This window comes from Oryza glaberrima, chromosome 12, assembly GCF_000147395.1.
Source record: "Oryza glaberrima chromosome 12, OglaRS2, whole genome shotgun sequence".
NCBI lineage: Eukaryota > Viridiplantae > Streptophyta > Magnoliopsida > Poales > Poaceae > Oryza > Oryza glaberrima.
In genome coordinates, this window is record NC_068337.1 from 6561608 (window position 1) to 6632840 (window position 71233).

General features: G+C 39.9%; 6 protein-coding genes across 8 annotated transcripts in view; 2 read left to right on the plus strand and 4 right to left on the minus strand.

Moving 5' to 3' along the window:
- Positions 1-3633, minus strand: part of LOC127757269 (uncharacterized) — a 6941-nt gene extending 3308 nt beyond the window's left edge. Inside the window, exons 1-3 of the mRNA XM_052282763.1 lie at positions 3355-3633; positions 1389-2207; positions 126-892 (exon numbers count right to left, since the gene is read on the minus strand). Of these exons, the coding sequence (XP_052138723.1) occupies positions 126-892; positions 1389-2075 (1454 nt within the window). The 5' untranslated portion in view covers positions 2076-2207; positions 3355-3633. The remainder of the gene's footprint in view (positions 1-125; positions 893-1388; positions 2208-3354) is intronic.
- Positions 3634-17298: 13665 nt separating this feature from the next.
- Positions 17299-22564, minus strand: LOC127757414 (uncharacterized). Its single transcript, XM_052282915.1, has 5 exons — positions 22466-22564; positions 19417-19567; positions 18543-18629; positions 17882-17980; positions 17299-17395 (listed from the first exon to the last, which is right to left on the minus strand). Exons 1-5 carry the CDS (start codon positions 22562-22564, stop codon positions 17325-17327), a joined length of 507 nt encoding a protein of 168 aa, XP_052138875.1. The 3' UTR covers positions 17299-17324.
- Positions 22565-22981: 417 nt separating this feature from the next.
- Positions 22982-24632, minus strand: LOC127758078 (cullin-1-like). Of its 2 annotated transcripts, XM_052283708.1 has the most exons (7): positions 24515-24632; positions 24306-24405; positions 24019-24204; positions 23844-23891; positions 23521-23730; positions 23344-23421; positions 22982-23256 (listed from the first exon to the last, which is right to left on the minus strand). In XM_052283708.1, exons 2-7 carry the CDS (start codon positions 24306-24308, stop codon positions 23197-23199), a joined length of 585 nt encoding a protein of 194 aa, XP_052139668.1. In that variant the 5' UTR covers positions 24309-24405; positions 24515-24632; the 3' UTR covers positions 22982-23196. The 2 variants fall into 2 exon arrangements, with proteins under 2 accessions (XP_052139668.1, XP_052139667.1); XM_052283707.1 differs by lacking the exons at positions 24306-24405; positions 24515-24632 and having other exon boundaries at positions 24019-24290.
- Positions 24633-38185: 13553 nt separating this feature from the next.
- LOC127756438 (adenylate kinase 3) lies at positions 38186-42049 on the plus strand. 2 transcript variants are annotated; one of them, XM_052281770.1, is made up of 6 exons: positions 38186-38433; positions 39715-39860; positions 39948-40067; positions 40188-40397; positions 40995-41084; positions 41684-42049. In XM_052281770.1, exons 1-6 carry the CDS (start codon positions 38331-38333, stop codon positions 41780-41782), a joined length of 768 nt encoding a protein of 255 aa, XP_052137730.1. In that variant the 5' UTR covers positions 38186-38330; the 3' UTR covers positions 41783-42049. The 2 variants fall into 2 exon arrangements, with proteins under 2 accessions (XP_052137730.1, XP_052137731.1); XM_052281771.1 differs by having other exon boundaries at positions 40188-40355.
- Positions 42050-46204: 4155 nt separating this feature from the next.
- Positions 46205-51507, minus strand: LOC127758089 (probable aspartyl aminopeptidase). Its single transcript, XM_052283719.1, has 11 exons — positions 51316-51507; positions 51083-51221; positions 50804-50882; positions 50502-50704; positions 49347-49419; positions 48539-48622; positions 48288-48443; positions 47466-47642; positions 47130-47204; positions 46896-47036; positions 46205-46578 (listed from the first exon to the last, which is right to left on the minus strand). Exons 1-11 carry the CDS (start codon positions 51401-51403, stop codon positions 46357-46359), a joined length of 1437 nt encoding a protein of 478 aa, XP_052139679.1. The 5' UTR covers positions 51404-51507; the 3' UTR covers positions 46205-46356.
- A 7225-nt stretch (positions 51508-58732) lies between these two features.
- LOC127756645 (uncharacterized) lies at positions 58733-59854 on the plus strand. The gene has a single exon (XM_052282001.1). It carries the CDS (start codon positions 58733-58735, stop codon positions 59852-59854), a length of 1122 nt encoding a protein of 373 aa, XP_052137961.1.
- The last annotated feature ends 11379 nt before the right edge of the window (positions 59855-71233 follow it).

Consider the following 71233-nt stretch of genomic DNA (forward strand, 5'->3'; position numbering starts at 1 on the left):
GCGAATGTTTGAGCATTCTTAGTATGGTTCTATCACACTTGATGTAATCGTCTGAGATTAATAAAAGCTTCATTTATCTAAAGAAAATGCGAATGTTGAGCATGAGAGGAAGTCTCATGTAGTACCTTGCAACATCATATCCACAAGCTTTTGCAACCAGAACCAAACCAGAGGAAGCACTTCTTGCTGCACTCCCCATCTTGTCTCTAGACCAGTTTTTAAGCGCATGAATGAAATGCCTAGAGAGCCTTCGTGCTGGTGTGTGTACCTTGTTTGATGAGCTACCATGTTCAGCGATCACCGAATAAAGGCCTATCTCGGCAGCAGCAGTTTCTCGCAACTCTGCTTCAAGCAACTCAACCCTAAGTTCTAGTTCTCGAACTTTGGTGTCGTTACGATTATTTGATATGCGTATTGGCACCTGAGCTTGTGCTCCATCATAGGTATCAGTCCTAGTATCATTAGAGACCGCAATATCTTGGGAGTCAACTTCTTTCACTTCTTCCTTCTGGGAATCAACTTTCTTATTAATGACACTACCACTAAAATCCGGAACTCTCATACTGTACCTCATATTCTTTGCTCTATCACTAGTTAAAGTGCTATATGTTCTCTCCCCAAAGTTTCTTTGGTTGGAATCACTCATACCATAAGCAAATGACATTTTGCGGCCAGCTCTGAGAGCATTTTGTGCTGGAAAAGATGGAGTTTGTTCACCAGGCAAATCTGATAAAAGAGACAGATTCCCTGGATGGCCATTTGCCTTTTGGACTTGAATTGGATACTTTTCAACTTCTTCGCTCCTCACTTTTGTACTGGAAGATGGCATTTCACGCTGGGAATCAAATGGTGATCTAGAGCCTTCATTACCAACTGTTCTTACATCCTTCCCCTAGAGAATTTCAAATTGGTTTCAGAATCATGCATAAAAGATAAAAGAAGACTATTTAGTTCAACTAGACGCCAAAACATGCAGTGGAAGGAAAAAAAAACTGAACTGAACTACACCATTTCAACAATACTATTCTTACTGAAAGTACTAATCATACATGTGAAAATCCTGTTTACAGATAGCATTTTTTTTTTAGTTTTTACATGACATAATTAAGTAAAGGAAAATAACCACCAATGCCCATTCAGAAATTCCAACAGCAATGAATTGTATTGAGAGCAAAAGTATGTAAAACTTTAAATTGAAAACTTGTTTTCTAATTCAGACACACTTTTAGTAAATGTGGCTAGAGATAGTTCCCAATGGCCTGCCCAAATTACTGTTTTTTTTTGGAAAAAAAATCTTCATTTACTGTCTTAAAAAACATCTTTTGGGAAGATGATCAGACACAACATAGGTCCTAGTACACATGTAGGAATAGAGTTCAGTTTTTTACCTTGAGAGACTCCTGAGATCTATTACTACCTGCACGCAAGTTCCCATCTGAGCGGTAAGGGTATGGAGCTTCCTCCTCCTCATCATCAGTAAATGAAGCAAACTCAGTATCCTCAGTGTACTCCGACATCAATTCCTTTGAATCCCTGTCCACTGATGCCTCCTTTGACAATGCATCTCTAGAGGAAACGCTCGAGTTATCACCATCCAAAGGCTGAATTCGAAGATAAACCATCGGCTGCCCATTGTTTCTCAAGCTCCTCTTGGAGTTGAGCGGCACGGGAACACTCGTGTCCTCGTGAAACATCGCATGCTCCGCCAAGTCCAGTGTCGCAGTCCCTAAATGCTGCCCTTTCAGCTTATCCCTCCTTGGTTCATACAGATTCAGCTCAAGCAGGTTCTTCTGCCATTTCCCACTCTTGGATGACCCCTCCTTCTGAAAAACAGCCTGTAGGTTGATGAACTCATTAAATTCAACCTTCCCTACTGTGGTACCTGATCCAATTGAAGGCGCAACAGCATTGGTCTTCCCCGAATTGCGCTCGCCATTTTCCCAAAAGAGGACCACAGATTTCAAAGACTTGAGGGACTCAGAAGGGGGCCATGGGCTGATTTCTTGAATGAAGATATTGAAGTCTACATGGAAGGATGCATCCTTCCTCGTCTTGGTTCGGAGGCCTAGCACCATTGCTTCAACAGTTGATACACTCTGAGCTTAAATATAGTAATCCTAGTTGACAATTTGCACAATCTGGTAGTCCTCTCTCAATTATCCAACTAAAAGTCGACTGACATTAAGTTCATTGACAAAGAAAAGCTCCTGCAATTAGTAAAAGCGGTTAGTGAGTTAGTACTAACTAACAAAGGGAGAAAAGGCAGCTACTGTACATGAAAAATTAAGGATAAAGCACACCAAAACACCAAGTCCTACAACCAATCTAATTGCAAAAAAGCTGCAAATGGGGTAGAAATCCAACTGAAATGAGAAGCATCTGTCCACATCAAAATCATAGGAAAATTTATTACAATGATTTGAGGAGGTGAGAACTAAGTCAACCACTCACATAAATACAACTCAATGCATCACATGGGTGGCATAAACAAGATGCAGCTAGAACTGACAAGAAGAGATACTATTTATTTTTTTTTGTGAATCTATGTTACATAATAACTTACTGTATATCATAGATAAATCACAACAAGGCCATGAAAAAGCAACAAAGAATGTATGGAGAAGCACCCCCTCAAATCGAATAAACAAAAGAGAGGGGAAATGCCAGAGGTGCATAGAGATCTGAGCAAACGGCACGGTCAATGCAGCATCCCTGAAAACCAATTTCATCAGAGAAAAGGAGGGAGATTAAAAAAAAAAAAACAAGTTCACCTGGTCTGCAAGAACTGCCCCCAAATGAAATGTATTGAGAAACCATACATTAGGAGAGAAAAAAAAGAGGGGTTTTGGGGAATAAAGCTCAGGAACTTTATCCACAATAACACCCAAATACAGTACTAGAGAGAAGGAAATGCTACGAAAATTAGCAGGCAGCATTGCAAGATGGCTCAGTACGGGTGCATTGAATGTGGTCTAAATGCTAAGGTAATATTAAGCTAGCCATTTACGACACCCAAATCCAGTACCAGAAAGCCCTAAAGAAAAGGGAAGCTGAGAGGATGAATTCAGTACACATATAAACAGATTTTAATGCAACCAAATTCAGTACAAAAAAAAAAGAACAATCAAAGCATTCCAAATGCAAAGTAGCCAGGCATAAAATCAGATCAAGAACCCAAATGCAGAGAAGGGATGTCAGAAACCAAGAAAAAAAAAAGATAGTAGCAGCTTTCGCTAAAACCCAAGTAAACGCGTCAAGAACAGCGACTTCCAACCAACCAACCAACCCAACCGAAAAAGAATTCCCTGAAAGAAACAGCAAGCAGGAAGAAGAGGCCTGTGCAACATGAGCTACCTGGCCTGAATCGAGAACGCGATGCAAGATTGAGAATTGAGAGGGAGAGATGGAGGGATAGAATAGAGGGGGGTTTGGTCACGTCGCGTGGAATGATTGGGCGAGTGGGATGAGGAGGGAGGAGGAGTTCGTGGGCACGCAGTAGTGGTGGTGGTTGTCGGTGTGGGTTGTGGGGGGAGAAGTGAGAAGACGACACGGGATGCGAGAAGAAGAGGGAGAAGAGGACGGACGGACGGCCCGGCGTTCTCGAGGTGACAGGCAGGGGAGGATGAGCAGAGAAAGAGGTCAGATGGAAGCAAAGTGGAGTAAACTATTCTCAAGGAACGAGTCTGGACGATGACCGCCAGGTTAAAATTTTTAAGGGTAAAATTCATATTTTACCCTGAAAATTGCCTGATACTCCAGCTTCCATTCTCTCGATAACCTACTACCTCCTTCCCAATTTTTTTTTTTGACATCAGTTAGTTTAATATGAAGTTAACCAAAGTTTCAAACAAAAAAAATAGATAATATAAGAGTTAATTTCACATTGCACCATATATTTTGACCAAAGTTTCACAATGGGCAAAAGCCAAACCAACCTTCTCACTTAGCACCATATATCTTTGCACGAGTACATCAATGGAAGTTATTAGAGAAAAGCCAGTTCAAATCATCATTTTTAGTTCCATAGTATTAAGATAAATATCTTTAGAAAGAAATAGCAAATCACAAAACAACTTTTTTCAGCAAATCACACTAAAATAATGATGCAAATATGTTTAAAAGTGATACAAAATGATCTATACATAGGGACAAATGAAGAAAAATAAAATAGAAAATAGTTAATTACCACTTACACTGAGAAGAAGGAAGAAAACATAAAATGTTTTGCTTTTTATAACTATCCCTGTGTAAATTTTCTCACATTCCCTTGCTTCGCTCACCCCTAATCCAAACTAAAAACTTATGTAAAGATATATGGTGTTAGGTGAAAACATTGATTTAACCCTAGTCCATTATGAAATCTTGGTCAAAATATGTGGCACAATGTGAAATTTACTCATAATATAATGGGTAGGTATTTGGCTTACTTGTTAGTGACTCATTATGGATAAATAAGAAGAGGTTGTGTGTATTTTACAGGGACTTGTAAGAAGTTTTCTTTTTTCTTGTAAGTAGTTTTTCGAAAACCTCGAAGTTAGGGGACTGCTATGTCACATATCTTGAACGGGATGATATCTGTGAGTATACTGATAGGTATCAGGTAATACTTGCAAGGTATCATGAGATATTTGCGAGGTATCAACGGTGAGGAAGAAAGCCAGATGGATATGAATCCCTTTGCTAGTGAGAAGGAAGATAAACAAAGTTTGTTCATCCTGTCATAGGCGGCAAGGATGAAGAGTGAGAAGGGGAGAGTGAAATGTGTACTTCCAGCCAAAATGGACGCCACTAGATCTCACCCCATCGTGGATAAACAATGCCAAAATCCGGATGGTCTCTACCACAACAAGCGCGCCAAACCCGATGGCCTGCACCCTCTGCTTATCACCATCGTTTGGGCGCCACTCAGTGGCCTCCGCCGTCTCCACCCTCTCATTATAATAGAAGGGTGAGAGAAGAGAGAATCCCTTGCCTCTCTTTGTGAGCCCCCCTCCCCCAAACCACGTTGATCCGAGGTGACGAAGGCTCCTCTCAACTAGCTGAGCAATGGCATTACGTGTGCTCTTGTGGATAAGAGAGAGGAAGAGCAATATAATAGATAAGTAGGAGAGAAAATAGGTGATTCAATGTTGGTTGGCTGATGGCCTATCTCGTCCGTCATGAACAGGATGGCAATTTGTTAGATAGATAGCATTCTCACAAGCAAAGTTAAAAAGAACAACATGGATTATGACTTGTGACACATAACCACTAAGAAAATAGAATCCTAACTCTTTAGCATATGTAAAAAATATTATTCAAAATAGGAATAAATTACCCTAACCACATGCATTAAGAAATGAGTAACTAAAAATTTTATAGACACTTTATAAGACGAATACTTTAAGAAAATATATGCTCCATATGTTTAACATGGAGTTTTATAAAACCCTGAACCATAATATGTAGGTCATATGCTAAGTATAAATGTGGTTTTCTGACATTTGCTTTTATATTCTTTGAACCTTTGTTAATCTAAATTTTAAAACATACTTTTTTAAAACAAAACTTCTAAGCAAGCAAACCAAAATGACGACATTGTCAAAAGTCACAGCTGTAATTTCCTATGCCACCTCGAGTGGTGTGGGTGTGTGGCTGTCACAGTTTTATGACGAATACAAATATTTAAAATAAAAAATGGTAGGTCTGGATGATGCATAATTTGAGAACTAATATAGGTACAATAGGATGGGAAAACACGAATCTAAATAAAAACAAAAACACGTGAAACAAAAATGAAAACCCGAAGGAATAAAAATAAAATTCTGAATAAAATTGGCAATAAAGCTAGGGAAAATACAGAACTATGAAAAACTTCCAAAGTAAGAAAAAAAAGAGAAGAAAACTCTCCAAACTGCAGACTTTTTCTCTAGATTGTACTAGAACTTACTACTTTTTTAGTATTTGTAGCTTCCCAAACATGGCCATACTAACTAAACTTTGATTATGAAAGAAAATGAACTTCTGTTTAGAGGGAGGAATCTCAAACGCAGTCGCATGTAAGCTAGGTTGGTCTCCATCAAGTACGAGCATCAGATTCTACTTCCAGGCTCAAGCAACAACCCTTTTTATCTAGTTTTACAGGACAAGATATTAACCAGTTGCTGCATTGTGCCATAAAGTTCTATTTTGTATTCAGGAATGGCACCACATGCACATCGACAGAAGTCATGTTTTAACACGGGGGATATATTTTTTTTCTCCAACTTTGCGTGAATTGAACTGATCTGCATGTAAATCCTACAAAATTATGAAAAAAGAAATCCGGCAATCCACATCTACTTGCACATTTGTAGCAAGCGGTGAGCCGGTGGTGAGATGCTAATTGGGGTGCCCCCTCATAACTAGTTTTTACCAATATTTTTAGATAATGAAAATAAATCTCAGTCTTTAGCTCAAGAGTTTCTGTCCAAAATTCGTTATACTAATCCAGTTATTATCAAGCTAAGACATCACACACCGTCATGATGAGAAGACCGACATAGAAAACATAGATGAACCAAACATCAAAGCGAACTTTATTATTAAATTTCCATCCATAATTGATAAAAATTTGTAGGACTATAATCTCAAGAGAACAGCATTCCTTACACATTACTTATTTGTATACATCATACTTTTGCAGCTATGCTCAGAAGCGTAGCGAATATATTCCCTTAGAATCTGTATGTAATTTTGACTTATAGAAAACAATATTCCCTCCTGTTTTTAATGTCTGACATTGTTGAATTTTGGGCCATTTGTTTTATTAAAAATTATATGTAAACATAAAAAAGTATAAAGAAACCGCAATGAACTAAATAATAATTATATAATTTTTAATAAAACAAATAGTTAAATATATGGTCAAAAGTAAATGATGTCAAACATTCTAAAAGTAGAGGGAGTATCATCTTTGTAAGCCATCAAACCCAACGAAGAACGGATGTGCCAATAACATTTGCCTTTTAACCATTGTATTATTTTTCCCCATCTAATTGGTACAAACAATGGTTTAAATGATCACTAACAACTAATACAATTTTGATAGGTTGCCTATTCAAGTTATTGGCCAAGAAATTTCTGCACTGTCTATTAGACTGATAATCATTAGATAACTTTCTTCTCCGTGCTCTCTGTTGCCTCCACGTTACAAAAATCTTATGTGGCAGCTTTTTCTAGACACCAAGATTACCCTATTGTTCATGTGTTGAAAACTAAACATTAAGACATAAATATAACTAGTCTTGATTAAGTGGGCCTTAACCTATTGGCCCGCTCCAATTGTAACATCCTGAAAATCCCTGATAATAAAAATCACTAAAATTTCGAACTTTTTAAAACTTTTGCATCATGCTAGATTTTATGGTTGTTCTTGCTTGCCAAACAATAAATTGTCACATTGAATATTTTAATTAATTTTTGAACTATCAAAGCCTCCAAGTATATTGGATAATTTCTGATGATCTAATGGGAAGTAAAATCATTTGGTAGAGATATGAATAAATAAATAAATATTCAAATAAATATTTGAATTCTCAAATCCAAAATGTGTAGAGCTACATCTCAATTCAAAATCCAATTCTAACTATTTTGCATTTTAGCCCCTCCACTCTACCTCTTTTTCCTTTTTCTTCCTTTTCTCTCCTTTTCCAGGCGCTACTGTACATTGTCTGCCAACCGTTCGATCCTATGTATCGCGTGCACCACATCGCTCCCGGCCACGCCAGCAACGCCCGTGCCGCCTCGCACCTGCCTCCCGTGCACCGCACCACGGCGCACAACGCCCGCGTGGGCCCGCCGCCCGACCAAGCAGCCGCTCCGCCACAGCTTCCATGTGCGCGCGTCGCCATGGCCACGTCCGCCACCTTATCCACAGCCAATGATGTCTCGGCGCCCCTCTTTATGTCTAGTGGATAAAACGGAGTCCCCTTCCCCAGCTAGGCCTAAAACTCGCAGACTATAGGCTATAGGCACAATGATGGAGCCATAGAACCTTTATGGAGAAGGAGATGAACCTTAGTCGCGTCGTCCACCTCATTGCTCTTATCCGATCGCCATTAGAGCTCTAGCTCATCCAGGCCATGTGCTGGCGATCTTATCCCCATGGTTTCCTTACACCCTAAGCTAAGCCCCCAGTAAAATCTCCATTCCTCTCAGCTTTCTTCCCGAATACATTTCATCAAGCACCTTCCATGCATGATCTCACCGCTACTAGAAACCACCATTGGGGGTCTCCCCGGCCGGAGCTGGAGGTTGGAGGAAGTGGAGGCGGAGCCGCGCTGCCGTCGTCGCTATTGGGGAGGTTGGACGTTAATGCAAGGAACGCCGACGAGCACTTTTGGGCGCCGTCAACGCTGTCTGCCTATGTTCTGTGACACATCGAGCCCTACTCCGCCGCTTTTCGCCGTCTCGCATTCTCATGGTACACTCTCGCGCCCGTAGCATCCTCTATACCTCTAATAACTAGCGCTGGCTTCAGTTTGTGCAATTAGTGTCTATAGCCGTGCTGACCTGGCCACCATTGTGCCGCCGGCAAGCTCCCGTTGGACATGCTATCCCGGAGCTCCTCCTAGCCATTTGTGGAGATTATGGGTACCCCATACCCACATGGCACGATTATCCGACTAGTTATAGGGGATAACTTATATCTATGGAATATGTAACGGATCATGACTTGGGTACTACGTTTCCCTGTATATTATGGAACGGCCTAAAGTCCTGGTTTGATAAGATTGTAAATTAGATTTAGGAAACCGATACCGTATTGGTTAAGTTTTCTATCTTGTAATCCTGCCCCCATCCTATATAAGGTGGGCAGGAGGCTCTCTAGGGGGCATGAGCACATATGATCGTTAGATCTATACTACACCCGGCGGATTCAAATCCCCAAACAGGAGTAGGGTATTACCTCTTATTGAGAGGGCCTGAACCTGTCTAAATCCTTTGTCTCCGCATCCATCCACTCTTAGGTCTCGTGCGCTACCCCCTTTTATTATTGCCGAATTCATGTTTTGACAGTTGGCACGCCAGGTAGGGGTGACGTCGAGTTTCCTGTCGAAAAGTGCGATGGAATCAACTTCGTGAGTTACTCGCTTCATCTTCGCTTTGGGAGATTTTTTGCCTCCTCGTCACCGAATACTCCAGCAGACTCTCTCTGACTGGGATTCAAACCAGTCGGGGGGCTCAAGGTCACTTCTGTTGAAATTATAAGCACATAATGATTTAATTTATTCCATAAATAAATCATGACATTGCAAATGTAAACTAGATTGAACGCATCATTAGATCTACACATGTAAACTAAGCAGTAAAACATGAACAGATCAAATATGTGCAACATGTCGAACACGTACCGAGGTGGCGGAAAGACCGGTTGCTCGGCAGGAACTACTCGCGGTTGCGGGCGTCGACGAAGGCGCGCAGCACGCGAGCGGAGAGGAAGGCGAGCCGTCACGGACGAACAGAGAGTAGTCACGCGAAGCGCTTCTCAAAAACCTTATTGCCGCCTTCTCCAGGTGCAGGACGTCGAAGGCAGAGGTTCCGGAGACCTGCTCTCCCGATCGAAGGTGCACGCCGACGAGCGGGATGGAGTAGTCTACGAGCGACGGCGTAGCACAGAGGAGGAGGCAAACCCTAGATTGATTTCGTGTGTGTTGCGTAAAGGCGACGGCTCGGTTTATATAGAGATAGGTCGCTTGATCAGGGCGCCCACACGATCTCCACTCCGTGTAACCGAACCGGATAAGTCGCGCGTAACTTATCCGGACTCCACGCCGTTTTCACGCACCGGATTTTTCAGAATGTTTTCAAAACAAAACAAATCCGAATTTTCCTGCAGCAAAACAAAATTGCACAAGGAGACTGCATCTGCGCAAGGGTGAGGAGCCAATTTTCGACGCATACGTCGTGCACGCGTACCGCCTGCCCTGCCCGGCCAGGCGAGGCGAGCGAGCGCGCGCGTTCCCCCTCTTCTCTCCACCACACATGCTTCAAGTGGCTAGGAGGGCATCCTCCCTTTTAAGGAGGTCCCCCTCTCCTAGAATAAGCAAGGTGGTACTAAACTCCACATGCATGCCATCCATAATGTGGGCTTTGTGATTTTCCAAAGAATTAATCTTCGAATGGGCCTTAGCCCATCTATTAATTCCAACAATCCCCCACCAAATCTCAAAATCCCACTGAGATTTGCATTTTCCAATGTACTGTTTATATACCAGCGGTTCGATGCAGACCGATTAAGGTTGAACATCCACCTAGAACTCTAAGCTACACTTACTCACAACTTGAACAATGGACTATGCCTTGAATTGCAAGTCTTGTGCAAGCAAGTTTCACTCAGAGACTTATCTGGTACTAGACCGTCTGTAGACTACCCCTCGGGAGGAGCGTATAAGTCATACTCCTAGGTCTTTAGTAAGCTTCCTAGAAGATTCACCCAAAATCTCCATAGACTGCGACCAACAGTCAAGCTCACAAAGGTGAGTTCTTTCAAGAATACTCTGCAGGATAGCATCTTCGCTAATTAAAGCCAACAGAACTCATTAAGGCATAGCCAACCTGCCTTGCAGCTCACGAGAGTACATGCATCTTCACTTAGAGAGGGTATATATTGGTACTCTCCTCTAGTTTACTAATAGTTTGTTCTTCCCAGATTCTAATTTACGGGATCTCCGATCACATAGACTGGGTTATCACCATAGTATAACTCACATGGGTCTCAAACCCATCTCCTTCGATGCATTGTCTATCACATTTCGTGATAGTCTCTTCGTGAAGGGATCTGCCAGGTTTCTAGCTGTTTGGATGTAATCCAATGTTATAACTCCGGAGTTTCTCAATTTCCTAACAGACTTCAATCGTCTTTTCACATGTCTAGACGATTTCATATTATCCTTAGAACTATTCACTTTGACAATTACTGTTTGATTGTCACAGTTCATAAGGATAGCCGGCACCGGTTTTTCAACAATAGGGAGGTCTATTAATAGATCACGCGGCCATTCTGCCTCAACAGTAGCAGTATCCAGTACCGTCAACTCTGCTTCCATGGTTGACCTCGTCAAAATGGTTTGTTTGCAAGACCTCCACGAAATAGCACCACCACCTAGTGTGAAGACATATCCACTAGTGGCTTTGATCTCATCCACATGAGAGATCCAGTTAGAATCACTATATCCTTCCAGTACTGCAGGATACTCAGAATAGTGAAGCCCCAATTCCATAGTACCTTTCAAATAGCGCATTACTCGCTCAAGCGCACGCCAGTGATCATCTCCCGGATTAGAGGTAAACCGGCTCAACTTGCTCACGGCAAAGGAGATATCAGGCCTAGTTGCACTAGCCAGGTATATCAGCGAGCCAATGATTTGGCAGTATTCCAGTTGATTCCTAGCAATTCTCTTGTTCTTGCGAAGCAACAAGCTAGGATCATAAGGTGTTGGAGAAGGCTTACTATCAATGTAGCCAAAGCGATTCAAGATCTTCTCCACATAATGGGACTGTAAGAGTGTAATCCCATTCTCAGCTCTAATTAGCTTAATGTTTAAGATAACATCAGCTACTCCCAAATCCTTCATATCAAATTTTTGAGACAAGAATGATTTAACCTTATTTATCACCTCAAGGTTATCAGTATGTCATCAACATACAAGCACAGAATAACTCCCTCACCCCCACCATGGCGATAGTATACACATTTATCTGCCTCATTGACTACGAAGCCTGCAGATGTCAATGTTCTATCAAATTTCTCGTGCCATTGCTTAGGAGCTTGTTTCAGACCATACAAAGACTTCAACAATTTGCACACCTTGCCTTCTTGACCTTCAACTACAAACCCATCAGGCTGATCCATATAGATCTCCTCATCCAGCTCTCCATTAAGAAAAGCTGTCTTAACGTCCATTTGATGAACGAGAAGACCATGTGAGGCTGCTAGGGAAAGTAGCACACGAATTGTGGTTAATCTGGCAACAGGTGAGTAAGTGTCAAAAAAATCTTCGCCTTCTTTCTGAGTATAGCCCTTAGCAACAAGCTGAGCCTTGTACTTTTCAATGGTACCATCAAGGCCTCAGCTTCTTTTTGAACACCCACTTGCACCCCACAGGTTTACACCCATAGGGTCGCTCTGTCACCTCCCATGTTCCGTTAGCGATAATGGAATCCATTTCACTACGGACAGCCTCCTTCCAGTAGTCTGCATCAGGAGATGCATATGCTTCTGAAATTGACTTAGGAGTGTCGTCCACGAGGTACACAGTGAAATCATCACCAAAAGACTTAGCCGTCCTTTGTCTTTTACTCCTTTGAGGAGCTTCACTGTCATCCTCCTCAGTGACATGTTCGTGTGTATGTTCAGTTTGTTCTGGTGGTGTGATTGAATTGAGAATTATTTCAGAGGTTTGGCTAGAACTACTATGTGTATCCTTCATTGGGAAAAAGCTCTCAAAGAAGGTAGCATCACGAGACTCCATGATTGTACCAACATGCATGTCAGGTACCTCAGATTTAACTATTAAAAATCTATAGACAATGCTGTGATGAGCATATCCCAGAAAGACACAGTCCACAGTCTTAGGTCCAAGTTTGCGCTTCTTCGTTATTGGTACATTGACTTTCGCCAATCACCCCCATGTGCGCAAGTGAGAAAGTGATGGTTTTCTCCCAATCCATATCTCATATGGTGTTTTGTCCTTATTTCTGTTAGGAACTCTGTTTAGCACATGATTCGAGGTCAACAATGCCTCCCCCCACCATGCCTTAGGTAGTCTCGCATCAAGGAAATTACTCGAGCTTTGGTATCTTCTCAACAGTTTGATGGATCATTGTCACTGACATCATCACCAGCACCTCTATTTCATCGGCCCTGACGTCTCTGCCGTTGCTAATGGGTGACTACGTCTTCGCCTCTGGCTGCTTCCGTCATTGCCGACTTGTTATTTCGCCTTCATGGTTGACCTACTATGCAAACGCTGACGAGCATCTTCATCATTATCATCGTCTGTTACACCGCTATTGACTGGATCATCGACATCGTCATCTTCATCAATATCCTGTCAAGCCTCTTCAACATAGCCTATTCTACTGCCGTTTGATGGGCAACTTCGTCATCATAGTCGATCATCTCTGTTGCTGCTTGTCATCATTACTGCCGGTTGCGTTTGTCGTCGCCGACTATTTTCTTCATCTTCATGATTGGTGGATTTCGTCATCGCCTTTGATGCGTGTCTACATCTTCATCGTCGGCTTGCTTTCGTCACCATCGACTGGTATCCTCGCTTTCACGGATGGCTTATTATGTCGCCACTAATGGGCATCTTCATCTTCTTCACCAGCTGCCTCGTCTGTCACCGACTGATTATTTCGCTGCCATGGCTACACAACTTTATCGCTGGGCGCCTTCATCTTCATTGATGGCTAACCTGACTACTACCGACTGGTTTCTTCGCCTCCACGGCTGTGCAACTTCATCACTTTTGATTGGTATCACTATCTTCACTACCACCAATATTTTTGCCATCTCTATATTGGTCGTCTTGTCTCTATGCCAACCGTGTCAGCTACCATCAATGAACAATTGTGACTACGACAGAAGGACAAACTATATGCTCAGGGGATAATCACTCATATCAGAAGCTATTCATATGAGCTACACTTGGTCTATATCACCCGGAAGATTTATTACTCGGGAGCATGTTACATGCGTCATCCTTTAAAGGGTGTCGAAGGCATATTTTTTGGCCTAGGCCTAATATGTCTGCAGCCCATATTATCAGGTGTAGCCTGTCACGTTCTTTTGGGGACTTAGGCACTTTTTGCTTAGGCCAAAGTGCGCGTGCCCAATACCTTAAAATCCTTTTATACCGCAGTTACTCAACTTTTTAGGAGTTGGTACAATGCATTTTAAAAGGTGCCCAGCAGTGAAGTTTTTTCATAGCGGTCCTACTGACTTTTTTATAGTCAAGGCACTGTTTGGGTTTATAACGCAATTGATTGGATACAATATCATTGCTTTTTGCCACGTAGGTGTGCATTTTTATTGACCAATATTATGGCTTAGGTTGATTATATATTGTGGTCATTTTCCAAGCGGTTGGTAAATCCTTTATGAGTTTATTTACTCGGATGTTACACCACATATGCCATATATTTCCAGGTGTGGTGAAACCACGTGTCTTTTAGGGACTTAAGTACATCTGTTAAAGCAGTGTGCGCATGGTGTGTGCCCAATACTTTGGAAATTTCTTTATTCACCGCATACAAGCTTCTTTATAGCTGTTTTGCTATGTGAATTTTCAAAGATGTTGTCAATTCTAGGTTGCACGCATCATATTTTACAAAGCAATCGGTATATTACTCGGATCATGTTATTCGGGGATTCACACCGCATATGCTATATATTAATATTAAGTCACTTGTTTGACTACAATTATCAAAACCACTCGGTTGGTTGGATTATTTATTCCTTAACTATATGCTTAGTTTGTTCAACTGACCACATAGTCGGGGGCTACACCTATTAGGTGCATCTAGTCGATGCACTTGAGTTTATTTTTTCAGCCCTCCACAGTCTTTTGATTTGGAAAAAGTACTCGGGAGATCATGGCGAAGATGATTGAAGCACTCAGCTTTGGAGTAATCTAGTTCGAGAGAAGATTATCTTTTCGACTGCGAAGGTCTCAGGAGCTACTGTGGAGATTATGGGTACCCCATACCCACACGGCACGGTTATCCGACTAGTTATAGGGGATAACTTATATCTATGGAATATGTAACGGATCATGACTTGGGTACTACGTTTCCCTGTATATTATGGAACGGCCTAAAGTCCTGGTTTGATAAGATTGTAAATTAGATTTAGGAAACCGATACCGTATTGGTTAAGGTTTCTATCTTGTAATCCTGCCCCCATCCTATATAAGGTGGGCAGGAGGCTCTCTAGGGGGCATGAGCACATATGATCGTTAGATCTATACTACATCTGGCGGATTCAAATCCCTAAACAGGAGTAGGGTATTACCTCTCATTGAGAGGGCCTGAACCTGTCTGAATCCTTTGTCTCCGCATCCATCCACTCTTAAGTCTCGTGCACTACCCCCTTTTATTATTGCCGAATTCATGTTTCGACACCATTTCCATTAGCGAAATCGAACCTCTATGCACCGTAGAAGCTTGCGCACCTATCAATTTGGATGGAACCTAGCCCTACCGCCCTATCCCCTTGCAACCCGAGCTCAGCCATGGGGCCATATGGTGCCGCTAGCCCCCGCGCCGTCCTGCGCCGTCGCCACCGGCGGGAGGTCGCCGGAGCCTCGCCGCATCTTTCCAGCCGCTTCCGTGCCGGCCTCGCACCATCCCGGCTGCGCCCAGCCGCGCCATGCGCGCTGCCTCTGCCCGGCTGGAGGTTGAAGACGACCTCCCTCAGCCGAGCCGATGACAGGATGGGCCCACCTCCTGTTTTTCCCTAAGAAAAATAATACGGTGAAAAGCAAATAGAACCCTGGAGCCCCACCTGTCAGCCGCTATTAGGAATGAGATGGATTTCGGAATAAAAATAAATCGGTAATGAACAGTATTGTTTTGCTATTATTCAAATTTGGATATTTAAACTAGCATAACTTACTCATTTTAACTCCAATTTGAATGAAACTTGAACCTAAAATTCATCTAAATTCATAAGCTTTCCAATGGTATATAACTCACTGTTTAATAAAATATATTTATAATTGTTACATAATTAATATCAAATGATTAGATTATGGTTGACCTAAAAATGTACTAATAAATAAAATTGGTACTGTACAGTAAACTAGGTAGAAGAATAATTCTCTTTAACATGCTTTATTACTGTAAAACCCATGTAAACTAATTAGAAGCATATATATGTGGTCATATCCCTTCTATAACTCAATAGATAGATCAACTCCGAATTAATGAAATGTGTATCCCATTTATATTATGATAATTAGCTCCTAAATAAGCCGCCATGACAATAAGAATGATTACGAGATTATCCGTTTGCAAACACGAGTAGTATGAACAGCCCTAGGTTTGACCCCGACAATTATATTTTGTTTGTGCATATTTGATTGTTGTTTGAATATTGGTTCTTTACGCGTATTATAGAATCTGTATATCGGTTAGTCGTGAGGCAGCGTATGCAGCTTCCAGGAGGTGAAGGTTGATCAAGATTATATCAAGAATAAGGATTGTCCTGAGCAGGCAAGTCATCACTCCATCCCTTGAGCATGTTGATCCTAATTGCGAAATTGCTTTGTTTACAAATAAAATTGCATACAATGATGAATATCCTACTTGTTATTATGCCTTGCCTTTGATTATTGCTTATCTCATTATTTTCTTGTACCCATGATTACGTATGAGTCCTTAGTCAATTATGACAAAAGCTTAGTAGTGCTACTTTAGAATCATGCATTCTCATATTTATCAAATGCTATATGCTTGGGCAACTACCCTAGGGAAGGTAGTTGAGATACGGCATGTGGAGACATGAGCGCCACATTGCCATGACATTGGTGACATGATTTGTGAAAGGAAAAATTAAACTAAACAACTGTTTTCGACTGGGGCGGCTGGAGGACTTGGGTGGTGTCCGGTAAAGGCTAGTGCCGTCCCTGGTCAATTAAGGACTGAGCCATGAAGTTAAGCATGAAACGACCCCCGTACAACCATACTTCTCGTGTGGGTATAGACCTAGCGGAGTAAAGAGCCGAGCAGAGGTGGTACCCAAGCTGTAGTGGTTTTCTTGTTGTGTGTGAGGCAGGGCCTACGGTGGGGCAGCCATTGGTAGGACTGCGAGGGGCGGGTGCCTACAGTGGTGTCACCATCGGTAGGACTGCCATGTGCAAACCTAAACTTAACTATAACTTAATGAATGTGTGAGTCTTTCCCCCTGGGGAGCGCCAGAACTCCTCACAGTGCTAGAAACCTTGGACGCCTAGAGTGCATGAGGACTAAAGTTCATGGAGCGAGTACTGCCAAAGTGAGGTTATTGAAAGGTTTTGCCGTGGCAAGTCTCATTCATTGGGACGTAGTGTGGGGATACCCGGTTTGAGTATGGTATCCCGAAACCACCCGCGACCGTCCAAGATTTCGATCGCGCACAGATTGATATACAGAACAGCTTTCGATACATATACCCAAGTTTTTACAGAAATTATTACATAAAAGATAACTAAGACAGGTTTTAGGGGCCGATAGGCCAAACACACTCCCTACAAACAAAAGACCCAAACACAAAATAGGATAAAAACACCACAGGCAACGCCTGAGAGCAAATCGACCTAGAACAAGAACTCGTCAGCACCATAGAATTCTTCCCCTTCCTGCGCCTCCTCAGGGAAGAACTGATCGTCTGAACCACATTTTATGCAAGAGATGAGTACCGAGGTACCTAGCAAGCCACACCCATAATAATACAAGTAGAATATATGCAAGGCGTACAAAGAATATAGTCATCAAGGAGGTTTCATAACAAGCCTATTATAAATAGTTTTTCCCTACTTTGTAAAATATTTCATTTGCAAACAATTGTAAATCATCATTTTAAAATAATAGCAATATTAATCACAATTCATCCTCATCTTTATCATATTCCATATTTTAATTTAAAATCTACTCATACCATGATAAATAGGAATCACCCAATGATATAGCTTCTTAACCGGAAGCACGGCACATTCGAATGATTTAAGACTCATCTCTGCAGAGATTGCCCAGCTTTACCCACCTGATGTCAACAGCTAGCTAGGCTGAGGACAACATAGCCGTTCAAGAGTCCCACTTACTACTAGTTACTGCCTAGTGGAATATTGATCTGTCCTAGCAGTCGGGCACTTACTGGGCCTAAGCAAGGCTAGACGGTCGCTGCTTTCACGGGTTCCACCGTTGCGGATCATGTCAACCTGGCCGAAGCCCCTTCCACATGTCCACCCCAAACCTGCTCATAGAGCCACCCTACAGTCTTTCATATAGTGGGACAAATGTACTAGGCTAAGTCTGATTACTCAGTCATGTATATGGGCGCAAATTACATCATTTTCCATGGCATAAGGGGGTAGTCCTTATATCTGGGGAAAGCCACCAAAACTAGCATAGGCCCGTGCATACTTCAAGTGTAAATATACACTTTCCATAAAAAAAAATTATAACAATATGCACGGCCTCAGACACCACAACATCCATCTTCACCCGGAATTAATCTTCCATATCACTCCAGGCGAGTGACTCATATCAAATAACACATTTTATATCACCCGACACGCCACCACGTGATGACGGGTAAACCATGTATATGAGTATAGATATTTGGTGGTCTTATCCACTAGAATATTATTGTGAAGTATATAAATCTACACCTAGGTTATCAAAGGACGTGATATAGCAATCCATGGATTTGGCCAATAATAACAATGTAATAATGGGTAATACTCAATGCAGAAAATAACTAAGTGGTTCTCTACTAGGTATCAATATGATCAAAGATTGGAGCTGTGGCTTGCCTTGTGGAACGTGGCCTTCTGAAGCTTCAGTGTAGCCTTCTAGGTCCACTTCAGTTCCTGTGAGCCCTGTGGGATTTTCAATACGATCTAACGTATGCACACAAAGAAACGACCAAATAAGCCTGTAATAAAAATACTACAAATAAACGATAAAATAAATATTGTGAATCAAAGCCCGAACAAAAGAAAATAATAATCGAGAGTTGACTTGATTTGGATGGCAAACGATTTATCCTAGAGTTATGATTGATGGTATGTGTAGGATGGTTGCACTTCGGGATTAATGCTATAGATACTAGAGATAAAGACTAGAATTGATTGGGTTTGAATCTGGAAGTGATCACTGATGGAAGAATTGATATGAATCAGTTTTCTTTTGGTTGACAACTACTGGGCTGGCTCAGGTGGTGTGGTCAGGTTGGACCATGGTGGAACAGTATTGAATCTAGTACTGTTCTTCTTCCTCTGTCAACCACGAACACAGACAGAATGAGAGGTAAAAAGGGAAAAACTGGATGATGGTTATTCTGGCGGAACAGCAAGAACGTCTTGAGGTAATTTCGTTCCCAAGTACTGCGAACTCGAAGCTGTTGCTGGTTCTCAGAGAGGATGTTCATGCCGGCCGGAACGCGAATGATAGGATTTAGGCCCCGAAGGAGAGAGAAGATTGAGCGGCGAGCTCCGGTGGCGAACGTGGCTGGGTGAGCGCGTCAAAACGTGTTCCCGGACGAGAAGATTCCATTTTTGTGGTTAGTTGATAGAGATGAAGCGTCGGCCATGCCGACCACGGTGGCAGCCATGGTGGCAGACAAGAGCATGCGAGGACCTCAGTACAAGCATGGAGAGGAGGGGAAAAACAAGGAGATGGCCTCACCGGCTCTGGAAGAGTCTGGTGGCGCGAGGATACGACGACCGGTGGCCTGCGGCGACAGATAGGCCGACGACCACGGCAGTTTGAAGAAATTTTGGGAACTCGATTCCTTTCTGAGTAAAGGAGAAAGAGAGGGGTAAAAGGATGAGCATGGCTACGTTGCCTGCTTACATAGTTGGGCAGTGGGAGATTGAGATTGACGGTAGCAGTGGTGCTTGCTCGGTTTTTAAGATTTGTGCGACAACGTCTACACCATCTGATCGAGTTCCTCCGTGCGGCTTCAAGCGAGCGTGTGCCGCGCGCGTGGCGGCATGCGGTGCAGAGCAGGCAGGTGCAAGGCGGCACGCGGCTAGTGCGGGCCAAGCGCGTGCGGGCGCAAGCAAGGCGCAGGGTGGTGCGAGGCGACGCGCGCGTAGCGCGAGCGGTGGCTGGACCGAGTGAAGCGAGCAGCGGCTTGGTTGGGGCGGCTGCCTCGGCTGGGCCAGGAGATGAGCTAGAATGGCCCAACAGAGAGAAAGAGACAAGGGAAAGGAAATTTGGAATATGGACTGGATTGCAAGGAACTCTGCCTGAGAAGTAACACAGTGATCTATTTGAATTTTTGGAGATATTTTTGTATGGAATTTTGGTAGGATATTTTTGAATAGGAATTGATAGGATTTGGTATCTTAGAACATTTGCATGATGACTCCGGTTTAACTTAAAAAAAACACAAGCTCTTCTGATGATTTTGAGAATTTTCTCTGGATATCTCAGATTTGGTTTGGAGAGAGAAACTAAACAAAGTTATGTGGGAGTCAGAAACTTATAGGGAACTAAAGAAATATAAGGATTGGGAGGCTCCAATTCGAAAGAACGAAGAACAACAACTTTAAATATTTTCGCAAAAATTGTACCCTGAAAAATCTAGTATGTTACACGTAGGCTCATGTGTTGGGCAAGTCGCGGAGTATAGGTAAAGTGTACATCCACTGCAGTGTGAATGAATCAATCTATTCTAATAGCCGTGCTCGCGGTTATTGAGCACTGGGACGCGTATTACACTTGGCTAGACTCTAATTTCTTAATCTGAATGGGATGGGATATGCATGATGATTTTGTACCGGTGGATCAACTTCTCGAGAGGCGAGAAGGGGTAGACCCCAGAAAACCATGACGACCAGTGGCGGGAAGCTATCCTTGGGAACACAATGGATGGTGGACAGAACCGTCGCTGTTTAATGAACAATGGAATTAAAACTTGATCAGTTTATGCTAGGTCTTAGGTTTGTGAAATGATATTTGGAAACTCAGCTTTATGCAAAGTAACCATAGCCACTCCTTGTATTATCCTGTACATTACTGTATTTTGTGTGGTGGCTTGCTGAGTACTTTTGTACTCATTGTTGCTCTATATATATCTTTTAGCAGAGTGTTGAAGAGAAGCCCTTGTTAGTACGCTTGCGTACCTAACAAGATGACCGGAGTGCGGTTTTATTCTAGGTCTCGTTCCCCAGTCGACTGCTTGTGGCATGTCAACCGGGCCCTTGTATTATTTTGTCTTCCGTTATTGTTTCTCTGATAGTTGTTGGCCTACCTGGCCTTAATGTAAGCATTTAACTCTCTTAGCCTAAATTCATTCGTGATATGTTGTGATTCGGCTATGTATGTGTGTACCAACTACTGATCCAGAGACTGGTACTGATAAACACAGAAGATTTTCGATTTCCAAAATCGGGGGTCGACACCAATTCATCTATAGCCAATCTAATAGCCAATTCATACAATAGTTGTTTAATATACTATTAATATATGGTCTCACTTGTCATACACATACTGTGTCATGGAGTCCGTGCTGCAGCTGGCTACAGATCTGTAGCCCACTGCTCTTCTCTCTCATCTTCTATCTCATTAAAATATATCTATAGCTGGCTAATAGTCTGTTATTGTACCTGCTCTTATAAGTTATATCATTATCCACGCTAAAAGTGCTAGGCTTTGAAAGGAGCTGGCTTAGAAAAAAACTCTATGAACTTGCAGCTTTCCATCATCATAAGGCCAAACTTTCAATTTATATGGAACTGAGGGCTCGTTTGGTATAGCTTGGACTCCAGATTTTTTGTCCTGTGAAGTTTGAGTTGTACCAAATACTTTTCAAGATCCTAAATATAAAGTAGAGCTGTCACTCCGTTCTTAAAAATTACTACTACTAGGGGATTCCCCGCACTTTGCTATAGGAATTACTAAGTAATTTTCAATATTATTTTTTATTACAATTCAGCTAGGAGTAAAAAGAAAAAAAATCAAATCTCAGGGCTTATCAATATTTATCATGAAACAAATGAAATTCACAATTTAATGTAGAACATTTTGATAAGTATATAGTAAATATTATAAAAATGATAGAGAGATTTGTAAAACTATTGTGGAAATGATGTGAGAGATGGTGATTGAATATGTTTGCATGTTAATTTGTAGAATTAAATAGATTGTAGATGCTCTTGCATGCTTGCATGAGGTTGAATATGTAATTATTATTAGTGGATGATGATGTGGCATGGTTGCATGTTAAGCTTTAGAGTTAGTGGGTTATAACTTTAAAGAAAGTATAGATTAGGATAGGGTGGTTAGAGTAGGAGTTGTACTAAATGGGTTCTCAATGCAGTGAAAGCCTGAAAGGCATGGTCCACAGACAGCCGGCCAAGAGAGGATGGATGCTACAAGCAGCAAGAGACCGGACCGAACAGCGGAAACCTTTTTTTTTTCCCCAAAGGGTGTTAGCCCATTAATTATGAAATTCTCTTAGGATTTAAAAAGGGATGCATGTGCATTGAAATATAGTAATATATGAATAAGAGAAGGAAAGAAAATCTTGTTTTGGTGTAGTTTAGATTTCCTGATTTTCAACTTTTAGAGAAGTGCCCAAGTGCACGCTGTATGAGTTATAAACTTTTTTTTTGAGAAAAGTAAAAAAAAACAAATTTGAATGAACAGATGAAGTGTATTTGGGACAGTTACATATGTTTAGAGTTATTATATACTATATGCTGTAAACAAATTCTGAGGTACAAACCTCGAAAATGCATGCATTTTTTTGTTCTCTCTTATGTAAGCAACGAAATATGAATGTTCCAACATTTCCTTCCGCAGACGCCGGGACAGGAGCGAACATCGTGCCGGACGAGCAACAGTCCCGCAAGAAAATGGCGATTAGATTATTCTGTTGAGATTAAGTTGTTAAGTAGTTTGTTATCCCTTAATTTTAGCAAATGTTAGTTCAAGAGTAAAAGGCTATTTAGAGCCAGGAATTCAGGATGAAGGCAAGCAAGAAATTATATTCATCTACCGAGTCTCTGTTTCTATCTTCTTCTGTTCGTCTTCTCAACACGGCTCCGGGGCGGCGAGGTTACAGACCTCGTCCTCCCGTCGAGCATTCCTACGCTCTGCGTGATCGTGATCTGCAAGTCGTATGCTCCATGTTTTTTCCTGTTTCAACGACTAGAGTCTTTGCACTCCGTCATAAAAAACAAACATAGCCAAACACATCGTTAACGGTGGAGAAAATACTGAAATGCTTTTGCTTCTCCCCGATTCCCCTATTTAATTTTCTCCTCAGTTCTTCTCGGCCGTCATCATAACAATTACTGTAGAAGTCTAACAATTACACAAAGCATCCATACTTAGTGGGAATCTGCAACTCCCATAATAAAATCCAAATTAGTTAAACGGACTTGCAACAGAGTTTACTACGATGAACCAAATTGGAAAAGCAACAGTACAATTCCTTTGAAGCAAGAAAATAACTTAATCAGCTTCTTCAGTGTGCGTCTCCACGGGCGTAATCATCAACTCTGATTGCAAATCCTGCATGCGTTTATGTGAAACTCAGTATAATATTAAAAAAGATGGTAGAACAGAAAGTCATTGCACAAACCACTACTCAACACTTACCTGCATCAACTTTGGTTCAGTTGAAGAATGCAAGTAATGTGACACTCGTTCCAGCTCGGCTTGCAAGCATTCCACAGCCTGTGGAAACAACACAACTAATTAAATAATATCCTTCAGACTTCATCAAGAAGATCAGACTATATCTATGCATGATTTCTATGAACTCTGAATGGATACCTTAAGCATGTACTCAGGAGAATCAGCGCCATTGCACTCCAAAATCAAAGTTTGGGCTTTGTTTGAGTAGTAATTTCTTGTGCTCTCGCGAAACGCATTTTCAAAATCAACTTCGTAACACTCCATGCCAAGCCCAATCTGGACATACACATCAAGGACATCCTTCAAAAGATCACGGTCTATAACCTTGTCATCCCTCTCATCATTAATCTGACAAATCAAGGAAATTAATAGCAGAAAAAAGAAAATTAATGATCATCGCTTCACCTCTGCAAAAGTGCAGAAGTGTTAGAAGAAATCGTAGAACAGAACAAGAGCCTCACCATGTCAACCACAGTCCTTGTTATTTTATCTTTGAGCTCACTGTATACCTATATATCACAAATAAAAAGGAACACAACAATGGCATGTCCAAATCAAGCACAGCAAATGTGCACTAATAACATACACTCATGTAAAATAATCACATGACGGGAGAAACAATAGAGGTTGACGTACCTGATCACGAAAAGAACATAAGTTCAGTTGTTCAAGTGGGACAAGTGACTTCTGTGAGATGTAGTAACGGTCGAGGTAGAAGAAGAACCTCGTCTCACTTATGACAATTTTCTTGTGGTTCCGCCACCTGGCAACCAACCCTTTCAATAGAGTCTCGCCATTTATCTGTCTCATTGACGGCAACACCTGCACCATTAATTACCCATCGACAACAATCATCTCACACAACCATGTGGAGAGACACTATGAGTACTCCGCCATCACCTAGCACAAACACAAGTTCATACCATGGAGCTGTTGTAGCCATCAATATCCGTCTTGTAGCGTTCATAGAGCTGTTGTGCCTAGTTATGAGGTGGCTTCTGCGTGCACATGTTGTACACCATCCTGTCACAAAGCAAAGAATGTACTTAGATAGATTAAACTAGCTAGATCAGATCAAATTAAAGCCAAGAAAATATGATAAGACTATATGAGGTAGGCATGGTGTACATACATGTAGAGCTGCATGTTGTCATCCTCTGAAGAGCTCTTGCTCATGCTACCATCGATGATGCTCCTTTGCTTGGCGAGGCTGGTTGCCAGGAGGCGCCATCCCTCTTCGAAATCCACTATGCCCGCCATGACAGCCTCTGCAGCCCAAAGGCCAGCTTCCCTTTGTGATAAAGACCTTTGGATTGAGCATAGGGAGGAGACAATGTTGGTTGCTGGGAGAAAATGACAAATGGCTATTTCTCATTTTACTAATAAAAGATGCTTACATCTGTTGAGTTGTGATCCAAATTCATTTGCATTTAATAAAGGCCAGCTTCTGCCGTAGCGGAGTGGGTGCGGGGGACGCCATTGGGTTGTGTACCTGGGGACGCCCGGGGGTGCGGGGGCGGAGCCCCCGCGGTATGGATCATCATCCCTTTTAGGGTTCCACCATATATATACCTCTTGTAAGCCGCCGTGCGGCGATGTAACCTTACCTCAGATATAGTGAAGATATTTTGCTGGCTGGCGCCCGTGGTTTTTTCTCTCCTGTTTTGGGAGGGTTTTCCACGTTAAATCTCGTGTCTTCTGTGATTGATCTATTGTTTTTTATCGTTTGTTCGCCTATCGTTTCCTAACAACATCACTTCTTTCACATGTTGAGGATAGAGACCAAGGTTGTGTTTAGTTCGTGTGCCAAAAATTTTTTTTAAGTATACTGACACACATTTGAAGTATTAAACGTAGACTAATAATAAAACAAATTACAGATTCTGCCTGTAAACTGCGAGACAAATTTATTAAGCCTAATTAATTCGTCATTAGGAAATGTTTACTGTAACATCATATTGTCAAATCATGGCGTAATTAGGCTCAAAAGATTCATCTCGCGATTTACATGCAAATTGTGCAATTGGTTTTTTCGTTCATATTTAATGCTCCATGCATGTGTACAAACATTTGATGTGACGGAAACGTTGAAAGTTTGAAGAAAAAATTTTGAATCTAAACACGGCGCAAGGAAAATGAGTGTTGGCTCTTATTAAAGGGCCAGTTTTATATGTACTTCTAGAAAGATATAGAATTAATTCAGATGTGAGACAAAAGGCAAAATATTAAATTAGTTTTTTAGGTAGGTAATCTATCGATAATGAGCGTTATATTTGGATAGCATGGATATAACTTAGCCGGCAGTTGGCATTACCACTATTACAATATATATGTAGAGGCTGGGGGTTTATATACACTTTTATCATTGTAAAAAGGATATAATACATTGGACTGAATAGGATGGAGTTTTGCTTACTCCATCCCCGGTCTTGAACTGAGCTGGAAGGCTGGAGTGGAGAAGAGAGAACAGGAGTGACTCTGTCCCTGCCGATTTTGGCCATTGTCGCTCTCGCTCCATAATCATGATCTGTGTTATGTCATGGGAGATAATTAATTAACTCACACATTGATGCATGGTGGTATATATATATATATATATATATATATATATATATATATATATATATATATATATATATATATATATATGCAGGCCCAATTTAATTACGACATCGCATGCATGCGGTACGTACATTACAAGTTGTCTGACAAATTTATATTTTTCTTCATCAAGTTGGACAAGGGAGTCCAAGTTTACTCTTAAAAAAAGGAATCAAATCTGAAACCTAGATGAAACCGAGCGGAGAGAGTGAACGTCACATGATTAAACATGTTTTCATATATAGTAGTAGCAGGATTGATCAGGAGGCAGCAGTACGTCTCAGATCTTACCAATTGCATTATGATTTTTCTAAAACAAAAGGGCCAATGATGTTACTCATATGACTACTTATGAATAGATCCAAGCTAGGAAGCTAGTTTTCTCAAAGGACATAGGACATCTAAGTAATGCCACGAACAAGAAACAACCTAGCTTGCTAATGGTTTTCTTCAACGAAACCAGGTATCATGTGTGTCAGCATCAGATACATATCAATGCTTGATTATGGAGTCAAGTCAAGCAAATTTGTCGTGAATATAAATTAACTACTCAATTTTATGTTCTTATTGTACCCAACCTATTCAATCATGTACATATGTACTTGAAAAAGTTTTCGATGCAGGCTCATGCACTGGTTCACATCAAGAAAATGGACATTTGGCCACGTACGAAACACGGTTTCGCTAGAATGGTATCCTGAAAACGCGTTTCGTTAAAATGCTAATATGAAGCGCGCGCTCACCGCTACTTTGCCATTTTGACCGTTTTGTGCATTTTCGAAATCATATTCGCTCATCCGTCGGGTGGTGAGACAAAATTGACCATCCGGTGTGTCTTGAGCGCGGTGAGCAGGGACACAACCCCGCCGCCGGAGTTATCTCGGAGGCCCGTGGGGTCGAGTGGCAACGGCGGCGCTAGCTAGGGTTTTGAGGTGGGCCCCATGCCTACGGTGGAGGCGGAGGGAGACGCGGTGAGCATCGGGTTCGTGGAGCTAGAGAGGCAACAACAGCTGATGGCGAGCTAGAGCGCGGGCCTCCGCCGCTATGGACTCGCTTCGCCGCCACCGTATGCCGATCTGGTCGCGCTGTCGGCCATCCGGTCCTCCCCGCCTTCCTCGAGCTCCGACCCGCCGTCACCAGGGTTGTCGCGCGCGAAAGGGTGGAAGGGCAATTTCGTCTCATTACCTAGTGAAGGAGCGAAAATAATTTCAAAAATGCACAAAACGACTAAAATGGTAAAGTGGCAGTGAGCGCGCGCTCTATATTGGCATTTTAATGAAACACGTTTTCGGAATAGCATTCTAGCGAAACCGTGTTTTGAACGTGACCAAATGTCCATTTTCTTATTCATATCAGTAGCATATTGATCGACCATCGGAAGCAGTCAGAGCCAGAGCTACAGCTAGTGTTGTTCCAATGTTAGATATGGATGAATAGCAGTCTACATTCAAAATCAAATTTATTTCTACGTTAACACTTGTACTACAGCATATACAAGCGAAACGGAATATTTGCAAATGATAGTAGTTTGTGAATAAAACTTTTATATATGTGGTCTTAGCAATTTAAAAGCAAAGGCTGAAAAATAAATTAACTTCGATGAAAAAAAAACCCCTCCAAATCAGCTCTAAATTTAAAGTTAAAAATTCAAATTTTGGCTGATAAGTATAAGCGAAAAGATGAGGCCAGTAGTTCAATCGTATAAGGAAGATTTCACTACTGCTACATAAAATGCTTTTAGTGTTAGTTGGGAAGCCTTATAGTGTCAGTTCCTCAACTGTCACTAAACAGTGCACACTGATGAGGGGATCAATAGTGCTGGTTTTGAAACCGGCATTGATGTATTCTCGAAACTAAATAAAATTCTACCCGAAAACTAATCGGAATATATTGCTAGTTAAAATTTGGTTATCATATTTAACAATTTCCACTTTAAGATGAATTTACTCTCGTACTGTAAAACTCATCAATCACCGAAAGTGTCTCAGGTAGGTAAAATCATCGCACAGTAAATATTCATTAGGACTGAACTATAGCACTAACCAAGTTTGAGAAAAGCATAAACTTAGTGAATACTTCCTACATATCTTGATATCATCTTCAATAATGACATCTGGAATAAAGTAATATCTATACGCTTTGTTATCTCATAAAACATAAGACATGTTGCACTTTGACTATTACAAAATATATTAATTCAAGACTTATCTCCATAAAACACAATGTACAAACCTCTAAGCAAAATAGTTCTTTATAAGCTTCAGAAATAACCACACTCAGTAGTAGATAAGATAACATAGCAGTTGCTTGCAAACTAATCTACCCACTAACCATACAACTTCCAATAGTTAAAACATAACATGTTGGGTGATATTGTTCTGTTCAAATCTCCAACAAAATCTGAATTGATATAACCAACAAATCCATCTCTAGAACTCCTAAGCTGCAAATAAAATTAGAAGAGCCCACTGCTACGAAAAAGATTTTTGCTAGCGGTCAAAAGAGAATTTCGCTGGCAGCTGCGAGTAATGGCCAATGAAAATAGAGAATTTTCACTGGTGGATAGCCAACCGCGTGCGAAAAAAGATTTCACAAGCGGTGCGGACCTTTTCCCTGGCAGATGACCAGCCGCATGCCAAAAAGATTTTCACATGCGACACCATTAATGCATCCGCCAGTGATAAGGATTTTTGGTGAAAAAAATAAAATACAAAAAGTACATTTGCAAAAATCCTCAAATTAATCGCAATGAATTCAACTATGACAATAACAAATCCCAAACTCACAAATCATACCCACAATGAATTCATGAGTCACATTAACATTGCATATACCAAATATCAGAATTCACAATGCACCACCATCCCAAAATTAAAAAAAAAAGGATCCCACACATCACAAAATTCATAAAAAGTTGTCAGCGTCGATCGGCATCGGCAACGAAGGGTGGAAACCGGTCGCGACGAGATACCCCTAGGGCCAGCCACCGCTCCTGCCGCTGTTGCACGAGGGAGAGAGGAAGATGGCTGGGCGATGTTGACGACGAGGTGGCCCGGTGGTGGTGGAACCGGTCTCCCTTGGCCCGGCAACAGTGGATGAAGGAGAGAGGAAGATGGCCGGGCCGAAGGACCGCGAAACCGCCACCGCGGGGCCTCATCGTCATCGGTGTCGCTCGGCCATCCTCATCTCTCCCTCGTCCATCGCTGTTGGGCCAAGGGAGTCGGGATCGCAAGTAACAATCCAATTACATTTTGATTGATTCATATCTATCAAATTTTTTTTATTAAAATTTGATGACAAATGTATAGCTAAGTCCCCAAAACCTTTATACACAAAAATTTTATACTCTATGAGGCCCATGTCCTAAACAGGCTTAACCATCCAAGCAGCAGATTTGATTTCGAAGTTAAAAAAAGCCCAACCAATCGATATGGGCCAGAAGCAACAAAACCTAACAGAATAACCAAAGTTTGGCAATTTCGCTACAATTTTGCTATAACCAAGTGTTTGCATGTAATAGTGGATGTTGGATCGATGTAGGCCATCGGATTTTTCTTTATCCACTTTATAAATAGCTGCTCATCACGGTGAGGAAAAAAAAAAGAGAAAATTCGATCCATAGCACAGGAAACAAATGGTACCAAAAAATAGCACAAAAAGTTTCCACTTTCGATCCATAGCATAGGCCACCGATTTTTCTTCGCCACGTAGCACTTCCGTCGCATTTTGAAGTAACGGCGTTAGATCGGAGTAGAGAAAATTTTCGTCGGACTCATTTGCCCTTTACTCCCCACATTCCCCACCAGGTCTCCTCTTCCACTCCCTCGTGGACGGCGGCGCGGCAACCATCGGCGTGCCAGGCAACCGCCTCGTCTCCCCGCCACTGCCCAAGCGTGGATGGATGTGGGCCGCTGTACGCCGCCGACAACAACGATGATGGCCGACGAGCACTTCTTCCCCGCTGCACGACTACTTCTCCTCCTTCACCTCCTCGTCCGGCGCCGGCACGGGTGCGGGCGCATTGCTGCCCGCCGTGGCAGCGTACGGGACGACGATGATGATGCCACCGTGGGCGGTGGCTGCTGAACAGATGGTGATGATGGTGCCGGCGGCGGCGGAGTCCATAGCGCACTTCGACTCCGCGCTCAGCTCGCTCGTGTCGTCTCCGCAGGGCAGCGGTGATGAGATGGCGGCCATCGGGAGCATCTGCAACCACGGCGGCGCTAGCGCCAACAAATTAATCAACTAATTAATTAAATCCTAATTAGCTTTTTGCAAGTGCACTAATTCGCGCGGCTCAGCTTCGCCGAGAACTCGAGAATGAAGCAGCCGTCGAGGAGCAGCATCTCCGCGAAGCCGTCACCGTCGTCGTCCAAGATGGCCGTGCTCTCGCTGTAGCAGCAGCGAGCACGCTGCTCGACGGCCCGAACCGCGTCCACGAAGTCGGAGAGCAGGACGGTGGGTGCTCGCTGGAGGAAGCGCCACTTGTGCTGCTCCATGGCATGGAGCTCGTCCCGACCGCGGTGGTAGGGCCTGATAGCCACCAGCCGGGGCTCGTACAGCTTCCTACAGCTGCTGTTGTCGTCGCGACGGGAGCCGACAGGGACACGGAATGGCGCGTGGCTGGGGACGGGGATGGCGGCGGCGGGGATGGGGACGGGGATCGTCGCTGCGTCGCAGTTTGGCGACGGCGCCGTCGTCGTGGGCACCGGTCCGAGAGGACGAGATGACACAGGAAGACGAAGGGCAAATGGGTCCAACAAAATTTTTCTATACTTCAATCTAATGCTGTTAACTCTAAACCTGACGGAATTACTATGGAGCTAAGAAAAACCGGTGGCCTGTGCTTCTAATCGAAAGCGAAAAATTTTTGTGCTATGTTTGGTACCGCTTTTTTTCCTATGCTATGGATCGAATTTTCTAAAAAAAAAAAAAAAAAACTTGAGATCCCACTGCCGCGCGGCGCCGCCACTACCATCGCGCGTTGTCAGTTTCTTCTTTGCTATTGCCATCTGCATCCTCCCCTACCAATCTGTTGTTCTGCCTGCTAATCTACTCCTGTTCGTTGCTGCTGCTGTTCTGATCTCACCAGGAAAAGAGGACAGATCGAAGAAAAGGAAGACGAAGAGGAAATTAGGGATTCCACAGTGTAGTTCATTGGAGTGGTCCAAATTAAGGTTCTTCACTACAAGGGTATCCTCAAATAGTCCCCAGTTACATATATCCTAGTCTCTGTAGAAATACAGTTTTAGTTGCCGGTATATCAAATTTAATCTTTTGACTGTAGGCTGAAATATTCTTTTGATTTCTTCGATTGTAGTCCGAAATATTCTTTTGATTTCTTGGATTAATTAAAGAGTAAGGGAATCAGGTCATGTGGTCCAAACAACACTTGTAGGTCATGTTAATATCTTTCTATAGGCACTTGTTTCACTCGATTCAGATAAGCGGTTTAGGAGAAAAAAAAAGCAGTGATACTTTTCTGTAGATGTTAAACAAAATCTGTCAATAATGATACAACAAAAACTGGCCCTACATGGCACAAATCTGTTAATGATAGAGGCTAAATTATAACTTTTGATGGATAGGAAAGTTGTAGATAATTTTCTGTAGATGTTCTATATGTTTTTTTTTTTTGCTAAATTTGGTTTAGCAGTTCAAGTGTTATGAATAAAACAGCGAGGACATGTTTTTGACGGGTTATTATAAATTCCTGATTTCAGGCTTAGACCTTAATCGGTAAATTGGTGGATAAAATTTAACACTCAAAGTCTTTCGTTATTGAGAATTTGAGTGTAATTTTGTTATTTTAGGAGTTGAGGATTTTTTATGCCACCCGTGAGTTACTGATAATGTTAATGCAAGTGCATAACAAACTAATTAAATTGTGTGAGATGAATGGATTGTTCGCTTTGTTTATTTGTTTTCATTACATATCTATGTGATTGAGTATGTTCAGATCATGGTTCTTGCTATTTATGCGTTAAGTGGTTCATGGTAGCTTTCTTCATGGTAGGCTATCAAAAAAAGCTCGAGGCTCGTAAGCTGCTCGAGCTCGACTCGTCCTAGGTCCTAGGTTCAATAATCACTCGTTTAGCTCGAGCTTCAAACGAACCGAGCCTGAGCCTCTCCCAAAGCTCGCGAGCTTTGTCGAGCCGAGCTTGAGCTTCCAACGATCCCAATAATATATGTTTTTTATTGTTATTTAATAAATTAGGATATTAAATATGTTACTTGTATGTCTTATATTGGTGTTATATATTTATTTTATTCTTTTTCTTCTTCTATTAATATGATGAGTTAGAAATTATTGTTTTTTTAAAGATTATCTTGAAATATACAATGTTGTACTTACAAATCAAGCTTAGTAGTCAAGCTCAAACTTGATCGAGCTCAAACTGAGTCTGTTTGAAAGCTCAAACATTTTATAGGCTCGGCTCGAGCTTGTATCGAGCTCGAGCCTAGGCAGGTGATCTTGCTCGAACTCGGCTCGTTGACAGCCCTACTTCATGGGTTATGTGTGATCAGTTATGCCTATAAACTATATGCATGCCATGGTTGTACTAAAATAGAAAGTAGGCAATCTTATGATTATTGTAAATATTGGATGTACGTTTCTCGTGTGTGTTGTGTAGAACTGTGGGTATTTGGATACCTAGTGCGTTTGCATCCCAGCAACATCAATTAATTTTTATTGCAAGTGATGCAACTAGAACACTCAAACTGCACGGTGAACTGTACCCCTTTGTTTCGTGGCTAAGTGATGTAAATTTAATGCTACCACAAAACTTTATGCGTGTGTGCTTATTTAACTTGTCATGATCTTCGCTTGTGACTGCATTTGTTGCCTTTTGTTTCTCTATTATTGCACGCATATCCTCAATTTGTTAGTAGTTTTAGTGGGTTTGTGTCTCTCTCCTGACGCTATTCACACGTTACCAAATGCAATATAAGACCAAACATGTGCCCAAATTGATAATATAGAAATCAACATTGTCGTTTGGGGCTAATTTTGTCAGCTCTAATTGAATGTTAAGGTCAGAACTTAGTAAAAGTTTTTCTATGGTATAGCTGATGTTATATTTTGCAATATATATACATGTAATAACTCGTATTTTTTTTTCAGCTGGCCTTGATTGAATGTTATGAGGATAAACAAAACTGCTAATCTAAGTGAAGAAATGTAAGATTAACTAACTGTTATTCTTTCTTGTCTCAAAGATCTATTTATTTTGTAATCCAAAAGAGTATGAAATATGTACGTGTGGTGCAGGCTTGTTGATATTATAGCAGAAAATCTTGTGAAGTATGGACCACCTGATGTGACTGTAAATGATTTGAAGACTGCCCTGCATAAGCATAAAACACAAACAAGGTTGGTCAAAACGTTATTGCACTGATTCTGATTACAAATTTAAGTTTGAATTTAGACAAATAATTTCGTTAACATATTCTATGAAAAAAGCTCCAGTCTATTCCAAACCAGGACAGGAACCATGCTAAGCATTCATATTATATAATGTATGGAGGAATAACATTCCTAAAGTATATATAGTAGTTTTTAATTCTACCTTAATTTCAAATTTCATTAGGGGTGAAGAAAGTGGTTAAAAGACATAAACGAAGTGCTGCCAAGGAAAAGCAATCTACTCCAGCCAACCAATCTACTTCAGTAGTTGCCACATTGGATGAGATTAAGAAACTCAGAGAAAAAGTATTGAAGGAAGCAATTGAGGAGGGTTTCGATTACTTGTCTCGGGGTGAATAAGATCTTATTGTATTAAGTGAAGCTTTGAGACTAGTGGTTGTGAATAACCATATTTCGTAATAGTGAGCTTGATCTTAAGTGACTACAAGACGAAGCTTTTGTTCGTCACTGGCCTTAGTCAATGGCAGACGCAGAAATTTTCCGATGGGGGTACAAAGTTTAAAAATATACCGAGACATAACTAAATATGATACAACTATTAGCATATATATTCAGTAGTAGTATATAGATAGTAGATTTCACAAAAGTAATGTATACTTAATAATTCAAGGCAAGATTAATTTCTTGCTTTTATGCCAAAGTGCTCTTTTGGTTCAAGTATATGTATCCATAATATGCATGCTATACGATGGGTTCTTTCTAAAAAAAATTTTGGGGGTATAAGCGTACCCCTATGTCCCATGGTGTGTCCGCCCATGGCCTTAGCTCAATTAACCTATAGTATTTTCATGATTCTAACATGTAGTCATATATGATCTTTTGAAAACAGATAGTATATATAGCTTGTGTTGTGGCACTATAAATTGATTGGTGGAGGGGAATATCGCCCATAAAACATCTTCCACAATGCTAATTGAGGTTGTCCAAGTGTAAGATGTGATCTTCGCGTGTGGAGAAAGTAGTTTGGGTCTGGTACGAATTTGCCCCCATATCATGTACTTATTCTATTATCTTTGGTACGAATTTGCCCCCATATCATGTACTTATTCTATTATCTTTGGTTACACTGGAGTGATAGATCTCTGTACGTCTTTGCCTTTAAGTATAAAAGTAGTGATTTTGTTAGCCAAAACCTTAGAATGATTTAGCAGTATAGCTTTAGATATCCTTTGCCGGTTTAGAAAAGTTGCCTGGTAAATGAACATATATTATGTGTTCATAACTACACTTCAAAATTGTCCTGCATTAATAGTTTGATTAATTTGTACACAAGTTCTGTTATGTAAATGTGGTTGAGAAAAAAAAATAGAGTTTGTTTTCCCCTCTCTCTATGTAACCAGATGTTAGTCATGTACCATGAGGTATTGAACCCTAACTTGGAATGCAATGTTGTAGTTTCAAGTTATCTCCATTGTCCAGGAATTTTGAAGGGACTTAGGAAATTGTAGTAAAAAAAAAAGGAAATAGTGCTTTGGACTTCTCAAAGCAAATGAAAGAGTAAATTATCTTCACGCTACATGAACTTGCGTGGTGGCTGCATGAATGGGTATAATAGCTTGAAAATTGCTAATTCCGATACAATAACTTGGCTAATCCATGCGAATCTAGACCAAAACGATTCATGCAAGCAAAAGTGATCTAACATGGCACACGTTGCAGTGTAACTATTATTACACGCAGTGGCGAACCCAGAAAAAAATTACCAGGGGTCCTTGATATGCTTATAGGCTAATTTTTTAGTAATATAATGCTTAATATGACCTAAAACACCTAGAAATAGATAAGCACCGGGTAGATACATGTAGGAACGCCCCTGATTACACGTCAAATTTTAGACCGACAAAATGTGTAGTTATGATTCGCACGAAATTTATAAAATTTAAACCGACTCTGAAACAAAACGATTAAAAATACCCGACCATGAAAATAAATAAACTTTCAAAAATAAATTTTCAATGAAAATGGAGTGATTGATCATGAAAATTAAAATATTTTTTTCCCAAAGTTACTTGTCCTAACTTAACGCATGACATAAACCATCCTGGTATATTACATTGAACAACATTGAACGAGCTATATAGAGGTTCAAAATTTTCCAAGACATGAAATAAATTGTCTCTGTTCTGAACATGAAAATATAGTTATGTAGGACAACTAATTGATCTTTTTCTTGGGATCTTTAAAACATGGTCATACGTTAAGCTATCATGATATTAATGTGTACCATATTAGATCAAGTTTGCTTTGCGTGGGTCTCTTTAGCCAGGCCGGTCATGCGTTAAGCTATCATGATATCATGAACTAGCCAAGTTACTACACCGAAATGGTCAATTTACAAGTTATTATACATACATATTTTTATTCACAGCACAAATTCATATACCGTGAACGCAATTTACTTTAAATGAAAACGTAAGCTAGAAGCTCACGTTTGCTTTCCTATTGAATAAGGGCATAAGAAATGGATTTTAGAAATTTTATTCCGTTATTTAAAATCTCAGTGATTGAAATGCTTAAAATTCTCTCGATGCAACGACGCCTAATCTTTTAACTCAAAGAACACAAATAATGATTATACAAAATAAAAAATACGGATCTTCAACTTATTAAGAGCATCACCAAAAGAATATGTATAATTCACCCAAAAATTTTGTTTTTGTTTCCTAAACTGAAAATAGTAAGTAAAAAAACTAAGAAAAAGCTTAAATATAATCCCAAAACTAAAAGTGAGCCCTTTTTATTAAACTAACAACAAAAATCTCTCTGTGACCGCACGGAAAAGGATCCATCGATCCTCTCGGCGCGTTTTCACGGCTTGCACGGGAAGGAGGGAAGAGACACGGGGAAGGAGAGGAGAAGCATGCAAATGGGAGACAGGGAGTCGGTGGGGATCACTCTCTAGCTCTCAAATCCACATAGCGAAATATACGGGATGAGAACTCCAAAACTAACGCAGGGCTTTTGGGATTTATTGGATCCAATTCTTTCACTAATAACCCTCAAAATCAGTTTTGGGAAGGAAATATGATCATCACTTTTTGAACTTAATTAGAAAGCAGCCCAACGCAAAAAAAATTGTAGTTTATGGCACACATTTATACCAAAATTTACTTTGACCACCTTAAAGTAAACATCTTTTTATTTTGGATTTGCTATTTTTACAATTACACTTTAGATCGGGTGAACCATATATTAATGAGACATAGTCACCCGTCCTTGTGTCTCACTTACAGATAGGCCACCTGGCCCAAAATACAATATTTGCCAACAATGCCTAGCCTAAAGTGAAAAAAAAAATCTCCAAAACTGGTTTGTAATTTACTTAAAAAAATACTCGTGGAGACTGAAGAAGGGCCCCTGGCGACTATTCTATATACATCGCTTGGAGTTGAAACAACCAAAAGCTGGATTATTTAGCCGGCACGTGGAAATCAATGCTGCAGGAAGATTAATTAGGTGGACACACCAAACCCTGTGGTTGGTGACGCCCTGTTGTTAATCAACTGGGGTGTTCGTTGGACATGGTTTTTGCAGGAAAATTAAGCAAGAAAATTAAGAAGAATGCTCAAGCTGACATGAGAAAACGTAATCCAATGGAAGCGAATTTCAAGTCGTTCTCTTGTACTACCATGTTTAGAATACATAAGACAGTGCCAACGGTTTGATGGCTCCTATTGGCTCGTGTGATACTGACTTGTGTCACAAAGCATCAAATTGCCTCTTGGAGTATCTTTATTACCGAAAACCCCAAAGATTATTCTATTCCACCTCAGGGTAATTGTGCTGAACTATGCAATGAATACAAATTCGCAAAATATCATGGTTATCTATCTTGCTCAAATTGAAATTTGAGTCCAACTGAGACTGCAATACGATTTTTCTTTTCAAAAAGAAATTTTTATTAATTTTTTTCGTGAAACGCAATTCAACCGTTTGAGAAATATGCTGTCATAAATAAGTAGTCTAGTGCAGAAACAAAATTAATATCACATAAAAAAGAAGGTTGTTAATTACAAACCATGTTTCGTACTACAACTCCAATTTCTAAATTCTTATTTCAGTCACAAAATTCCAATTTCCAATTAAGAAAAATAAACGTAGACAGCTAAGCCCACCCATCTAAGGCTAAGTTCGAGAGGTGAAGTACGCACGAAAAATATGATGGTTTATTAATATGATTTTCTTTAAATAAATTTCACATAAATTTCTTTAGGAAACATATCATTTAATGGTTTGGAAAACGTGCACATAGAAAACGAGAACGATGAGTTGGGAAACAAGAGAAAAGCACAGCCTTAAGGCTTCTTGATCCTCTAGTTGGAGGTTGATTTTCAAACGCATTATAAACGAGAAAGCTCATTAGCACATTATTACTTAGATATTTATAATTATAAACTTGAAAAAAATATTTATTTGAATTTTTTAAACAATGTATGCATAAATTATTTTTTAAAAACACACCAATTTAACCCTTTAAAAAGCGTTCTAATGGGAAACGAGGAAGTTAGAGATTCACCGAGGATGTGTTTGGATAATGGGAAAATGGGGTGGGATTAGAATTGGTAAATAAATCAAGGGTTAAGATTAAATATTAAAATGAAAGAGGGAGAATGAATGGTTCGAGTTTAAATGTGTCTTTTTGTTGGGTAGAAAATTATTTGCCATACACTCCCCGAGAGCGGTGCGTGCTTGCGTGGGCAGAAGCGTCTTTTTCGTTGGAAAAAAAAAACTGCTTAAAAAGGAAACAGAACAAGCCGAGCTTTGGTTGTCACCGTCTCACCAGAAACGAAACAAAAAGCCCCACCACCTAAACCTCCTCGACCCGACCGAGACTCCTCCATTTCAGCGGCGCACGCGGAGAGCACGCGACGCGAGTTCGTCGACGAACAAGGCTAGTGCAGTAGTTGTTGCGGCGGAGATGGCGGCGAGCCTGGAGGACGTGCCGTCGATGGAGCTGATGACGGAGCTGCTCCGCCGCATGAAGTGCAGCTCCAAGCCCGACAAGCGCGTCATCCTCGTCGGTAACGCCCGCCTCTTTCTTCTTCCTCTGTCTCTCTCTCTCTCTCTCTCGGTGGTTTGGTTCGTTGGTTGGTGGATCCGGTTCGGCGGCGCGTGCTGCCCTGGTCGGGAGATGGGGAAAGATTGCTGTGGCTTGCTGGGGATGTTGCGTTAGATCCGTGCAAAGCTGTCTCCCTTTCTTTTTTTGGGTCAAATCTGGGTTTCTTCTTCCGCTCTCCTCGTGGTTTTTTGCAAACAAAAATGTTTGGCTTCGAGGGAAATCTTGTAAAATTTACTTGTTGTTTCCACCTTTGGAAACTGCGGCAATTTTTGATGGTCAAATTACGTTTGTTCTTGCAACTTGCGATTGAGTCGATTGGGGTTTTTCCCATTTGACGGAAGGATATTAGTGACAGAAATCAAGCGAAAAGAAATATTTATATGATCGGTGTTCGACGCATAATAGGAATTTCAGGCGTTTAAGGTATAGAATTTATTCGTATTCAGTAGTATGTGTTGAAATTGGAGGTTGCATTTTTTGTTCTTACACATGTTATTTTAAATTTGTCATGTGGCATGTGTTGAGGATGAGCAGAAAACAACAGGGCGGTTCGTGGTTTTTTGTCTGATGTGGAAACTTTTTAAAATAACCAAAACAGAAAGGTGCAACTTTATATGTATCCATAAAGGTTTGGAAATGTCACTCGGAATAAAAACAAAGAGATAGACGTATTACTCCTTTGTTTCAATATTCACTAGTAAACCAAATCGATCTGTATGGTTATGTAAACTGTGTGACACAACAAATTTCAAATAAACTTGTTCTGTTGCGCAATGCTCTGCTTCAGCAATGCACTACTCTAATTTACTGGTCATCAAACAAATCATTATGGAAGGTTTATTCTATTGTTCTTTTACTTCATGAAGTAAAGCTAATTTACAAACACTCTGCACTACCTAATTTAAGTGGACCGAATCTAGTCATCGTCTGCTCTTAGCTATCTCCAAATTGATGGCTTGTTCTAATTCATGCATGTGTCACTGAGACACTGGTGTTGTTAACAGCATTGTAAGAATGCCAGTTACACCCTAATATGTTATTGAGGATAGGATAGTGTTGACAACTTGATATCCATAGAGGCAAAGTGATGTCAAATTTTGATGCTTTTATGGATAGTTTAATAGGCATCTGGGCAGAAAGCTTGAATATTGATGTTCTAGAATGGTAAGACAATCTCTGCGTGTTCTAAAAAAAAAAGGTAAGACATACAATTTTGACATCCCTTTATTTTACTAAATTTTAGGTCCACCTGGCTGCGGAAAGGGAACACAGTCACCGCTGATTAAGGATGAATTTTGCTTGTGCCATTTAGCCACTGGTGATATGTTGAGGGCTGCAGTGGCTGCTAAAACTCCACTTGGGATTAAGGCTAAAGAAGCTATGGACAAGGTAGTTTTTAAGAAACATATAGCAACAGAAATTATAACCAGCAGGAATGGGTTTCTTGATTCTTTTGTTTCTTTCCTTATCTTCTAGGGAGAGCTTGTTTCTGATGACTTGGTTGTTGGGATTATTGATGAAGCCATGAAGAAAACTTCATGCCAGAAAGGTTTTATCCTTGATGGTTTCCCTAGAACTGTTGTTCAAGCACAGAAGGTGAGGTCCTTGGTCAATATGCACCGCTATATAAAAGAGCTCCTTTTTGTTATTAGAGCTGTCTATATAAATGGACAGTTTCTATCATTGTATCACTTTTCTTACTAAAAAATGGTGCAGCTTGACGAAATGTTGGCCAAACAAGGTACTAAGATTGACAAGGTTCTAAATTTTGCAATTGATGATGCAATACTGGAAGAACGAATTACCGGTCGTTGGATCCACCCATCAAGTGGTAGATCTTACCATACAAAATTTGCTCCTCCTAAGACTCCTGGACTTGACGATGTAAGTCATACCAGATTACTTGCTCTCGCTTGCATTTGTCAGGTACTCAGATTTTTACCATTTTCATTATTTCTATTAGATTTGGTACATATATTGTTTGATGCTTGCAGCATATGCGCCTTTACCATAATTTCCCTGTCTCATCATCGATCATCGTAGTACTCTGCTTACTTGTTTTTTAAGAACAAAACATGAGCCATCATTCTTTCAAAATAAAAAAGGTTCATCGAGTACCTTCTTCTTGCCACTGTTTATTTAGTTTTCTTCCCAAATAGTTAAATAGGTAGTGTGATTATGGATATATTTTTCTTGTTTTGGTTGTTTCTCGTACGAAGAGTAAAATGCACCTTTTGTTGACAAGAAATGATAGGCAGTGTTTGCATGACACACTTTTGCTTCCTTTTCTGACAATTATGCCTGTTTAAGTGTCCATAAATAGATACATCGACATGTTTTTGTAGCAGGAGATTGTATATTGTTTCTATTGCTTCCACTAAAAGCATATTCTTCTTTAGCAATGATTTCATGTGGGACATATTTGTGCTGCTATTAAGTAAATTTGTTTGATATCATATATATCTTTTAATTGGTAATATTATGTGCACTGCTGCTCCCTGATTGCTTTGTCTTTTCACAAAGGTTACTGGAGAACCCTTAATTCAAAGGAAAGATGACACAGCTGCAGTATTGAAGTCAAGGCTTGAAGCCTTCCACGTACAAACTAAGCCTGTATGTTTCCTTTAGCAACTACATTTTTAAATATTCAGATATTCTTTTAGGATGTAGTCGTACTTCAGTTAAGGCGGATTCCTTCAGTTGCATTACAGTGTTTCCTGTATATCTTTCATTGTTTTTAAGTTCTGATTACATTTTGCCAACCCTTCATTTCTAGATTTGTACCTTTTCTTCATTTGTGGGTCTGCTTAGTAGAGCTCCAATAATTCTTGGTGCTGGGTATCTCTAGATCCAAAAATTCTTTTTGAGTATGAACTGGGAGTAGATTGGGAGTTTTTCAGTGAACCATCTTGTTCATTTTCTCCTACAAATTCGACATCATTTGAGAATTCATGAGATGGAGTTCTTATATATTTCATATGACTGTATAATGTATTGCATAAGATTTTTGACAACATGGTGAAGTACACTTCCATTGCGGTATACGTTTATGTATCTTTGTTGCCTGATATTTCCATCTCCTGGCTTCAATTTCCTCATTTCTTTTGTAATCCTTAGTTTTATTGTGAAATATTGTTTATTATCTGCCATAATGCAAAGCAGTTGCTGCCTGTTCACTCAATTTAATTCGTGGAATGGTTTCCTTCCTCTAGGTGATTGACTACTACACCAAGAAGGGCATAGTCGCAAATCTGCATGCCGAAAAACCACCAAAGGAAGTGACTGTTGAGGTCCAGAAAGCCCTATCATAAAGTGCCAGTTCTTCAGCCTATAAACATGACATGTGCCGAAAACCCCTTACACTGGGTTTTCTAGATGTTTAAACTGCTGCCAACACCATGTGGTTTTCATTTTGATTTGCTGTATGGCGCAATTGCTCCATTTTATCACAGTTTTCGCTTCACAGTCTGAAATTTGTCAAAATAATTTGTTGGAATGAGGAAAGAAGTTTTGTATACCAACACCGATATAATTACATCAAGTCAATCTTGACAGGGTATTCCTTCTGTTCATCTTAATTTTGGAATTGATGCCTTTGTGGTGATTCCCTGTCTTTGACTACACAGATCCTCTGTGTTTGTGTAGCAATATATTTGTAGGGTCAGTTTGAATCGGCTACAGTCGTACAGCCGATTTGCAATATATATAGAAGTAAGGTGAACAATTCCATTTGCAAGTGAAAATGGCAGTTGTTTGCCCGAAGAATTTGAATTTACAGGTCATATAAATAATGGACTAATGCTTGATAAATATGTAGATGACTACTGTAACAATGCATATATCTCTTTGTTTTTCAATATACGGTGTCTTCGACTTTTGATATGTGTATTAACAATTCGTTGTGTTCACACGGCCATGGATATGGAGGACTACATCGTTTCGCTTATTCGCTTATTGACGGAATAAGCGAAACGGCATATTTACAAATGAAAAATAATCTGTAAATAAAACTTTTATATGCGTATTCTTAACGATCTAAAAGTAAAAGTAAAGACTGAAAAATAATTTACGGTGAAAAGTTAAAAATTCAAATTTTAGCAAATAAACATAAATCAAAAGAGGAGGTTGGGAAGCTCAGGGAAAAAACTGGGAGGCTTCAAATGGGCCCGGCGTTACATCCCACGGGATGTCTGTACCGGCATAGAGCTCTAGGATTTGGTTAAGCTTACGAGCGTATGTTTGTTGTCTCCCCAGAGAGAGAGGTGTCAAACCATCAAAGGGTGTCAAACCATCAAAGGGTATAAAATGTAAGATCAAAATACAAGAACTAAGCCAACCAGAGGGGGAGGGGGTGAATGGTTGGTATACCCAAAAACCTAAACTTTTTGCGGAATTAAAAGTTACCCTTAAATTCGATGGATCCTTAAATTCGATGGATCGTGATATGACCGTAGGTGATGCGCCGGCCTAACCGCCTGGAAGCCGTCGGTCTGACCGGCGTTGAAAGCCCGGTCCTACCGCCTGAAAATCGCCTCTGCCTCCTGTTGCCGTCACCAGTCTGACCGTAGTGTACCCGCCGGTCTGACCGCCGCAATGTCACTGGTCTGACTGCCGGTGTTTCGCTGGTTAGACCACCAAACCCGAGAAAACACAAATCGAAGAACTCTCGAAGTAGATGACAATTTTATTATTTCTCTATGTGTTTACAAAGTGCGACAACAGCACTCCTCACGAAAATCTCGACTAAACTCGAAACCCTAACTAAACTATCAACTCAATACTCTCAAAAGCGATACCGGGAAGCCTCACGCTCCCTCTCTATTTATACATGAGGTAGGCAGCCTAAAGCCATGAACCAAACTTATACTAGAAGTCCTAAACCACTTAGGAAACCTTCCTGTATAAGGAACAAACTTTACAAACTCTAATCATACCAAATTTGGACTCCTTCCAAATTCGACTCCGCATCCCATACGCACATAATCTCCATCGTATGCCATATGGAATCTTCACCAACCACGTGCATTAAACTCTAGCCTAAGTATCCTGCATGATATCTGACCGTCACAGACATCGCTTTATCCCCAAGTCTACTCCTGATCCATCACCGGCAATACTCTCTCGAGGCATCAAGTCACCTACACATGAATCAAACAAAGAAACCATATTTCGAGACCAAGCTATCTCCAACTTGACTCATTGTTAGCAAATAACAGTATTACATACGTAGTATCCATCTAGAAGCCATAAACATAAAATAATCACGGATATCCAAACAAACAACCCAAAACTGAAACCAACACAGAGTCGCCCGGTCTGACCACTCGATAACCGTCGGTTTGACTGGCAACCCATGCCCGGTCTGACCGGACCCAAAACTCAGCAGCTCCTGTTTAACACCTGTAAAATCCAATCATCTCCAAAACCACTTCGCCAATAATCTCCAAATATCAAAACCAATAATCACATATGCCAATTGTTCATCACAAAATAATAATCAAAACACTTTGATTTTACATAAAAGGGTTGGTTCTAGAAATTGGCAAGAACTATGCTAGCTAGCTTGAGAGTTTCCAGGTTTATATGGACTTAGCCGATAGTGAACAAAACAGGAGTGTATAATTGTTATCTTTCGGGAAACTCGAACTTGTATACATGACTTGTGTTACTCCCAAACACTCATGGGCACAACAAGCTCACCCAGAACCCTTGGTTGATCCCAAACCTGTAGTTTCGAGAAAGGCCCGGGGTCTTCCTGGCTAGCAACGCAAGCTACGAGCTAGCCGGTCTGGGTTCAAGCCTCACCCCCCTCCTTATTTCAAAATCAATCTAGTCCTTCCTAGATTGGTCCTATTTTTTTAAACCTGTAGTTTCCTACGTCTACGGAGCTTATCAATCCGACACTTTTAGATGCAAATAACGTATCTAAAAATGTACTACAGGATAAAGTATGTGTTTAAAATCCTTTATACAATAACTGAACTTCATAAGCATTATATTTGAATATACTAAATAAATGAATAGTGAGAGGAAAAATCAAACAAAAAATCAGGTAGCAAAGTGGAAATTCTAAAATCAAATATCAATTTAGAAAAAAATATAAAGAGTAAATTTTATAAAACTGAATCGGTTGGTACAACGACATTTCACAAAACTACAAGAAAACATACAGTTTTATTGCAAAATTTTGACTTTATCCTATACAGTTTCTGATATGTGGGCCTAATTTGCATGAATGTGCGGATATTGCATGGATGAACTGACAGTGAGCAACCTAACATAAAGAGTTGTATATTTCTGTTAAAATCAGTGATTATCATGCAATCAACTAAAGTTGCAACAAGCTGGTAGTTATGACAAATGGTTGTAGTTTTATCAAATTTATTTATACATAAGAAATTGAATATATCTCGTAGAAAATAGAGAACCTGTAAAAAAATGATAAAAGGTGTAGTTTGGTGGCACCGAACCAAACCGACGGCTTACAAACAAAGAAGAAGCCGTCCGATCTCTAGTCACCTCTCAATAATGTAGAGTAGTTCGCATTAATAGTTTTGATTATAGAACATCCTCGCTGATGACTCGACCCATACATTCACACGATCGCAGAGCACAATGGTAAGCACATTGACAAAGAGTGGAAGAGGTATACATTTTCCATTTCAACATGCCCCTCATTTTTCAACATTATCAATACTTAAAGGCTATGTTGTTCCTTCCAAAGTTGAAAGTTTGGGTTGAAATTGGTACGATGTGACTGAAAAGTTATGTGTGTATGACAGGTTGATATAATGAAAAAAGTTGAAAGTTTGGATCTAAACACAGCGAAAGTAGCTATGCATGTTTGTGCTGAAAGATTGCGTTCATATTTTCTACCCAATTATTTTAACTTGTGAACAACAAATTGAACACATTGACTTGTACTACCTGTCTCATATGATGGCTACCTCAAGCATTCAAACTTAAAATGATCGAGGCAACTGTATGTTGTATGTGATGTAGTAGTACTCCCTAATATAAAGGATTTTGACATTTGCTTCCCTAATATAAGGGATTTTGACATTTGCTTGCGTTGTTTGATCACTCGTCTTATTCAAAAAAATTGTGCAAATATAAAAAATAAAAAGTTGTGCTTAAAGTACTTTGGTTAATAAAGTAAGTTAAAAAAATAAAAAATAATTCTAAAATTTTTTTTGAATAAGACGAATGATCAAACAATACAAGTAAAATGTCAAATCTCTTATATTAGGGGACGGAGGGAGTAGTAGTTATTTCAATTCAAATATCCATCTCATAAAGATCATACAATCATATACAAATATATATATATATATATATATATATATATGACCGCCGAAACTAATCTACTACTCTACCTCCGTTTCATCATATTATAAAATGCTTTGACATTTTTTCTAGAAAAATTAATTTTTTATGTTTGACCAAATTTATATAAAAACATAACAACATTTTCAACACAAAATAAACATACTACCAAAGTATACTCAATTTTGTGTTACTTATTTGGTGTTATCAACTTTTCTATAAACTTGATCAAAAGTTGAACTACGAAAAAGTCAAAACAGTTATAAACGGAGGGAGGAGGCTTTCTGATTTTCTCCTATACTTGAGGTGAAAACTTATTATACTTCTAAGAAGCACATTTCGACCTGTACTAGACCATAAAAGATGACGTGGCCAGCACAGATCCCGGCAACTGACCAGGAACGAGGAGATAAAAATCACAGCCAGAAAATATATTCTCCATGAGATTCCTGTGACGAGATAATGTAACCCAATTTATTGTTCATTTATTTTGCAACAGTACAGGATATGTCAAAGCAACACCACCAGTCGGCTGATCCAGTATGGTCACTACTTCATCTTAGCAATCTACTTTAACTTTGCTGTCCAATTCAGTGAACTCTTCGAAATATGCCTTGAAGTGTTCGTACGAGTGCTTGATGTCATCGACAGCACACATTTCCCTGATGCTGTGCATCGACAATTGTGGTGCTCCAATATCCACAGTACGAATACCAACACCACTAGCTAGTATTGGGCCGATGGTTGAACCACAACCCATGTCGTTCCGAACAACAAAATCCTGCAAAAATGAATGCAGAAATTAAATTTTATTGATTTCCAATTTGTTTAAACAAGTAATAGCCCCTTGTTCTTAAACTGGATAAGTACAAACTGTTCAAGAGCTTATCTAATTTGTTTATTCATCTCAAGGTCAATAGATTTTTTTTTCCGAAAAGGAAGGCAAGAAATTTGCCTTATATATTGATAGAGCAGGAGTCAAGGTCAATAGATTAGCCAGACATATTTTTGAACTTAGAGACTATGACAACTTGATTAGTTCAGAACAAAGCACTATTTCACAGTTGTTATAGAAGGATCCTTCATACATGAACTAACCTGTATAGGTAGATGGTGCCTCTCAGCAATTTCCCGAAAAATAAATGCTGTCACAGCATTTGTAGCATATCGTTGGTTAGCATTGTGTTTAATCACGAGTCCTCCATGCAATTTAGGCTGGTGGTTCTCCTCATGCTTGTCCTGCAAAGATAAATAGAAATAGGTTCAAAAGGTTTAATTTAATTGTTGCTGTATAACTGCAAATCTCAGATACTGATGCAAAGAAAATCTTACCATATAATTGGGGTGTAAGGCATGTGCCATATCTGCAGATACTAGAAAGCTTCTTTGAATAGCCTTTTCTAGCAACTGGAAATTAAAAGCAGATTGTCACAATGTAAACCTAAATAGGTACACAGACTGCAAACAGTCTAGTTGTTTGTAATGTGCATAATGGAGCTGGGGAGAACTATTTCAATATGTGCAAACAGTTTATTTAAAGTATCCTTTAAGCCATGCCACATTACATGGTCAACAAAAACAAAATTGTTTAATGAAAGTAACAGATCTGGTTACCAACTGAAACAGAAATATATGCTTTATTCTTGCGTAATGAAAATCAGTTAGTACCTTCGAATTTGAAGAGTTAAAAGACCCTGTGATTCTTGACAAAGCATCTAACATGGCAGGAGAACCAGCTCCCTGAGCCGAATCAGATCCAACCTCCTCATGGTCAAATAGAGCCACCATTCTCACACCAGATTCATGCGCAAGAGATTCTTCAGAAGAAGTCGATTCTATTAGGGCCTGAAACAGTATAGGGGTTAAGTAATTGCATATTATTTGCTCGCAAGAAGAAAGAAATAATTAGTTCTTTAGAAAGGGATGCAGTTGACTAACTTTATTGCCTTAAAGTACACAACGGAACAGGTATCTTTCTGTTCTAGAGCAGCACATATACAAAATGACGACACGATGTAGCACTTAACTAGAGTTATAAAGGATGCTAGGTCACTAACCCATTCAATAGCAATCATGATTGCGATTCATGATACAAGAGGGGCTCCATTATACAAATTTGGAATGAATAGAAGGTGAGAAGATGAGCTATTACTTCCAGCAAATTTTACAACTTAATTTTGATGTCATTGTTTGTTGTTTCTCTATCTTCTTTTTCTTATAAAAAATCCCCGTACTAGTTCAAATTAAGTAAATGTAATAATACACTTAGAAACATGTGAAAGAAATATTTAAACGTTCTTTAGCAAAACGCTTGCATGAAAGTAATTTCCTCCCTCAGCAGAAAATACGATTTGCAAGCACAACATAGAAAATTTCCAAAGTGGCGTAATTAAGGAGCTAGATTTTACACAAAATCAACCAATAGTATTTCAAATAAGTAAATTCATAAATGTAGGAACTATAGGTGAACTGAAAACAGCATAGACAAACCTTCAACGAACAAAATGACATGCAAAGATTGTCAAGCCTTCCTGAAAAGATGAATTCTTTCATGGCACCTGCTACAGTACTTGGCTGCGTATCGCACAACTGCAGCTCAAAGTCACATATCTCATCAGGCTTGCAGTTCGCCTCTTTAGCAATCAACTGCAACAAATTTAAAAGAAAGATATATCAGGAGTTTTGTATTATTTGTGAACCTATTTGTCCAATGGAATTAGTATACTACACAAAATAAGTACCTGCAATAATAGTGGATGATGCTTGGTGTTCTTAATCTCAGATGACTCTGAACCATTTTCTGCCACTAATTTCTGCATTTCATTCTGCAAAATATTGTATTGCCTTCAGTCTTGTATTGCTCCAGATTGCCATATTGTATTTTGTTCGTTGAAGTGAAAGAAATATTTAAACGTTCTTTAGCAAAACGCTTGCATGAAAGTAATTTCCTCCCTCAGCAGAAAATACGATTTGCAAACACAACAACATAGAAAATTTACAAAGTGGCGTAATTAAGGAGCTAGATTTTACACAAAATCAAGCAATAGTATTTCAAATAAGTAAATTCATAAATGTAGGAACTATAGGTGAACTGAAAACAGCATAGACAAACCTTCAACGAACAAAATACAATATTTGCTTTCAAGGACTAATTGTTCCAATGGCACAGTAATTGTTATCGAACAAAATATTGTATTGCTCCAGATTGCCATATTTACTCAATAGTTACTTTCAAGGACTAATTGCTCCAATGGCACAGTAATTGTTATAGAAGCCAAAAAAACTTATTTGCTTGGTTTGGATGTTATTAATCTCATGTTTGGTCCTAGAGATTGTAATGCAATTTTGTGCATGAACTAGCCAAGTTCAGCATGGCTTTAGATTCTTCTTTGAGCCTGTTTATTTGGCATGAAGAGGCATGAAGATTTACCAGAGTTTGTATCTAGAACGCTTGTTAGTGGCTTTCCTAACATGTCATATTAATGGGATACATTTCTAGTTTCCATAAAAAAAAAGAAACTCAGACACTGGCCAATGTATTCAAATCACCTTAACAGATGTGGCCAGCACAGGGACAAGATGATTCTGGTTGTTAATCTTGAGACCTTCTGAGGAGATATTCCTGTACATAATTTAAGCAAGACAAATGAAATTGCTCTTTACTATTATAAACAATAAAAGCATCGAAACATAACAGGATTTATGTCCAGCATAGGTTGCACTATTGAAAGTAAATGCATGGCGAGAATGACATTTCAAAGTACTGGCAAGTGGGCATGACAAACCAAAGTATTGGACTAATTAAATATAGTGATTTATTCTCAAAACATTTCTTCAAAGTTAATCTGTGAACGGTAAATTAGTTTAGACGTGTTAAGAGCAATTGTGTAAGGTGCTAAAAGCTAAGGTTTTATCCACATGTATCGTTGTTATTACATGTAAACAGCTAGGTACATTACATTAGCGAAGACCTAAAGTTCACATAACTAATCAATATGATATGTCAAATTTTCAGTTTTCGTTGCCATGAGAAAATTTATATTAACTAAATTTTGAAACAAAAGAACATAATGGCATTTCTGTAGAAAATGTTTCAATACAAGATGAACAAATGGACCAGGATGTTGTGAAATAATGTTGGACATCACGATCTGTATACGAGCTATCTTACTACTGATCAAATATGGAAATTCCTTCTCTTATTCAGTTTAAGCGAACACATCCAAACTAGATATGTCAGAGTGTACAAGTATTACTTTGAGTTTCCTTTAAATTGGTGATGCATGTTTTCAGTTAGGCATCTGGCTCAGTTAGCTGAAGTGTGGATTTCTACTCTAAGTTTCTAATGGTAAAAGGTTCAAGTGCATGCTGACAGGGTCAAGCTGAAACTGATACCTGAAGCATGTCGTCGATTTTCTGTATTTGGGACCTACTGTTATCTTTGGTTTAGTCCAGATTTTTTTTCTTTGACAAACATTAATTACTACAGGATAGTAGGTAGAATAAATAAGTTGCCACAAGAAACCAAATAGGCAATTGGACACACATGTGACCTATAGTTTACTTTAGTTTAGGTTGATTAACTGTTCCGATCTAGCAATATAGGACTAACAAAATTACGACCTAAAATTTAATGTAGGTCCAATTTTCATGGACTTTATCACAGGAATAAAACACAAAAATGGATAAGTTGCTAACACCAACCTGTCAAGGTGAATAGCCAAAGTGGGGATTCTCATGACTGGCTCTTGCACTCTTACAAGCTTATGCGCATACGACACTGCACCATCCTTCTTCTCCCTTACAATCACCCTACCAGCAACAGTAAGATCACGGTCGAACCATGTGTACCACAAGCCACCTCCATAAGTTTGGACCCCAACCTCAAGATAACCTCCCTTTGTTACCTGCGTGGCAAGAAGCAGGATTTAATCACCAATTCATCGAATTGTACCACGCCAATTAACATAAACAGAAATCAACTACGAAGAGTTCAAACTCTAAACCTTGGAGACAGGCTTGAGCTTCAGGCATGGACTGTCAGTATGCGCACCGATTATGTGAAACCCATTGCCGGCAGCATACCTACAACACATCAACATAATCCAACAATAAATAATGCACTAATCAGGACATTCATGATCCACAAAACCGTATAGAATTACTACAGATAAGTTTCTTCACAAAAAAAAATAGAAAAAGTATGACAAATTAAATAATCCTATAGCCTCGAGCAATCCAAGGAGTGTGAGGACAAGGTAAAAGTGGATCTAGCAGAGGCTCACTTGGCGCCGATGGCGAAGGCGACGATGGTGGAGTGGTTGCGCGTGAAGAAGTACTTGCGGCCGGGCTGGAGCCCCGCCCACTCCTCCCGCTCCGACAGCTGCGAGAACCCCGCCGCCTTCAGCCGCCGCTTCGCCTCATCTGAGACAACACATTCACAGTCCAGTTTGCGTCGATCGACACCAAAGGAGGAAGAAGGAAGGGAAATAGGAATCGGGGGGGAAGGGGGGCGTACCGACGGCGTGGAAGGCGGTGGGGGAGGCGTTGAGGAAGTCGACGAGGTCGGAGACGACGGGGGCGACGGCGACGGCGGCGGAGGCCATGGGCGGCGGCGGCAGTAGTGGATCGATGAGTCAGGTGTAGCCGCCGACTTTGGTATGCAGGGATCGGTGTAAAAGGTCGAGGCTCGCGAGCACTCGAGGTTGGCTCGTCCTAGACTCTATTCAAGCTGAACCCGAGCCTGAGAAAAGCTCGCGAGCTTTATCGAGCCGAGCTTGAGTCTAGAGTCTGGCCGAGCTTGACCGTGCATAGTTTATATTACATGTTTACCTTATTAATATAATAAACAATAGATAAATATATATATATATTAGTATCTATTTACACAATAAATTAGCATGTGTTAGCACAATATATTTATTTTAATTATTTTCTACTCTTTTATTAGTGTGATTAACTAAAAAATAATTATACTTATCAAGAGATTATTATTAAAATATATATTATACTACTTATGGCCAAGCTCGGTAGCCGAGCTCGAGCTCGAACCGAGCTTGCCTAAAAGCTCGAAGGTGTAGTAGGCTCGGCTCGAGCTCGGCTCGAGCCTGTGTCGAGCTCGAGCTTGGCAGACGAGCTTTCTCGAGCTCGGCTCATTGACAGCCCTAGATCGGTGAATAGTTGCGTCTATGTATTGTACCCTTATATACTAGGTTGTGTTCGGATGCCCCTTTTCCCATCATCTCTCCCTATGTCTTTTTTTAAAAAAAGTTTCTATACGAAAATTGCTTAAAAAATAAAATTAGTCCATTTTAAAAAAAATAGCAAATACTTAATTAATCACGTGCTAATGGACCAATCCGTTTTCGTGTTTGTGGTAGGAACTGCCTCCCGTGAAGACAGCATTCTTTTCCCCTCTTTCCCACCTCACTTGCCTCATTTTCCACGCGCACACTCTTAAAACTACTAAACAATATATTTTTAAAAAAAAATCTATATGAAAGTTACTTTATAAAATTATATTAATCTATTTTTAAAGTTTTTTATTAGGATAATACTTAATTAATTTCACTATAATTGCGTGCTTTGTTTTCCGTGTCGGGAGGTGCCCAACCTTACCTCCCGAACACAGTCTAACTTGTTTATACGGGGGATAATGTTCCTATAATTTTTGGAATTAGAAAAGAAAATCAAATAGAGTCGAATATTATCGAATACTGATACATAATGAATATGAGTTAGAATACGGGCACGAATATTTATCGGAACATAAAGAAAGACCTTTTTACCATTCTTACAAAATCAATAAAGAAATATAGGCAGTTTTATCCAAAAGAAAATAAATTCGTGGTATATATAATATGTTATTCTAAATTAGGCTCTTTGGTTTTCTAGATTTTAATAAAAAATATAATTGTAAATATGAAGTCGTATTCAATATTCATATTAGAATCTCAATTTTAAATGTAATTTGTTTCATTTCAAAGTTATTAGTAATGAACAAATGTAATTGACATGGACACTTCTTTTTTAAAATAATAAGGTATTCCATTAAAAACAAATTATTTGATATATTACTATAATAAATAATGTTTTTATTATAGATAATAGTACCGAATATAGTGTATGATTTGTAACTAGCAAATATGACATACTGGATAGCTGCATACCTTGTTTCTAAAATAAAATTATTTAACAAATATGTTGGGATAGAGATGTGAACCTAAAAATGGAGATAAATGGTTTTATAAAGCTATCCGAATAACTATTTAAAAATTATCCATATATTTTCTAACCATTTTTCGTTTTCGCCATATACCAACCTTACTGTATCGTTTTCCGAAAAAAAATCTGAATTCGTTTCTATTGTCAAAACTATCAAAAAAAAAATCCGGCCGACATTATTTATTTCCGAAAAAGCATCCCAGTATTATAACTATCTGAACCATTTTCATCCATTCGTATATTAATGGTTTTAACAGATGGCACCATTTACGTATTGATACAGGTTGAACCATTTCATTTGTTTTATAGAAAAGTAAAATGACCTCGATATCGTTTAGAGATGAGGTGAATAGATGATTTAAAATGAAATGCGAAAGCTAAAGCGAAACATGGTTGGATTATGATACTAGGTCAGATTGTCGGAAGTAAGAACTGACCATCTGACCTGTAGAGCAGCAATACAAACAGGCAACAACATTAAAGTTGATCCAATCCACAAGTAAGGAGGCGAGGTCAAACATCACTACATTAGCGTGGTAGAAAGCAATTCAACAAGAAAGGTAAAGGGAAGGAGGACATCATCAAGGTTTATGTAATAGTATATTTCCCGGAGTTCAAATTCTTGAGAGGATTCTAGTCTCTGTTAAGGAGCTCACAAATAGTCAAGTATTTTAATCTGGGTTGATGTTACCAACTGAAAGTAAAGATCCTCCGGCATTAGTCTCGGTTTATATTTCCAATCAGTACTAAAGATGCACTTTTAGTACCGGTTGGTAACACCAACCGAGACAAAATGTTTTCAGGGACTTGGATTTTTAGAACCAGTACTAAAACATTTTTAGTACCGGTTCTAAATCTAGCTGAGATATTTGTGATTTTTGATACCACGATGAAAGATCAGTTCTTAAGTATTGGTAGCACATGCATGTAATGGCTGTTCATGCAAACTGTAAAGTCACACTATCACTGAACAAAAAAAAAGTCAAATAGCCGGAGAGTATTGTTTAGGGCCTCTTTGGCATAGCTCTAGCTCTAGCTCCATCCCTCCTGGAGCTGGAGCTCAGCCAAACAATTTCAGCTCCACTAAAACTGGGAGTAGAGTTGGGTGGAGCCCTCTCACAAAATGTATTAGAGTTGTGGAGCTAGGTTTAGGCAGCTCCACAACTCCACTTCAGACTCAACTCCTGGAGTTAAATTTAGGAGTTGGAGCTGTACCAAACAGGTCCTTAGTGAGAAGAGGCCATATTTCGAATGATGGAATATCGAAGTGTTTGGTCGGTCCGGATGCTGATGTAATTAGGGATGAAAACGGTACTAAAATTTTCTGGATTCCGGATCTATTTTCGAAAACAGAATCTGTCGGTTAGAATTTTTTCGAAAACGAAAACGAATTCGGAAATATTTTCTTGGAAACGGAATCGAATATGATAGGGGCAGTTTCCGTCGGAACTCGGAATTGGTTGGAGACTTTTCGGGAAATTTCTCGGAATTTCCGGAATTACAAAGGCCCATAACATAGTCTATAATTCCTCCCTATCCCAACCCAATTTAGCATCCTAATTCCTATGTCACTCAATTCAGCCCAACCCAATACACCCAATTCAAACTTGAGAATTGAACTTGACATGATTGTGTTTTGTGATGTAATGTTGAAATTTGAGACTTGAGAATTGGATTTGACATATTTTAAAGCTTAGTTTGAGGGGTTTTTTATTCCGATATATTTTCGTTACTGTATCAGCACCGGTCAGTTTTCGCTCCGTTTTCGGTTTCGACAATATTTGATTCCATTTTCGTATCTGGGTTTCCGATTCTGATTCCAAAAAAATATGAAAACAAAAACAAAAAATATAGTTTCCGCCGTTTTTGTACCGTTTTCATCCCTACATGTAATGAGTTGGAGCTTGATATCTTTTTTTTTTACTGATGAGTCAAACTGATTCAACCAGTGAAGAACATGAGCACGGGTTGTTTTATTGTTTGGAACATGTATTACGAGCTTAAATGCTCATACTATGTAACCTTGTGGTTGCATATATCCTGCAGGATGTAGAGGCCTTTTTTTTTCTCAAATCCATTATCTAAAAAAATAATGACTGATCCTTAAAACATAGAAGAACCATTTTAGGGTGTTCCATAGAGCCACGGCAAATCATAACCGTTGATTATGTGTGCTTCATTTCTAATAAAGAAACATATGATCTCCCTTCACCAAATACATGATGGTTAAAAATGCAAAGTATCATAAGTATCTTTCCTAAATTAATTATTTACTAATGAAGAATTTATGATTTAGGCAACAAACTGAAGAGGCCCACAATTTGCCAAAACAAGGCGCAATGACTATGTGTAATTTGGGCCTACATGTCAATGGGAGGCTTAGGGCAGGTGCAATAGGGAAAATGTACCTACTATTAGCCGCTGGCATCAGCTCTTTTTCATTGCTGGAAGAAAGAGGGAGTGGAGAGAGAGAGCAGCCGTCGACTAAATTGACAACGCCTGTGCACGGGCGCCTAGACACGGCATGCATACGATGGATGCTGTGATTGGTGAAAAGAATAGGTGAGAGATAATTAAGGTTGGCCCACATAGAAAGAGCATCTGTGACTGGTTGATAGCCTAGGAGAGAGAACCAAGGTTTGGCCCACATTGAGAGAAAAATTAATGACTCGGTTAAATATTATATTATCTTTAATGATATAGAAATGACATGTAAGCTTATCTAATAGATGGCTGCTTACTCTCTTATTAAACTTGCCCTTATGTTCGATTCTCGCATATCCAATAATTTTGTATAGTTTTTACACTAATACAAAAATATGAAAAGTCAGATTTGGTATGAACAACGGATTAATTGTATGTTTGCCATATACAAAAGATAGACGCAGATAATTCAAAATTCCAAGTTGTGCTGCGCAACTAAACCAATCGATCAAAATTCCAACGACCGCCAGACCAAATCCCAACCCTTTAATTTGCATGGGCTCCTGCCTTTGCCATATAGGAATTCCCATTGACGACAACCGTGTCCGGATGTGAACTCGAATTACGTATATACGTACCTGCATGCATGCAACATTCCAGTTCACACCATCTACAACAGATACCGGGATCAAAGATTATCTTTAGTCTCGGTTCAAAAGATTAGAGCTACTTTTTGATCTTTAGTTTCGGTTGGGAACACCAACCAGGACTAAAAATAAGTCCCGGTTCAAAAAAAAAAAAAGCAGGCGGTGTCAAACCCCTCTATTATTTTTATTATTTTTAGTCCCGGTTATTTCGAGTCTCGATTGGTGTTACCAACCGGGAAAAAAAGATCGGCATATGCGGCAGAGATGACGAGGCATGCGCGAGACCCAGAAGGAGGAGGCGGTATCAGTTAATAAGTTCTATCTCCTCCTCCCTCACCTTAATTTATCTCTTTCTCCTCTTCACCCCCTATCTCTTCCTCTTCCTCCTCCTCTCCTCATTCTCTTCCTCTTCCTCATCTTCTCCTCCCCTCTCCTCCCCATTCTCAGGCGGCCGGGCAGCGGCGGAGGCGGCCTCGTGCACGGATCCGGGAGGGGAGGTGGTCGGACGCCGCCAGATCTGAAGGGGGAGGCGGCCGGGCGGCGGCGGCCTAGCACGGAGGGCCGCGCCCGGTGGCAGCCGGCGCGGAGGCTGGTGCGGCGGTAGGCAGTGGAGGCCGGGGCTGCTGCGTGAATTTTTTTTTCTTTTTTCCTTAATGTGTGATTCGACCTGTGTTGAATGATTCGATCTGTGTTGAATCGATCTGTGATGAATGTGTGATTTGATATGTGTTGTTGTTATGAATGATTTTGAGAATGATCTGTGTTGTGAATGTTGTGAATGATTGGGGATTAACTATTGCTGTGAATGATTTGGGATGAACTATATAGCTGTGAATGATTTGAGATAATGGGCGTGAGATATACAAAATAGAAAAAAAAAAGAAAAACTCCGATTGGAAAACCGGGACTATAGTGAGTTACCAATCGGGAGTAAAAAGCATTTCTCTACCAGTGATACTTTTATGTATATATATAGTTTTATATATTTCAAAAAAAATTTAAATAAGGCGAATGGTCAAACATGCTTAAAAAAGTCCACGACGTCCAATATTTACTATTTAGGGACAGAGGGACTACGCTATATAGAAATACTAGCAACATTTTGAAAAGAAATCAAACAATAATAAGACCACTGGTGGAGAAAGCGTTTGTAGTCCCGGTTCGTAACCCCTTTAGTCCCGGTTTTCAAACCGGGACTACCAATCCGGGACGAAATATCGCTATCTTTAGTCCCGGGTGAAATAACTGGGACTAAAGATGGCTCAGCCACGTGGCCAGCTGAGCCGTTACCAACCGGAACTAAAGATTGAGCTGACCTTTTTTTTTGCATGGCCCTGTTGCTGCATGGTTTATATATATATATATGACCAAAATATATATTTACAGTAAAGAAAATGTGTACATGCATATAGAAAAATAGACATGTATTAATTACAATCCATTATGATGTCCTAGCTAGCTATGATTTCGACGTAGTAGTAGTCGTTATCTCAGAAGCTAAGGACCTATGAATTGTATTTCCGTCCTAGTAGAATTCACTATTGGGATCACGGATTTGTTCGTTGATGAATCCCATGAGTTGTTCTTGAACCGCCACGATAAATTCCTTGTGTGTGATCAGGTTATCCCTCATGCGAATAAACTATATGAATGTATGAAATTAATTAGTAATTAAACAACAAATCGATACATACGCAATGAAATTTTGAATTTATTTCTACGTACATCGAGCTCTCTTGTGGTGATGATTTGGTTTGCAAGGCAGTGGCAATACTCACACACGTAGTAGCCACACAAGTTAGTTCCCTGCTTTTGCTTTGCGCACTACAAATAAATGACAAACTACGAGAGATCTAATTAATATACACTTGTATGTATTTGAATTGGAGATTGAATATAAATGTAAAACATGTGTACTCACAGGAAAATTGAACTTCTGCCTAAGTCTTTCTTTCCATTTGCCGCGGACCAAATGACGGAACCGATACCAACCGGGACTAAAGATCCGGGGGGGGGGCCTGACAGGCTCTGACAGCATTTTAACCAGGACTAAAGATCATCTTTAGCCCCGGTTTTTATTGTAACCGGAACTATTGTGGAAGTCGGCCGACCGACGAAAGATAGTTTCTCCACCCGTGGACGAAAAGAAAAACAACGATCAGACCGGGAAGGGCGTGCATGCAGTTGTTGGAACGTGGATAGGCACGGTATCTATTTATTGGTCTTTATCCATTCATCTTGGAAGGGGCAGACCGGCAGCTCGAACGTCCTGTTTAACGCGCTAGGGCGATCGAGACGCGCAAAATTTTCTGTGCATGCAGCACGCGCGCGTACATGTACGAACGCGCGGTGCCCGAAAATCGCATTGAGTATAGCAGCAGCATCGTTCAGATTGATCGATTTCCATCTCAAAAGAAACAGGAGCCTTTGCTATTTCCTCGGCCCCGACCAACAAACAAACAAACAGCGGATGAGCGGAGAGTAGTCAAGCCGCGTCGTCGCGCGTGGTCGTCGATCGCATCGCGCTCTCTCGCGGTTGTCGTCCAAACGCGTTGAAATTAACCACCGATCGATCGAGATGGCCGTGCGTGTAAAGCCCTACGAGTGATCGCCCCGGCCGGCGCTCTCTCTTCCCTCGTCATGGGGAGGGAGGCGTCCTCGCCACCGCCCCCGCCCCAGCCGCCGGCGGTGGTGCATGGAGCCGGCTCGTCGTTGTCCGGACAGAAGAGGAAGGCCGCCATGGACGATGGCAGCGGCGAGGACGACAATGTGCCACCATGGCTGAAACTGTCTCTCGGTCCGGTGGCCTACGGGGTCGCCACGGGCGTCGTCGACGACGACTCCTCTTCTTGCGCTCCGGCAGTGACGACGTCGATCGAGGTGCGGCCGCCGGTGGCCACTGGTGTGGTCTCCGGATCGGCGGCCCAACCATCGATTGAACATGTTCCTGCCGATAATGCGGTGGTCACGCCGTCTTTTGTGGCCTCGGCAGCCGGTGTGCTGTTCACCGGCTGCGCGAGTGGTTTGATCCCCAATGGTGCAGTCTCGGTATTTCCATGCTTTAATTTTTTTGGACCTTCAATGTCATCATCAAGCCTATCGCACCTCCATCAACAATTCTCCTCGACTCGATGTCAAAGCAACGCGTCCATGGCAAGATCTAGCCGCACCCGTGGCGAGGACAACGACATGGCACCTAGCAACATCGCTGCACCGAACGTCACAAACGGTGGCGGCAATAACAACAACGACGGTAATGCTCTTCCTGATCCACCGTATCCTTGGGCTACCAATGAACCGGCCAAACACCACTCCCTCGCCGAGCTCGCTCGCCGCGACATCACCACCATCCAAGGCGACGCTCGGTGCAGGCGCTGCGATGCATGCAAGGTGATCGTCTACAACATTGCCACAAAGTTTCAAGAGGTGTCCGACTACTTACGCCAAAACCACCAACATATGCATGACCGCGCGCAGGCGCGGTGGATGAACCCCGTCGTGCCGAACTGTGACGACTGCGGCCATGAGAAATGCTTGCGTCCGGTGATCGCTGCCGAGAAGGAGCGCATCAACTGGTTGTTCCTACTGCTTGGGGAGACATTGGGTTTGTGCACGCTTGATCAGCTCAAGTATTTCTGCGTGCACACCAACCGGCATCGCACCGGTGCCAAGGATAGGGTGCTCTTCTCCACCTACGAAGAGCTATGCAACCAACTTGTTCCTGGGCTAATCACGAGACGTGACCAGTTGAGGATGCGTTAGTTATTAATTTTTTTTGGTTGTTAATTTAGACTTTTCAAGATGCAACCATGCGTGCCTACGTGGTTGTTACATTAGGTTCATCTAGAGTCTCTGTCTTGGAGTCTCGTCTCTATAAGTCTGTGAGTGTTTGAGATAGTTCGCAATATATTATTTCTCTCTTTTATTTGTAAGTTGTGCAACTGAATTTGAATGTGGGTGTGTATTGTTTGTTTTAATATACTATTTATGTCCCTTCAGCTCTGAATGATAGGTGCAATTTGGTGTGGTTTGGGATTTGTCCTTAAATTTGGAGAAATGTTGATTACGGCCAAAAATACCTATAGATCTTTACACTTTGTTGAGAAGGTGCTTTATGTTACTTGGAATATCTAGGAGCAAAGAAATGGTTTAATTTTTTATAATATCGCTCCTTCTCTTTTCTCTTGGAGAGTTCTCTTTAAGAATGGTCTCTCCCTTTTACTCCATAGCTTAATTTGTTTGATCATTGGATTAATCTGTTGTAATTTTCTACCTTTTATTTTTTTCAATATATTAAACTGTAGGGGCTTCCTTCCCTCAAGAAAAAAAAAATGGCTTCTTAATTCAATTGGAGATTTCAATGTGGGTCCAGTTTTATTTGTGTAGATAGTACTAGTAGTATATTGCGAAATTTCACTGCTGCAAACTTGTAATTACTGTATTTACACTAGGTTGGTTTGAGATGATAGATGCTATGTAGAAGCTGAGAGTACGTAATCTATGTCGTTAGCAGCAAGTAATTCAAACCAATGGTTTGGTAAATGTAATCTAGCTATATATTTTTTTAAAAAAAAACTGAGCCAGCAAGAGTTGGTGTTATATTGAGCAGAGTAAAAACATTTGTGCATTGAATTTTACAGCCTTAGAGTAGAGATATGTACTGCTGTAGCACTGGGTTACAAACTCACAATATGTTCATTTAACTAATGTTGCGGTGTTTATAAATGCATTTCTTTAGTTTGCTCAACTAATTTATGTAAGATTACTATTTTTTTATTTTGTCAATTATACTTTTCCTTCACGTTGATCTGATTCACTTAGTTGCTATTGGACCCATTTTTTCCCCACGATGTAGTTTCATGCCAAACTGTATAAACAACACATTGTTGACCTTGTCTGTGGATAGATTGGTGTGTTATCACTTATCACCCAATGTATAAGCAACCCATTGTTGATGCATCTATAGTACTGTTTATATGGAATTATTAGTTACCCACCAATCTAATTATTTTTTATGAACGCAAAACCTTAATAGATTTATAGTTTCTAAAAATACACTGCCTTTTACTTATCTTACATACATACCTAATCGGTGAAATGCTTGCCAAGCCACATAGTTCTGCGAAAGCAAATCACTAATCCGTTTTAGTTTACTGCACTTGCTATTTATGTTAGATAGCTTGGATTCAGGCACTAATACATTTCATTCCCTTTGTCCAAGTAAATACACTTAATACATGATATGATATATCCTAATATTATAAATTTGGACACATAGACACATGCAAGTGTTTTTCAGTAGTTTCAGCGTGGGCGGCGTGAACGATATTATGGTTTGCCACAAACTAGATCATTTAGTTTGCATTGGTGTTTGATTTGCAATTGTAGAATATTGTAGAATACACAGCTTGTCAAACTAAGGTCTCAATATGTCCTGCACAATTTTTTTTTCATAAAATCGGGTTATTTAGCTATGCCCTGTAATGATGCCACTGAATAATGGTCGTTACAATTTTTTGTGTACACATTGTTATTTGGTTATCGGATTGTTGTGGCTTTCTATTCCATCGGCTTTCTTTGTGTGTTTACATGTGTGTGTGACCCCAACATAGCTTAATCAGGAGAAAATGGGTACAGATATTAGTAAAAATTGTTAAACCAACTGAATTTTTGTTTTTAAAAATACAATTCCTTAAAGAAGTGTTTTGTGCAGTAACTAGAGGAAATAAAAATCTCAACTATAAAAATTAACTCAAAAGGCAACAATGTTTGGGAACAGTCAAATACTCAAGGAGTAACTAAATTTGTTAATATGGGCCTCAGTTGGTGAACAAAAGAGGGCATAGGATGGTAAATGTTGGACAATATTCCATTTATATTGTGGTTTGTAGCAGTGGACAGTCTTTAATATTGTTCAGATTGAACTTGATCAAAATTCCTGCTAAGTCTTGTTGAAATGTTTTAATATCTTGCTGCATAATGTAAAGGGAGAACATTTTAAATGATTTTCATAATGGGAAGCATTGGTGCAAAATATGAATAGAGTTGGTTTTAGTTGCATGAATTTGAATTGGTAGGAGATAAGATCCGCTCCAATGCTCCATGAACTCAAAGGATATATAGGCTACATGAGGCGTTAGAAAAATTGAGGCGTTAGGTTAACACATTACAATAATTAAATAATGTAAATAGCATGTGGAAGAGTTTAGGAGTAACCCACGTAGTCTCCTTGCTTTGGCAATTGCTGGACTTCGCTGTATTCCCATGAGGTAATATTGAAATTAGGCCAGTCATGTTGTAATTATGGGTGCTGATTTTTTTTTGTCCCCTGTAATCCTCTCTGGATAGCTACCAGCTGGGAAGTGATTGTAATGTCAGGTTTGTTAAAACACGACGAACTCGATTTGAATTGTACAAGTGGATCGAAGTGTATCGCTCACCACACGCCTTAGATCGGGTCGATCTTCACTGATTGGGATATATGGCTAGCGAATCGAGTATTTGCACTTCACGTTGCTTGGTGTTAAGAACAGCAAGGTACCAGTGTGTTTCTTTTATATTAATTGGGAGATAAATCTGTAGATGTGCGATAGGAAGATTGGGTAATAGCTTGCAATAACCATTGCATAGAATAGCTAAATAAACGTTCTCATGTCATATGTTAGGTACTTGCATGCCATATTTTTAATCCATTGTTTATCATAGGGGTTGTTAGATTTAGCATGCGCCCTCTTTCAGTAGATGTCACACCCTGATTTTAGTTCCAGCGATTAATAAAATTATTTAATAAATTATTTCTAGAATTTATATTAAATATTCCCACATTTACAAGTGATATTAAATGTGGGAAATAAAACTTCCTAAATAAAAATTGGCTGGATTTATTTATTATTAAATTCTCCATGATTAATTATATTCTAAAAATTCTCGGATTTTTTAGAGCTCAATTGTTAATTTTTAAGATACAAAATAACATTCGAGTAATTATTTAAATACAAAATTAATCATTAAATGATCTGGTTATAATTTGTTTTAAATACTTTGAGTGATCAAGTATTATGAGGATTTTTATTGGAATTATTGGAGCATTTGAAGCGTTTTAATGGAAAAGATCATATGCAATGATTAATTTAAATGGAAAAGTAATTAAAAACCCTCTCCTAAATCTAGGCCAATTCTAGAGAAGTCTCAACATTTTAGATTTTCAAAACTACTTATACTTTTGGAGTAGGAATCACCCTTATGACATATCTCCTTGACCGGGAGCATGGTGTATTCGAATACGTACGACTCTGCAATGTCTGCCCAGCTTTACCCACACGATGAGAACAATTCGCGAGGTTGTAAACACCATAGCCGTTCGAGAGTCCCATTTACCACTAGTTACTGTACAGTGGGGTCTTGGTTCATCATAGTGGTCGAACTCTTGCCAGGCCTAGGCAAGGTATCTATATCGTCACACTTTCATGAAGCCCACTGTTGTGATTCATGCCACCCAAGCACCTTACGCATGATTCACCACAAAACCTGCTCCTAATGAGCCACCCAACAATCTTTCATATAGTGGGACAATGTACTAGGCTAAGTCCAATTACTTGGTCGTGTGGATGGGCGTAACTATGTCATTTCCATGGTATAAGGGGGTAATTATAATCCGGTTAAACCACCAAAATATCTCAACATCCCAAAACTTCCATACCAACTTCATAAATCACACTTCAAAAAGCCCATTTTAACCAGATTCCTAAGTTTGTAAAGATATTTGGAATAGTGAACCACATAAAATGATGACTAAAGCATCATTCTATAATCTCATGCAAAAATGCTTGAAAGTATTTAATATCTAAAGAGTAATATTTCATGCATAAAATGACAGTTATATTAAGTTTTCTATATGATCAAAATTTTAGTTATGTCTTGCCTTGCGCCTTAAGATTTCCCGCGGCTTCAGCGCAACCATCTAGGTCCACGTCAGCTCCTGGATGCCGATAGAATTTGTTGTACGGTCTAACGTACGAATACGAAAAAGATAGCAAATAGAGCCTATAAGCAAATTGCTACAAAGAAACGATAAACCAAGAAATAAAGAAAATTGGAGCAAGGCGAAGGAAAAAGGAGTTGGGTCAAAAGAAATTTTAGTTTGGAAAACAAAAGAGAGGGGTTTTGGTTTCTAAAGGTTGGGTTTCAAATAAAGTTGAGGAAAAAGAGAGATTGGGTAGGTAGGGTTTATTTGGTGGTTTTGGTTTATAGTCGATGCTAGAATAGAGTAGAACAACGGCTAGATATTTGGAGTTGGTTACCCGATGCTAAGGATGAGCAGCATAACGGCTAAATATTTGGCTTATTTAGTCGATGCTACAGCGCAACGACTAGAGAGTTGGGAAAAATTCGTGTGGGTTTGCAAGATGGAAAGTGCTACTCTAAAGCTGTGAGTGACAGCAAAGCGGCTAGGATTGCACATAGTCCAAGGACTAGTGTGCTGTGGAGGTCGAGAGAGTAGTGAGGCTTCAATCACTGTATACGTCGAGGCATGCGGTGTGAAGGGCAACACTTTGACCTTGGAACTAGGTTATGCCGTGTTTTACGATCAACGATTCGACGTCGGGGTTTGTAGACTACGCGAACGTCTCATGGAAGCGTAAAGTTTGCACGACAGCTGTTTAGTGGCTATTGGATTGGCAAAAGAAATAATTGAAGGTTTTAGAAATAAAAGGAAATAAATAGATCAAAGGAAATTGAATTCAAAATGGGTTTTTAAAGAAATAAAATTTAAAATTGTATTTGAAATGAATAAATAAAAGGTGTTTAAATAAATTAAAGGAAAATTTTAGTTTTTTAAAAAATGGTTTTTAAATAACACAGAAATTTAAATTTAAAGGTATTTGAATAAAATAGAATAATTTAAAAAGGTTAATTAAAATAAATTTTAAATTCGAAATGTAAATAAATAAATGAATAAAAAGGGATTTAAATAAGAAAATTTAAATAAAATTTAAAAATAGAAAATTTGGTATCAAAATAAAGAGTTTGAAATTAGATGAATTTAGATAAAGAATTTACTGGAATTGGATCTATGATTTGAGAAATATGGGTGTCTATAGAGATTGAAATTGAAACAAAAAGGGAAGGGATTAGTATGCAGTGGGGCCCACTTGTCATAGCCTTCCTTCTTCCTCCTTTTCTCCTCCTCGTCTTCTTTTCCTCTGTCTCACAGGAAGCCGAGAGAAGAGAGAGAGAAGCGCGAGCAAGGTGACGGCGCTCCGGTGGCCGAGAGGTGGCGACGCCAGCGGCGGGTGGTGTTCCCGCTTGTTGCTCACCCGAAGAGGAGGTCGGCCAGCGAGGGAAGCGAGGGAGGAGGCCGGAACGGCGAGGATAAAGATTGGTCCGGCCAGGAGAGAGAAAGCTCCGGTGGTGGCTCGATTTAGGGTGGAAGGAAAGGGGAAATAGGAAAAATTGGTTCACCTCGGCGAGGCAAGCCCGGATGGCGCAAGGATTTGGCCAGCGGAGCTCCGGTGAGGGAGATCGGCCGGTGGCGAGGTGGTGGCCGGCATGGCAGGAAAGAGAGAGAGAGTTTAGAGAGCTCGGCTGTGGAGGGGGAAAGGGCGACCGCGGAGGTCGGTTCGGAGAGGAGAAGGGATACTTGGTTATGGTGGCGGCGGCGTGGGGAAGTGGACGACGGCGCCGGCTTCGTTCTTCCATTGGCCGAAAAGGGCGGCGCGCACACGCGGCGGCCGTGGCAGCGTTGGGCGGTGGAGGTGGAGGAGTACGGCACGACGCTCCAGCTAGGCAAAACAGCTGCAGCGGCGGCAGGACCGTGGCGACGGCGCGATGCCGTGGGCGGCGGCGTGCCCATGGCGCCAGTGGCGGCGCCCACAGGGGAGGAAGAGAGAGGCGGCTGGTTGGGCCGGCTCGGCTGGGCTTCGGCTCAGTTGGGCCGGCAGCCCAAGAAGGAGTGAGTAGAAGGGAGAGAGGAGGAAAAGGAATGGGCCGAAAAGAAGGGAATTTCGGCCCGAATTGATTAGGAAGGTTTAATATTTTTGTGTGGAGAGTTTTGAACGGAATTCAAAGGAGATGAAAGAATGAATGTTTGGGGATTTTTGAACTTGAACATGGAATTTGAATAAAATTTAAAGGAGATGAAAATCAAAGGATGGATGGATGTGGACCTTTTTGGACTTTGGACAAAGAAATTAAATAGAAATCAAGGGAAATGGAATCTAAGAAAATTTTGTATGGAGGGTTTTTTTAAAAAACTTTATAAAAAAATTAAATGAAAGGTTTTTAAAACAAAAGGAGTTTGAAAATATTTTAAATAAAATCAAGGATATTTGTTTTGAGATAAAATTTGGTGGAAAAATTTGAAATGGGTAAAAGTGCTCCAATTTTATAGAATTCAATAAGAATCAAACATAAGACTTGGCACGGAAGATTCTCTTTAATATTTAAAAATTAAAAATTAGAATAATCAAAAAGGGAAGGAAAGGCAATAATTTAATTTCTAACTTTGGATAAATTTGAAATGGTAGCAAAAATAGATGGAGGCAAATAACTAGGATTTTGACCTCCAAGATATGGGGTATGGATTCTTGGTTTAGTATTTGTGGCTAAGGGAAGTTGGACTTTCTAAGGAAAAAATTTGAAATAGTGTTCTTAGCACAAGAGCAATCATTCAAATATTCGTGATAATATCGTTCTTGTGCCAAGGGTGTGATGAAGCCATAGGAATCAAATTGGCGGCTTGATTCATAATTAAATAGAAGAATTTGAATAGTGGATCTTCTAGAGGAGTTTGTGTTAGGTATTGTATGAAGGAAAAAATGGGGATTTCTAATGATAGGTCTAGATAGGAGTTTGGTCCAAAATAAATTCCAATAAAAAGGAAGGTATACTGGTTTAGCCCCAAAAATAAAAATGGTTAATGGGATATAACATAGAGTTGGGTCAATCAGGGAAATATTGGCCCAAGCCCTGATTGACCCAAGCTAAATAGTTAAATAGTAGACTTTGAAATCTTGAGTGGATAATTTAGATGAATGAGATTTCAAAGAGGAAATATTTATTGGAGTATAGAACTGGATTCGGAAGTATATGTGGATGGGAATTTCTACGGGAACGGAATTGGTGGTAGCTTGATAAACTCTAGAGGATAGGTATATTGACTCAAAGGGGGATTGAAAAGGATATTTTTGTGACTCTAGAGATATTTAGGTGGAGATTCAAAGGAAAGGTATCAACATTTCATGTACTCTAGGGAGGTTAGAAAATGGCATTTCATGTGTTTTGGAGATAGCTGAGCGGGAATCGAAAGGATATTTGTGGGTGTTGGAGATGTTCGGGAATGGGTTCAAAGGAAATGTATTTAGAGCCAAATTTAGAGATTAAATAAAATAAATAGAGAGCTTTTGTAAAATTTAAAAGATAGCGATTAACTTTGCAAATAAAGTTTAAGTCCAAAATAAAAGAAAAGATTAAAAGTAAGATCACTCTAATGCAAGAATCGAGAAGAGCATAACTTAAAATATTTTCCTGAAATTTTGAGTCTGTTACAGCCTTATAGTCAGCTTGCTCCAATATGGGAGTTGGAAAAAAAATACTCTTTTTCTTTCAAGTACCATACAATGTACTAGAGCGTTTTCTTTTCTTCCCTAATTTCCCAAACTTCACTTGAAATAAACATGTGGCAGCAATAGTAAGGTGGTAAATCCTCATAGTTCTAAAAAAAGGTTATGCCTTATAGTATTATCATGTCACATGCATAGTTTGATTTTTTTAATTTAGAAGCATCACACAAAAAGATTCAATAATAAGATGGAAGCAATAACCTGTTCGAATTTCTCATACTGAGAAATAATATCATCTTCTGACAATGGTTTTGGAGCACTTCGCTTTTCATTTTGGCCATCAAAAGAAGCATCATTGTTCCTCCAGACATGTCGCCTCGGCAAGAAGCGGCGATGTCCCATATAACAATATTTGTGCCCATTAACAAGTCTATGGTAGCAGGTTTCAGTGTGGCATGAAGGACATGCATATTTACCTTTTGTGCTAATGCTTGACAAGTTTCCAAATGCTGGAAAATCATTAATTGTCCAAAGCAAAGCAGCACGTAAATTAAAAGTCTGCTTTGTGGAAGCATATGGCTACAAGTATACATCAATGTCATTACCAGGTGCTTTTGGGCCAGGAATTATCATAGACATCACCATATATGGATCTTTCATGCACATCCAAGGTGGCAAGTTATATATAACAAGAACTACAGTCCAGATGCTATATGAAGAACTCATATTTCCAAATGGGTTAAATCCATCACTAGCAAGACCAAGTCGGATGTTCCGTGCGTCCAATGCAAATGAAGAAAATTTCCCATCGAAGTCCTTCCATTCTTTTGAATTAGCAGGATGTCTCTTATATCCATCATCTACTAACTTCTCCTTGTGCCATCGCATATGTGTTGCAAGTTTTGTAGACAAGTACATCCGTTTTAACCTCGGTACCAATGGGAAGTATCGCAATACCTTCTATGGGACTTTCTTCACTCTTCTCCTTGATTTAGAGACATTATTATGCCCTTCATTTTTCCATCTTGAAATGCCACAAACAGGACAAGAATTAGCCTTATCATAAGCCCCTCTATATAGGATGCAATCATTCAAACAAGCATCGATCTTTGTGTAATCCAATCCAAGATCTGTCATAGTCTTCTTTGCATCACTATATGACTTAGGCACATTACTGCTACTAGGAAATGCCTTGCATAACATGGAAAATAGAGCCTCCATTGCATTTGCACTAGATCATAGAGGTATTTGATATTTAACATTTGTACAATAAATGCTAGTGTCGAAAAGGTACCACACCCTGGATATAACTCTTGCTCTGCATCTTCTAGAAGTCTGTAGAATTAGTTAGTTTCTTCGTTAGTTACTGTAGAGTTATCCATGTCATCATTCAAACCAGGTGTTGAGCCACCCAGTGATCCCATATTCACAACCATAGGTTCTCCAAAATCATTCATCATCTAATCCATACCATAGTTATCATGATTTTCATCCATATCAATACTGCCACTGTCTTCTGAATCTGGGACGTTTTATCCATGATAGACCCATAATTTGTAGTCTTTCTTCACTCCATGGATAAAGAGATGTTCCTTTATATTATTCTGATCAAAGAAGTGATTGTTTTTGCACTTTCTGCATGGGCATCGGAGGAATTTGTCTGCATTGTAATCTTTGAAAGCAAACTGAATAAATTGGTCAACTCCTTGCTGATATTCAGGAAGACTCCTATTAGATAAGTCCATCCAGCTTTTGTCCATGGCCGTAGAGTCTGACATTATCCTACAAAGAAAATATTATTTTCTAATCACTTATTATCATTAAGTTGTTAAATAGTAAGTAACATGCTCAATTTGAAACCAAACATTCAGTGGTACTCTATTTGATTTCAGTTTCAGGATGCTAGCGATGTTTCACAAGCTGTATCTATAAACATTATTTCAATTTTGGTGCCGTGATAGTTTTGGTGTCGAGCAATATTTAAGTGTGAATGTATTTTTAGTAAAGCAAAGGCTAAATGTACGTCTATGAACATACAGAAATTGTTGAACAGTTCAAACAGTGGCAGATTTATAAGTTTTATTGTTCTTGGGTAGGTATAACAATGTATAATAAGTGTGCACAGATACATGCAAACTCCGTATAACATTTACCATGGAGACTAAAATTTAGGTCAAGTTTTGATTTAGGAGAGGAAAACAATCTCCCAAGATTACATAGATGGTCCTGTATTCTTAACAGTTTAGACTATGAATCCTGAATTATCCTAAAAGGAAAATATAATGGTTCAGGTTATAATCACAATGGTTGTAAGCATTTGATTTAGCTTGCATCAAACATGGTAATTAAATACTTATATAGTACTGTTGCATGCGTTGGTCTGGTGGCTAAGCACAGTAATTAAGCTTAATCTAACAGTATTGCCGGCACTAAACTTCCAATGACAGTATGATTGACATAAGGATCACGTAGATTACCAAATTCTATCTAATTTAATCTAATCGGCTCTGTGTCATTAACGGCAAGGTTTATGCTCTAATTCCAGTAATAACATAGAAGTTAGACACTACATACATACATACATACCTGGAATTCTGGAAATATGAATAAGTTTCCTTAAGTCTCTCCGTAAGCGATGCTAGAGAGAACAACAGTGTGGGGGGAATTCCTGCAGGGCAGGCGTCAGAGCCAGAAGAGGGCCGGGAGGAGACCACTGGAATGGAACAGGTGCCTCCTTGTGTGCTAGGGCTGCCGATCAGCCGCGCATGTGTGAGAAGATCAATAGGGAGGAATAGAAGAAGTGTTTGAGATGAAGTTAGGTTAAAAAGGAAGATAAAGGAAAGACACCGTCCATATGTTTAAAAAAAATCTGCAACAACTTTATTGCTCTAATAAGATGTGCAACAATTTATTGCTCAAATAAGAACGGCAACAACTATTGTTCAAGACAAAATCCGATACGAATCTTCAATCTTGAGGAATCCAGAAAGAAAATCGATGGTAAATCGAGTCAGAAAAATCAAATCGAACACAAACTCACGAAACCAATGACGAATATAATCGGATTCAGGCATTGGCAGCACTTGTGTCTTGGCCGTCGGGGGTGGAGGCCGACGGCGGCGGTGAAGGCCGGCATGCCACACAGGAGGTCTGGAGGGCTTTTCGGCTGGGAGGCCGACCACTGCCCTGAGTCAGCCATTTCGTTGGCAACTGGTGAGGACAGAAAATGGGCCTGTTCGGTTCTTACATCTGCAGCCATAGCCAAAAATAGCTGTACGAAAAAGCCAAATGATTTCACTGAGTGGCTGCCTAATAGGTGGACGTACCCTATAATAATTCACCAACTAACTAATCTTTAAGACCTGTTTGGTACAGCTCCAACTTCTAAATATAACTCCAGGAGTTGAGTCTAAAGTGACGCAGCTCCACAACTCTAGTACATTTTGTGAGAGAGCTTCACCCAACTCCACTCCCAGTTTTGGTGGAGCTGAAACTGTTTGGCTGAGCTCCAGCTCCAAGCCAAACAGGCCCTTACATCCTCATTCCATTGAATCAACGCCACCAAATGAGGGGGGGATAG

What these genes read in the sequence shown, in the direction of transcription:
- LOC127756438 (XM_052281770.1), top strand. Translation starts at nt 38,331, where the DNA reads ATGGCGGCGAGCCTGGAGGACGTGCCGTCGATGGAGCTGATGACGGAG. An exon ending in CTAAAGAAGCTATGGACAAG is followed by an intron (nt 39,861 to 39,947) that starts GTAGTTTTTAAG and finishes CTTATCTTCTAG; the next exon opens with GGAGAGCTTGTTTCTGATGA. An exon ending in CTCTCGCTTGCATTTGTCAG is followed by an intron (nt 40,398 to 40,994) that starts GTACTCAGATTT and finishes CTTTTCACAAAG; the next exon opens with GTTACTGGAGAACCCTTAAT.
- LOC127757414 (XM_052282915.1), bottom strand. Translation starts at nt 22,564, where the DNA reads ATGTTCGCTCCTGTCCCGGCGTCTGCGGAAGGAAATGTTGGAACATTC. An exon ending in AAAATGCATGCATTTTCGAG is followed by an intron (nt 19,568 to 22,465) that starts GTTTGTACCTCA and finishes CAGGCAACGTAG; the next exon opens with CCATGCTCATCCTTTTACCC. An exon ending in ACCAGACTCTTCCAGAGCCG is followed by an intron (nt 18,630 to 19,416) that starts GTGAGGCCATCT and finishes TGCATACGTTAG; the next exon opens with ATCGTATTGAAAATCCCACA.
- LOC127756645 (XM_052282001.1), top strand. Translation starts at nt 58,733, where the DNA reads ATGGGGAGGGAGGCGTCCTCGCCACCGCCCCCGCCCCAGCCGCCGGCG.
- LOC127758078 (XM_052283707.1), bottom strand. Translation starts at nt 24,213, where the DNA reads ATGGTGCAGGTGTTGCCGTCAATGAGACAGATAAATGGCGAGACTCTA. An exon ending in CTCCTGAGTACATGCTTAAG is followed by an intron (nt 23,422 to 23,520) that starts GTATCCATTCAG and finishes TTGTTTCCACAG; the next exon opens with GCTGTGGAATGCTTGCAAGC. An exon ending in CTGAACCAAAGTTGATGCAG is followed by an intron (nt 23,257 to 23,343) that starts GTAAGTGTTGAG and finishes AAACGCATGCAG; the next exon opens with GATTTGCAATCAGAGTTGAT.
- LOC127758089 (XM_052283719.1), bottom strand. Translation starts at nt 51,403, where the DNA reads ATGGCCTCCGCCGCCGTCGCCGTCGCCCCCGTCGTCTCCGACCTCGTC. An exon ending in CACCGCCTTCCACGCCGTCG is followed by an intron (nt 51,222 to 51,315) that starts GTACGCCCCCCT and finishes GTGTTGTCTCAG; the next exon opens with ATGAGGCGAAGCGGCGGCTG. An exon ending in ATCATCCACTATTATTGCAG is followed by an intron (nt 48,444 to 48,538) that starts GTACTTATTTTG and finishes AATTTGTTGCAG; the next exon opens with TTGATTGCTAAAGAGGCGAA.